Below are 68,738 nucleotides of genomic sequence, written 5' to 3'. Positions count from 1 at the left end.
CTGAAATGGAGTTAGTCCAATAGGAGCTTTGTAGGCGGTACGATACGCCCACAAAGCTTCATCCAATTTAAATGACCAATCTTTTCTTGAACTCGAGACTATTTTTTCAAGGATCCTCTTCACTTCTTGGTTAGAAACTTCCGTCTGACCATTCGCTTGTGGATGGTAGGGAGTAGTCACCTTATGCTTTACACCATAATGTTGTAAAACTTTTTCCAAAGGTGTATTGCAAAAGTGTGATCCTCCATCGCTTTTCAACACCCGAGGCACACCAAAACGTGAGAATATGTTTTTCTTTAAAAAATTTATCACCGTTTTGGAGTCGGCCTTAGGTGAAGCAATTGCTTCTTCCCACTTCAAAACATAATTAACGGCCACGAGGATATACTCATTTGAGAAGGAAGAGGGGAATGGGCCAATGAAATCAATGCCCCAACAATAAAAAACTTCTACTTCTAACATGTTGGTTAGAGGCATTTCATCCTGTTTGCCTATTCCTCCACTTTGTTGGCATGTGTCACAACTCTTCACGTGTTCATGTGCATCTTTAAACAAAGACGGCCAATAAAAGCCCGCTTGAAGCACTTTAGTGGCTGTTCTCAAACCACTATAGTGACCTCCATACGGAGAGTTATGACAATGCCAAAGGATGTCTTTTGACTCCTCAAGTGTCACACACCTTCTCAAAATACTGCCCACACCCACTTTAAACAAATACGGATCATCCCAAACATAGTACTTTGCATCCGCTAAGAATTTCTTTCTTTGATTACTAGTGAGGTCTTCCGGTGTCAAACCGGTTGCCTTATAATTAGCAAAATCGGCAAACCAAGGCCTCACTTGAATCACATAAAGCTTTTCGTCTGGAAATTCTTCTCTTACTTCCTCTTTCTTGTTTGTAATTTCCACATTAACCAAACGGGATAAATGATCTACTACCAAGTTTTCAGAACCTTTTTTATCCCGGATTTCCAAATCAAATTCTTGTAATAACAAAATCCAACGAATTAATCTTTGTTTGGAATCCGTCTTGGTTAGCAAATACTTGATTGCCGAATGGTCGGTGTAAACTACAACTTTAGACCCGATCAAATAAGCTCTAAACTTTTCCAATGCATACACTATAGCTAGTAATTTCTTTTCGGTTGTCGCATAATTGACTTGCGCCTCATTTAAAACTTTACTAGCATAGTGGATGGCATGGATTTTTTTTATCTCTTCTTTCTCCCAAAACCGCATCAACCGCATAATCGCTTGCATCACACATAAGTTCAAAATCAAGTGTCCAATTTGGTGCAACGATTATGGGTGTTGTGACTAACTTTTCTTTCAACTCAAGGAAAGCTTTTAGACACGACTCATCGAAAAGAAATTGCGTACCTTTGTTGAGCAAATTACTCAAGGGCTTTGCTATCTTTGAGAAATCCTTGATGAATCTCCGATAAAATCCGGCATGTCCAAGAAAGCTCCTTATTCCTTTGATGTTTATTGGAGGTGGGAATTTTTCAATGACTTCCACCTTTGCTCTATCAACTTTTAGCCCTTCGGAAGAGATTTTGTGACCGAGAACAACACCTTCGGTGACCATAAAGTTGCATTTCTCCCAATTGAGCACTAAGTTTGTTTCCACACATCTTCCCAAAACTACATCAAGATTTTTCAAGCACAAATCAAAGGACGATCCATAAACGGAGAAGTCATCCATAAACACCTCAATGCATTCTTCGATCAAGTCCGAGAATATTGCTTGCATACACCGTTGAAATGTTGCCGGTGCATTACATAATCCAAAAGGCATTCTTCGGTAAGCAAAGATGCCGAAAGGACATGTAAAAGCTGTCTTCTCATGATCCGTCGGATTGACCAAAATTTGGTTGGAACCCGAATAACCATCCAAGAAACAATAGAAATTTTTGCCGGCCAACCTTTCCAACATTTGGTCCATGAAAGGTAGCGGGAAGTGATCTTTCCTTGTAGCTTGATTTAGCCTCCTATAGTCAATACACATCCTCCACCCGGTTACCGTTCTAGTTGGAATCAACTCATTTTTATCATTTTTGATGACCGTCATACCCCCCTTTTTTGGAACTACTTGCACCGGACTCACCCATTCACTATCGGAGATAGGATAAATCATTCCGACTTCCAAGAGTTTGACAACTTCTTTTCTCACCACTTCTTTCATTGATGGATTTAAACGCCTTTGAGGTTGTGCAACGGGTTTGAAATTTTCTTCCATCATGATCTTGTGCATACAATAGGCCGGACTAATACCCTTCAAGTCGGATAATACCCACCCTATTGCACCTTCATTCTTTTTCAACACTTGTATCAATTTATGTTCCTCTTTTGTGGACAAGGTATTTCTAATGATCACCGGTTTAGTACAATCATCACTAAGGAACACATACTTCAAGTGTGAAGGTAGCATCTTCAACTCTAGTTTTAGCTCTTCCACTTTCTTTTTCACATCCAAGTCTTCATTTACCTCTTCATGATAAGCAATCTCTCCACAAGACTCCAATTCATGCAAAATTGCTTCAATCTCTTTTTCTTCATTTTCGGTCAAAACATTGTAAGCTTCGATAAGAGATCTTTCTAATGGATTAGAAACATGAACTTGGTTTGAAACTTCCACTATTTCCTCCTCGGTGGCATCGATTCGGAAAGAATCATGCTTGCCATTAGGATGCTTCATGGCTTCAAAAAGATTGAAAGTTACCTCTTTATCTTGCACTCTTACTTTCATGAGTCCATCATCAATGTCAATCATCATTCGGGCTGTTTTCATGAATGGTCTTCCAAGAATTAGAGTAACATCACGATCCTCATCCATGTCCACTATCACAAAATCTACCGGAAACAAGAATTTGTCCACCTTCACTAGCATATCTTGAGCAACTCCATATGGTGAAGTGGTAGACTTATCGGCTAGTTGTAAAGTTATCCTTGTAGATTTAATCTCAACATTCCCTAATCTTTTAACAATGGATAAGGGTATTAAATTGATGCTAGATCCCAAGTCGATCAAACCATTACCAATGTAAGTGCCTGAGTCGGATTCCTTCCTTGGGAGAGTTTTCTGAATTATGGCGCTACAACGTGCATCAAGCAAGATTGTCTCGTCTTCCACATATCTCCTTTTCTTTGTGAGAATATCCTTCATGAACTTTTCATACTGTGGCATTTGCTCTAATGCGTCGGCAAATGGAATATTTATTTGAAGTTGTTTGAATATGTCCATAAACCGTGCATAGTGTCTAGCATTATCCTTCTTTGATGGTGCGTGCGGATAAGGTAGATGTTGAGCTGGGATGGAACTCACTCTGTTGTCTCCTTTCTTCTTTTTTCGTGGCTCGACTTCTTTCTTCATTTCCACTTCACCCAGCTGCTCTGCTAACTCCTTCTATTTCTGCTCTTTTCGCTGCGCGAAGGGAGATTGCGGCACAAACTGAACAGTTTCTGCCACTTTCTCCTTTTCACAATCCACATCCTCATTTTCAGGTACAACATCCATATCATTCTCTACTGTAATCTCCTCATTTTTTTCACTCTTCAACTCTTTACCGCTTCTAGTAACAACTGCTTTACAATGCTCATTTGGATTGGTTTGAGTGTTAGTGGAAAATGAAGAGCCCGCGTGTTGTTCCGGCAATTGCTTCACAAGTTGGCCTACTTGGTTTTCCAAATTCTTGATTGATGCCTCGTTGCTCTTATGATTTGCCATGGAGGCTTGCATGAATTATTGAAGAGTGTCCTCTAGCTTTGAATTTCCTCCTTGCGATTGTTGTCCTTGAGAATTTGGGTGTTGATAAGGACTTTGTTGCTGAAAATTTTGGTTGTTGAACCTTGATGGTTGATAACCTTGATTGTTCCTTTGATATAAGTTGTTGTGGGGTGGAGGTTGCCTTTGATAGCCTTGATTTTGGTTGTTCACATAACTCACTTCTTCCAATGGAGGACAAAAACCGGTTGGATGATCTCCTTGACATAGTTCACAACATGCCACTTGATGTCTAGCTTGAGATCCTTGAATTTCCTTCATTTGTTGTGGAAGTTTGGACATTTGTTGAGTGAGCAACTCCACTTGTTGAGAAAGTAGCTTATTTTGAGCAAGAATGGCATCATCGGTATTTAATTCAAGATCTCCCGATTTCTGTTGTGAAGGACTACGATCATGTTAACTTTGACGATCATTGAGTGTCATCCGATCAATAATGACTTTAGCCTCTTTCGCATTCTTTGACAAAAGAGAGCCACATGCGGTAGCATCCAAAAGTGTCTTGTGAGTTGATTGGAGCCCATTTAGAAAAATATGGATTTGAGTGAGCTCATCAAAACCATGGCCTTTGCATTTTCTCAACATTGACTTGAATCTTTCCCAAGCCTCATTTAGAGACTCGTTGCTTCCTTGAGTGAATACCGCAATAGCCGTTTTGGCTTCCATGAATCGGGATTGAGGAAAATATCTTTCTAAAAAAATTTCTTTTAACAAATTCCAATCCGTCATCACTCTTGGTGCTTGATCAAGATACCACTCTTTTGCCTTTCCCACTAAGGAGTATGGGAACATTCTCTTGAATAATGCTTCTTCACCCGCTTCCTCTATTCCCGTAGAACTCGCAATCTCATAGAATTTGATGAGATGGGTATACGGATCTTCATGGTCCATTCCGGTGAATGGATTTGCATAAAGGAGTTAGAGGATTCCGGTCTTCATCTCCGTATTCCTTCCACCACGAGCAAATTGGGCATTCCGCCTTGGACTATTTGCGGACATTTCGGTAGGAGTTTCATCCGCCATGTTTCCTTGACAAGTCTCTACAACCACTTCTTCGATTTGAACAAGTGAAGAAAGAGATACTTCCTCTCTCTGGTTCCTCTCTTCGGCTAGTTTCCTTCTTCTTCGTGTTTTGCTATTGAGCTTTCAAAGTGTTCTTTCAATTTCGGGATCGAATTGAAATTGCTCCTCGGTAGCTTTTCCTCACATGCACTAGAATCTACAAAACTAACAAACCAAGTGAAACACAAGAGTGATAGTAAGTAAAAAAAACTTAGAACAATGAATTATTGCAATGCTTGTAATGTCGAACACCAATCCCCGGCAACGACGCTAATTTGTTGAAAAGTATATTTTCGGCAAATATTTTAATATCGTATCAACAGAGATTGGTTGTTATTACCGTCGTTCTATAATCCAAATTGTTATAAGTTTAAAATGTAACCAAGTTGTTTTGTTTGAAAAGTTATCATTTGAGTAAAATGTCACTAAAACAATAAAATAGTTTTTAATCAAATGTAAAAGGCTTGGCAAGATTAGAGTTCACTATCCTATTTTCTTATGTTTCCTTAATGACAACTATATGGACTTAAGATTATTGATGATGTTCAAGTATCCTCTCAATATCATTTATTTCTAAATGATATTATGATAGTCACTATATTAATCTTTAGACGATTTCTCCACCTAAATATCAATATAGCAATCTTTATGTTTGATACAAAAGAAGAGTAATGAATAAATATATTTCTACAACTCATTCACTACTTGAAAATGTATTTTAGATCAAGACTTGAATAATCTTTCTCAACAACTATTCAAATCTAAATATTCAAAATAGGGTAAAAATATCATTCAATACATCAATAATCTTTTGTCATGTACAAGAGTCAAATGGAATACATACACAAATAGGAATAGCTACTACCTCCAATCTTGACAAAATGAGGTTTAGCTCCTCATCATCATTTTGGACAGCAAAATGCAATAGTAATATGAACTCTGTTTTTCTTCTACAATGTGTGTATCTATGAATGAATTTTTCTATCTTTTCCATTCTGTTTTCTTAAAGAGTTTAACCTTTCCTAAAATGTTCATTTTCATCTAAAACTGAAAAGCACTCTAAAAAAGATACAAAACTGTCACACTACAGTTGGCTTGAAAACAGAACACTTGGCCCAAACAAACTGCTTGCTGGTTTCGCAAGGTTCGCGGCGCCATCCCTGGTCGCGGCGCGAACTGAAGCAAGTTCAGCTTCCTTGCCTTGCAAGCTTCATTTAATAATTCTCCCAAGTGTTATTCTTCCAAATTATGCCTCCAAATTGCCATTGAAACTTCTTCTAAATTATACTTATGCACTCCAATGCTCTCTTGTCCAAAAACTCTACAAAACTAACAAATACATGAAATATCTACTTAAAACATAATCACTTAAACTTAATTGCAATTATACAAAATTGTGAGGATAAAAGTGTGTAATTAAATCAAAAAATGGTAAAAGGGACCAATAAAATTATATGGAAAGTAATACTAATTGGTCCCTAACAAGAGGTTGGTGTGTGAGAAGTTCCCAAACTTGGTGTTGTATTCGTTGTTGGTGGAAAATAATTTAACATTGTATAAGAGTTTACGTTACATGAACATAGACTTAAATGAGTCAGTACAAAAGCTGCAGAATGATGTTTTTAGAATAAAAATCGAGAGGTCTAATTTGGGTTCTGATAGAAGATTAATACATGCTACGATGAAATGTGAAAGAAGTAGTTAGTATAAAGAACCTATTCCGAAGTTGAAGCATGATGACACCGAAATAAATAAATGTGGATGTGATTTAAATTTGTGCTGATACCACAAGGCAAAAAATGTTTGGACATTTAATATGTTGTGTGATGTACATAACCATGAATTGATGCGGAGAGAGCAAGTACATGAGTAGATGCACGGGCTTTGTGACTATCATAAGAGTGAAATCTCTAATAAAAGAATGCGTCAACTCTGCAACAACATCTATTCTTCTTAATGGAAGCCCTACATAAATCTCTTTTTAGATTATATTCAACAATGCTCAAAGCAATAATCTTTGTTGGTTTATATTTAGGTTTTCAGTTAGGTGTCAATCCTCATTTTAAAACTTTTCATCTTTAGTTTGTAGATGACACTTTGATCCTTGATGAGTAAAATTGGGAAACATTACTGCTATTAAGGCTAATTTAATTTTGTTTGAACGTATGTCTTGTATGAAATTTAATTTTTGTACAAGTTTTTTTGTCTGAGTCAATATGGAGAAATATCAGTTGGAAGATGCTTTTGGTGTGTTGAATTGCAAAATTGGTCGAGCCCCTTTCAACTATATTAGACTACCCGTTGAAGGCATTCAAAGAAGTATCTTTTTGGAACCCTCAAATTAAAAATATCGGGAGGAGACTCTTTGGATGGAGAATTAATAATCTTTCGATGGATGAACGTTGCATATTGCTCAAATTTATCTTGTCGTCTTTAACAGATTAATTTCTTTCTTTCTTCAAGACTCCTTCAGATACTATCTCTAAAATTAAATCTCTTTTAAAATATATTTTTTTTGGAGAAAGGGGGCTAAATAAGCTCAAAAAGTCCGTCGAATTTTATAGGACAATGTGTATTTAGATGAAAATAAATGAGGACAAGATGTTTGAAGGGAGAATAAATTCAATCTCTTTTATTATATAAATGATGTTGAAGACTTATGATATATGATAATGGTTTTTGGTTTAAAGTGTTGTCTCACAAATACAAAATTAAAAATTGGATAGACCAACCTAATATAAAAAAAAAATCTATTTATTGGAAGAACTTACAAAATATTATGGGAGACTCTAATCCAAGAGGAACCCCATAGTTCAATGAATTTTTTAGGTAATAGGTAACTAGGAATCAACTATCTTGGCACAATCCTTGATTAGAGAATGATCCTTTGAAAACTAATTCAATTGTGAAAAAATCATCTTGAATGTTTAAAATTTTAAATTCCTTTTAAAATTCTAAAAGTATTTATACATTTATTTAAACCATCTAAACTATGGTGTATATTTACTTTTTGTATTCTTTGTACTCCTCCTCATGCTAGACTGTTCATTTTAATATTTTTCATTATCTTGTAAAAATAACAACCTACACATTATTTTTATTCATGAACATAAATTTAAATTCCACAAAAAGAACAAACATTAAAAAATAGAATAGAAAAACAAAGTATATTAATCATTATTATATTAGTATTTTATTAGGAGCAAAAGAGTAATAGGGGATGATGCAAGTGCCAGGTGTCTGATCATATCGATTTTGTCTATCATCTTCTTCTATGTTATGTTAGGGTTCAACACAGTTTCAATTTCCTTTCAAAATCCCTTTCACACTTCACCTTGATCACTCTATTCAACCTTTCCACTTCACTCTTTCGGACACGGTCTCACCGCGTAACTCTCTCTTCCCCTTTTCTCACTATATCTTTTTCATTTCGCGCTTTTTTTTTTAATGTTTAATAAACTTGTTTGTTGCTCTTTTCAATTCCACTTCCCCAAATGCAACGCATTATCTTCATTCTATTTGCTTATCTTAATTTCAATTTTTTGTGCTTTTTGATTAGGTCCTAATCATTCAGTGGATTGGATAAGGTTTTAGTCTTGAAATGGCTTTTGTAGCACATCAACCACAGGTACTTGTTGGATTATTTATATATGTTTATTGCTCTTGTGCTTGTGTTGGGTATGTGGTTTATGATCTTTATGGATGGTTTTGTTTTATGTTATCAGGGTTTGTATGTCACACCTTCCACTAGGCATTTGTCATGGAGCAAAAGATTGAAGTTGAAGCAGTGTTTGACTAAACATCACATGATTGGAAGAACAAGCTGGCATCACCTATCAAAGCATAATGTTTGTTTAAGGTAGAGGCAACATGTTTGTGTTGTTCTGGTGGAGATTAAAATGCAGTGTTTGGTCTCGGTCTTTTCATGAAGTTTAGTTTGAAACTATTTATTACTTAACATCAATGGTAGAAGTAGAAGCATCTTACAAGTGTCAATTATAAATTCTAATGCAATTCTTCTTAGGTGTCTCTCTGAACAATAAACAAATTACAAATCTTATCCACCAAATATATCTAATGTCGGGGCCGTCTTTGAGGGCGTGCAATGTGGGGGGTATTGCACAGAGCCCAAAATTTACTATGGTCAAACCGTGGTTAAATAGAGTCTCATAAAATATTTGTCACGGTTAAATCGTGGTTAAATAGGGCCTTTATTTATTTTGCCATGCACTTAACCGACACGGGGTCTCCAAAAACTTGAGATGGCCATGTCTATAGTACGTTTGAAGTGTGTTTTTCTCAAATAGTTTTCTTCTTCTAGAATTGGAGGTTCGTAGAATTTGAGAGAGAAGAACAAAACCGTGCCTGTGAACGTAACTTGCTGCAAATGTTTGATGAAGTGTTTATGTGTTTTCTCTTTTTTGTTTTTAACATTGAGGATTTTATGATTAATGTTCATTGATTTTGATATTTTGATTAATTTCCTCGGTTCCATTTCTTGGTAATTGTTGCAATTGCAAATGCATAAACATGCATGAGTTGTGCTCATGAGCTTTTATTTTCTTGACCTAAAGGGTTTAGTTATTGTTTCCAGCGTAGGGCCTCCTTGCTTTTGTGTATCCAAGATCAAACCTTTGAGGATTTCAGGCTTCAAAGGCATATCTCATAACGATGATTCAAGAACAAGGGCTAGTTGGTTGAAGGCACCTAAAACCTCTGTTGGACTAGAGGAGAGTGGGGAAACTCACAATGTGCCGTTCTCGTATGCATCTGAAGCAGGTGATAGCCTTGCAGCGTCATCTGCTTCTCATGGACTTTTCAATAAATGGTTGAAAATGTTGCGTACCCAATCATCATGTCAAGAAGTGGAGGGAATTTTTGGAAGACTGTTTCCAACAGATTCACCTGAAACTCTACAAAGGACTCATAGCAAGGAAAGAAGTGAGGTTTTTAAGGTGGCATGGTCCCATTTTCTGGCCCTAGATGCGGCAATAAAGATTCCTTTGTTGATATTGTAAGTATGATGTTTTTTTTTTCCTGTCTCCATACTTTAATAGCTCTGTGAAAGGAAGATTCAAGTGTCAACTTAGATGTATTGGTTGTAGCAAACTTTTGGTTGGAATTTATGGAGAAATAAATGAATGGGGTAGGGGGGCATGACTTGCTTACTGCGTAGTCAATATATTATGTAACTAGCTTCTGCATCATTGTTCAACTTTTCTTGCATTTTAAATAATGCCAATTGCATTGATTGCACAATAATGCTGTTATGTGTCTCTAATGTATCTTCAATCTGCAGTGTTCCTCTCTACCTGGCTGTTAATGTAAAATACGGGGCTGAAGTTTCGAAGGAATTAACTCCTTTATGGGTTTTTGGGCCACTAATTGTGGCTACACACATAATGATAATCCGCGGTCTTTGTGCACTCTATGCCTTAAGCTTCAATCAAACCGTCAAAGTACTTAGGAAAGTACCCTCTTGGTGCATTTTGGTCAACAACTACGTTTTCGGTGGCGGAATCAAAGAACATATTGCAGTTTATCTTTTGCGGCCTATAGCGAGCTTAAAAGATGTTGATTATGTACAGCTAACACGAAGAATATTGAAAGTTTTGCAAGAATGGTTAAGGGATAAGTATCTTGATTTTGTGGAATTGATATGGCCACATTATTGTCGGATGATCAGATTTTTAAAGTCGTCTAAACTTATTTAAGTTTGAGTGTACTCTTAAAGGTAGTGTTCAGGAAAGTTAAAGGGAGCAAAAATTGGAGGGATATTCTTCTATAGCATAGAAATTTTCCAATGAGATGTAGCCAATCCCATTTTATCCTCTGGGGTTTTGAGCAAGTTAAAGATAATGAGGAAACAAGTTCCTAATTCATGTTATCTTGAATTGAATTTATTCTTAGATTAGGCTGTAATTGATTTTATCATTGAATGGCTGCTTATGTTTTAAGGTTCCATATGAGATTGGTTCCAGTATGCAATTGGTCATTCACATAATGGATGATACATTTTGCAACTTCAATATCAGTGTTTAACTAAACATCTTCAATAATTGTAATTTAATAATTTTTGAATAAGTTAATCCTTAAACTCTTAGTTTGGTCCTTCAAAATCTCATTGGATGCCAGTTTAATTACTTTTGAAGTATTTATTTTTCATTAATAGTTATTCTTTTGCATGAATGTAATCATTTAGAATTCACTTTATCTTCGATTCAACTATAATTCAAATTAATTTTTATCATTGCAAGAGGATTGAGTTCAATCTCTGCATAAACACACTAGAGAAATGCAGAGTTTTAAGATGCGGTTGTGCTCATAGGGATCATACTTGCGGAGATATAGTTTAGGGTTTCATTCTAAATTTTCTTCTTCAAAGTTTTCTTCAGATAGCTGTGAATATATATTTAGTTTTTTCTTCTTCACTTTATAATTCTAATGTTTTCACTCTTTAAAATACTTTTGAAAAGATAACTATCAAAATTTTAATTTCTTTAATCAAATCAAACATTAAAAAAAAGAAACTATTTTGCGAAAAATTTCATTAAAACCTATTAGATATGCATAACTTTTTTTAAAGATATATTATGTTGTTTGTTTTGATTTATTTAAAATATGTTCTGATTTTTTGGTTGATATATATAAAGGAAAGATCATCGACCCTTATGTCTCTGTCCACGTAGAGCTGCGTGAAGAAACAAAAGAATGAAAGTATACAAACTTTTCATTATGTCGTCTCTATCTCCATTATTAATTTATAGGTCATCGAAAATATTGTCGTCTCTATCTCACGAGTATGTAGTTGTTCATATATGATATTGAGAGATAAATGTCATACATAATTTTGATTTAGCATTTATATGTAGCATACATATTGAAAGGCCGACCCAATCATATCGGAGATCCCGTTCTAATTTTAAATATGAACCCAAAATTTTAAAAAAAATACAATTATAATAATTAAAAAAAATATATCAAAAATACAATTATATATTAATTAAAAATAAATTTAATTATAATTATTTTGAGTTTTGAACAATCTTGATTTTTGTATGTATTGAATTTTTATACTAACATTTCTTTTAATTATTGAGTTTTTTAATAATATTTTATTTATTTTTATTAACATTTATGAAAAAAAATTAAAATTTTTAAATTTTGGGGTCCTCTAAAATTTGGGGCCTTATACTACAGCACATGCTGCACTTGCACAGGGTCGACCCTGCATATTGATTATTTAATATCAATATCAATGCATTTGTTTTTGCATTATTGTTACAGTGAAACATGTCAACCTTCGTATAAAGATATCATCTCTACTGCAATCATTTGGAGATCTGTTTCTATATATACCGACTACACCAGATCTAAAAGATGTAGCACAAATGAGTTGCATCAACATCGACCATAATCTACTGACATCATATATTAAGAGATGATAATTGAGACGTGTACTTTTCATCCATCTACTGGTGAGATAATGTGTCCTCTCTTTTGCACTTGCGCACTTACTTATAAAGATATTGTTAGACCAAACCATCAACCAATTTACAGTGTCAAAGGTTTAAATGTATTGGTGAATGATTTAGGAGCTGACTTTGGAGAAAATGAGTATAGGATAACTGCAGTATATAACTGTCATGCGAGGTTCAGTTGAACGAAATTTTAGTATAATAAGCATATGTACGCCTCATTAGCTCATCATGAGGACGAAAAGCTTATACATTAGCACACTCTATATGCCATCAAGTGTTATTTGATATGTTTGATTGACACTGTTGATTTTATATTTTAAAAATAGCCACGGAAGAAGTTACTGGCGTGAGTCACAAAGCAACTCGCTCTCTTTAAGACGTTTTGCGACACTGTCCAAAATTATGCAAAGCAGTAGAACTACCATGTTGTTTCCAAAATAAAACAACTCAACTTTATATTGTACGATTACTACTTGCACAGTAGCGACTCGGTTTAGAAAAACACCCTCTGATGGTACAAAGATCATTCGAATATGATATAAATATCACTTATGGTATCTGATATAACGATCAATCGTAATAATTTCTCAAACCAAGAGAAATTTATATAATTCTCTAAAGAGAATTCAATAATGGTCATTTGACCACTCAATACTTTCTCAAGCAAGAGGATTTCAAATAATTCTCCAAAGAAAATCTAAAAGATTAATTGTTGTAATTTCTTAACTCAAATGAGGAGAAATTAACATGATCCTCTAAAGAAAATTGAAGAAAATACTCGAAAAAATCAACGAGTAGAAAGAAAGGGGGAGAAGTTTGCACCCCGATAATTTGAAAGGCACAAAGTTATGAGAGGAGGAAGGAAAAACTCAACAAAAGGAGTTTTTTTGAAAGGAAATAAGGAATTTTCTTATATAATAAAGTGAAGTAGTTAAGATATCTCACCTAAGCAATAAGGGATTAAGGAGTTTTTTCAACTAACACATAATGTGGGACTTAAGGACTTTTTTCAAATTCATCTCCCTATATTGGAATATTGACATGGTTTTCTAACAATCCGCCTCCACTTGAATTTAAGAAGTATTTCAAAAATAACGTCAAACGTTTCTAAGATTATGCATAAACATAGTTGTTTACGACTTACACCTTTGTGTAGCAAGTAAGATTCTCATTCAACAAGAGTGACACAATTGTCTCAAACTCTATCTCAGACATCAAACTTGTACATAACCTTTTCTTAAGGTGTATTATAATAGCCTGTGCTTTAATGGTCATGCACGTGTATCTCGGTTTAGTGATGGCTCTAGGATTTCTGCCTCGAAATTCCATAGGAACCAACCTAAGTTCCACAATCACATAGGTGAGTCTATCAAGAGTACTCTTGTAGCCTAGGTACTCCATAATACAAAGTATATATCTCATTAATAGTTTCTATTATCTCATCCTTTCATCGCTTCAGGATTCATGCTTCTCTCATTTACTCTAGAATGTTCACCCATATTATTCACAACTTGTTATTATCCATTGAACCTATTTCTTGGGATCTCCAATCATTTAGGTCGGGTTACCGTCATGAACAACTCATTTTTCTATAGGCTTTAGTCCTATCTTATTGGATGCATTATAGACTTTCTCTCTTGCTAATTATTTTGTCAAAGGATCTACTAAATTTTCTATCAGTGTGTACATGATCTACTCTTACAACTCATTTAGAGATACAGTCTCTAACAATATTGTGTTTCCTCCTTATTTGACATCACTTACCGTTATAGTGACGGTTCTAAATATTTGAAATAACCACAGTGTTGTTGTAGTGGATCAACATAGTTGTCATAGGTTTTTCCCATAAATGGATCTCAACTAGCAAGCATCTTAACCAACTTACTTCTTCACTAGTAGTTGTTAATGTTATCATCTCAGACTCCATCGTGACTTGAGTCAGGATAGTTTGTTTCTTTAATTTCCAAGATACAGATCCTTTAGCTATATTGAATACATAACCACTAGATGCTTCAGAATCATATGATAAGGTATTCCAATCTGCATCATTGTATCCTTCAAGTACAACATGAAATCTTTGATAATGCAAGTCGAGATTCACTGTATTTTTAAGATACCGCATGACTCGCTCAATAGCTTGTCAATGCTCATTACTCGGTCTACTAGTGAACCTGCACAACATTCCTACGGCCTATGCAATGTCAGGTATAATACAACTAATGGCATACCTAAGACTGTCAATGATGCTAGCATATTAAGTTTGTCTGACACTTTCACCTGTGTTCTTAAACAGTTTCATGCTTGGATCGTATGATGTGCTCGCCGCTTTACAGTCAAAGTAATTATATTTCTTTAAGATCTTCCCCATATAATGTGATTGATCCAAAGAGTTTGTGAGAGAGAATCAGAGTTCAATCTCTGCATAAACACTAGAAAAATGCAGAGTTTTAAGATGCGGTTGCAGATAGGTGTCATACTTGGGGAGATATAATTTAGGGTTTCATTCTAAGTTTTTTTCTTCAAAGTTTTCTTTTGATAGATGTGAATATATATTTAGTCTTTTCTTCTTCATTTTATACTTCTAATGTTTTCACTCTTTAAAATACTTTTTAAAAGTCAACTATTAAAATTTTAATTTCTTTAATCATATCAAACATAAAAAAAAATATTTTGCGGCAAATTTCATTAAAACCTATTAGATATGTATAATTTTTTTTGAAGATATATTATGTTGTTTGTTTTGATTTATTTGAATTATGTTTTAATTTTTTAGTTGTATTTTAATTTAGATAATTTTCAATTATCATATTAATATATATAAAGGCGAGATCATCTTAGACATAATGAATTAATCCCTTATGTCTCTGTCCAAATAGAGTTGTATGAAGAAACAAAAGAACGAAGTATACAAACTTCTTAGTCGATATCTTAACCACACGTGGATATTCCACCACCATATTCTTAGGATAAACGTCAACCTCCATTATCAATTTATACGGTCCTCAAACATATTGTCGTCTCTATCTCACAAGCATGTAATTGTTCATATATGACGCAGAGAGATAAATGTCATATATAATTTTGATTTAGCATTTATATGTAGCATACATGTTGATTACTTAGTATCAATATCAATGCATTTGTTTTTGCATTATTGTTACACCGAAGTTTGTCAATCTTTGTATGAATATATCATCTCTACTTCATCCATCTGGAGATTTATTTCTATATGTACTGACTACATCAGATCTAAAAATGTAGCACAAATGAGTTACATCAACATCGACCATAGTCTGCTGACATCATTTATTAAGAGATGATAATTGAGACATGTACTTTTCATCCATCTATTGGTGAGATAATGTGTCCTCTCTTTTGTACTTGCTTATAGAGAGATTATTGGACCATCGCCCAATTCACAATGTCAAAGGTTTAAATATATTAGTGAAGGATTTGGGAGTTGACTATGGAGAAAATGAGTATGGGATAACTACAGTCTAGGGCTGTCATGTTAGGTTCAAATGAACGAAGTTAGAGTATGATAAGTATATAACGCCTCATTAGCTCATAATGAGGACAAAAAGCTTATAGATTAGCACACTCTATATGCCATCAAGTGTTATTTGATACTTTTGATTGACATATCTATTTATGTTTATAAATGTGTCACCTATGAATATATTATGTATTTGAAGTACTCCAAAGATACAAAATATGTTTTAAAGTATGCATATGATTTTGTTTGCTTTGGTTATTTGTACTGTCACATGGATGAAAAAAAGAAAATTCAAGATAAGACAGTCGGATGGAAACAAACGTCCTTTTTAAGTATGATTATTAATCTAATTATTATACAATATTGCCAATATATTTTATATTTACTAATATGACCCCTTTTAGGCTGAAATATTGCAACATTTCCTTTCATTGCATCATGGGAAGTGTGTCATAAGTATGACAAATGTTTACCACAAACAAGTGTGTCTAGTTTTTCCACATAGAGGGCACCCGACTCTACATCCATATAGACATGTATTAGATCGCGCATTAGCAAATGATGTATGATTTTCCCTTTATTAATTATCATTGCTACCAGGGATGACAATTTGACTCATCCTCAGTGGGTATCCACAAAAATATCCACAACGGGTAGGGTAAAAACCCGCAAAAATGAGCATGGGTACGAGCTCAGGTAATTACCCACTTAAATAAGCGGGGATGAGTGTGGGTATGAGTACTTTAGTATCCACCTCGCCCCATACCCGCATAATATATATTTATATATTTTAATATATATTATTGTATCAAAATAAATGTCTACCAATTTTAAAAAATATATCAATTTTAAACTACTACACATTTAATATAAGTGATCATTCATATCATAATTCAACAATAATTTTTTTTAAAACTTTTTAATGTTTTTCAAAACATAAAATAATAGGATATTTTATACTTGATATATTTATTTTTATTAGAAATGAGGGTAACGGATACGGGTACGAATACTTACATACCCATAGGGTACATGTACAGGTGTCAATGTTGGTACCTAAGCGGGTATGAGCTCGAAGACGGAGATTTTTTTCAACTGTGGGTATGGGGACGGGTACTATAATACCCTACCCAAATCCTTCCCATTGCCATCCCTAATTGCTACACATGTCCGGTGGATGAAATTTGATGGTATTAAAGATGGAAAACATGTTACACTCAGATCATGTGCCAAATTTTTTTCCCATCGCCTACTACACCATTTTAGTTACCTACTGACTATACCAAGAGATTCATCTATCATAACTTCTCCTAATATGACCGGCACGACAGGACATGGAATGCGTATGTCAAATTCACCAAGTACATGATTGTACAAGATTAGAGCCGTTTTTGGGGTGTGCAGGACATACTATTGTAGAAGGCTTAAAATTTATAACCGTTAAACATCGACTAAATTGAATTTTATAAAATATTTGTCACAATTAAACCGTAATAAAATAGAACCTCCATTTAATTTGCTACAGTCCAATTATGGCTAAACCACACAAGACTTCCAAAAAATTAAGATGACTTTGTATAAGACATGTGTGGTACAATTATGAGATACTGAACATGATACATATTTTGGTATTTTTAAATGTCACACTCACATCTGGTGTCAATGTATGAGGTAGAATCACATAAGCCAACATATCTAAAGGTACTTGAATATGCATAAGCTCAAGTAGTTGATGTTGTCGATCTCTTACCTAAATGCATTTGGATTAAAGACATTCTTTAGGGTGCGATTGAAAGAGGTGAGGTCGGTGTTAAGGTCCGACCAGGCTAGACATATGTCTAGGTTCTGGCTCAATTTTTTTTTTGAATTTGAGGTTAAAAAAGAGAGCATATAATAGGTAAAAAAAAGGGAAAAACAGGCTTCATAATTTTTCTAACTCTGCCATTTATAAATTTGCGGTATTAAAATTTTGAGAATTTCATAATGCACCATAGATATTTCTTAGCCACCATGCATAATTATTTTAATGCCTATAGTTTATGGAGATGCATCTCTAGATGCACCTAACGTTGAAATATTTCGGAGATGCATCTCTAGAACAATTTCAAACATTCAATACAACCAACTCAGAAAGCCATTTATATTCCTGGATATTCCGGAGATACATATTCCTGGATATTCCGGAGATACATCTCTAGAATGTATCAGAACAAGTATTTAATGCTATAAGTTGTTTTTATGTGTTCACAAGACCGTCAAAATAAAGTACAAATTATAATACTACAACAAAATAATAAGAGACTACTACTGTATGTGTTTGACAATCTCTCATCTACCTCCTATGTCTGCTCTACCTCCTCGACCATCCATCCCTCCCGTCCCCCGATGATTTCTCCGGTACAACAATGTCTCATATGCCTATTCCAAGATGGCCTCTAGGGCTCGCTTGACACCAGACCCATCAGGGAAGATAACCTCGTCAATGCCTGCCTGCATAATATCTACTATGCGACAACACCTAGGCAAGACATCATCAATATGATCTAGCTAAGCAGCCCATCCTCTAATATATCTTGATGAGCTGGTCTCGACGGATCTCCTGGAGCAGCATGTACCATGTATGGATGTGACACCCTAAAGAACCATCTGATGTATCCTTCGACGTAGCTCTAATCGCTCTCAACTATGATGACATGTGCCTCCTATGGTACCAAATGGCTCCCATAATCATCAAACATCTCATTTATCTGTCTATGTGTCAAGGCAGGAGGAGCAGAGACATCAGGGTGTCTGAGAATGGTCTGAGTTATCCAAATTGCCGCATGACGCGCTCGGGCAGATGAGGAGTAGTGAGACGCGATCCGCATGCCAACCACCCAGAGTATAACATTATCTCGTCAAATGTCTGCGTCTTACGGTGATCAACGTAACTGTTGAATTACATGTTCTTAGCAACCAAACAGTCAAGATAGACTCAGAAAGGCTCGACCGCTTAGTTCCCTATGAGCGAGATAAAGCAGTAACGTAAGTGCTGGAAAATCCAAGCCTGAAATAAAAAAGTTTGGAACACACAAATCATCGACAATGGTTTTGCAAATATGAAATGAAAATGACAAAAAAATTCAAAGATCAAGAATTATTACCACCATTAGTCTCACGCTGCCTGTGACTTACTTCGTCTTCCACAAACAACTCTCTCTCAACTTCGAATACAGGTAGACCAAGCAAGCTGCCCCCTAGTTGTACTCATGGATCCGATAGAGATCCCCGAACTACCGTAGGTTGACGACGTCAGTATAAGTGGCACTCTTGTCCACAAAAATAAAAGTGCCAACCAAAAACAGCAAGCATGCTCTCAATGCATGCGATCTGTGGACCACCACCTGATCAAGATCACCATCAACCCGCTTTGCTCTTTGGATCTCAGTCGTATAGATGTTCCTCAGGAACTCAAATTTAGCATGAACACCCCTGATGCTATCCATCTCCTTTACCTCCTTCCATTGACCATCCCCTAGATACTCTACCACCATCTCGACTGCCTCGTCTTTGGTAATCCTCCCATGATCGAAGAATCTCCCATAGTAGGAATATGTAACAAACACGAGACATCGTCTAGTGTGATAGATATCTCACCATGCGGGAGATGAAACGACGAGGTCTCAGAGTGCCATCTCTCCACGAATGCATTAAGCATCCCATGGCTGACCAGAGTGTAATCGATCATGCATAAATCCTTCAGGCTGGATAAGGATAGCACCGGCTGAAACCAATCCTCATTCGGATGAGGCAATGCAGGTTATGCTATGCATATGAGGCGAATATCATGATAACTGTATCTATTTATTGAATAAGGGGTAAAATTGGAGTATGAAAATTACTATGCCAAAATTTGAGACAAAGATTTCCAGAAATCCAAATGTTACTGTGCCAAAATTTGAGACAAAGATTTTCAGAAATCCAAATGTTACTATGCGAAAAGGTTAACAAATGTTTAACAAAAAAACCAATATTTCATTAACACACAAAGCCAATGCATAAATTTCTATAAAACTACATTTCACCAACAATTACATTTCAAAACAAAATACAAATTAAACATAAAAAAAATTACAAAACAAAACATTTTCAATTTTCTAGAAAATTCCTCTACTTTCAGTTCGATCTTCAAATTCTTGTTCTTCTTCTTAGTATCCTCATACAACTCTTTCAAATATCCCATAACTTCCAACTCTGAGTTCAAAATGCTCCCATATTCATTTTCAGATTTTACTCCAATGTCTTCATCCCATATCAACAAATCACACGTCTCATCACTCTTCCCAAAAGGACATCTCAAAAACTACCTTTCTTTATTTGATCCCTTCTTACATTGATACAAAATCATACGACTATGACATCCACAAAAATGTTCAGTTCGAGAGATTTTACGGAAGAAGACGAAAATGAAACACTTTAGTTGAATTTGCCTTCGAATGAGCCATTGAACAAAGCAACGAAAAAACACGAAGCTAATACGAAACAATTGAAAAAATCACCGTTGAATGAGCTGAATTTATGCAAAAACAATGGGCGAAATGAGAAAATATTAAATTAGGATAAACATTTAAAATAATATTTTTTAATTAAATTAAAATAAAATAAAATTATAAATTAACCTACGTATTGTCACATGATACTCTGATAATTTCACTTAATAGAAACCAAATATATGAATAAAAAATATTTAGAGAATTATTCCTTAAATTTAAAAAAAAAATTAAAATCTTTATAAAGAAAAAAAACATATTTAACCTTTATTATGTTAAACTTTTTTTTTACATTGCTAGTTGTTACCATTTTTTTTTTTACATTGCTAGTTGTTACCATTTTTTTTTTTACATTGCTAGTGGTTGTAAAATAATTTATATTTGTTTTGGAAAATGCCGGCCAGGGTTGGTTGTTTGCGAAGAAACCACTCAAGTCGGCGGCTGCTGTTTGTTTCAGTTCGCTTCACTTCACCACCGTCCTCACTTGCTTGCACTCACGCACCATGACTAGATGAGTAACCGCCACCAATTTTTCAATTTCACTCTTTAGTTTCATCAAACTTTCCTTCTTCTTCTTCTTCTTGTCGCTTCTTTCAGAACCATCATCATCAGATATATAGTTGAGTTGTTAGTTTATACATAGTTATGGCAAATACGAATACTACTAGTACCAGTTCTTCACTCGCTTCCTCATTTCATTCTTTACCGCCTTCTCCTTTTCAACGCTCTTCTCCTCGTCACCGTCAGGTACCTTACTTTTCTTCCCCTTTTTTTTAGGGATTTTTCGTTATTTATTTTACCAATACTAATGCTGTTGTGTTCTTGCATTAATTTCATCAAAGAACTGTATCTAATAAATGTGAAAAAAAAATTGAGAATATGTTTTATTGTTACTTGATCAAAGCCTTGAATTGAATCTCATAGGATCTGGAATTTATTGCAAATATATTCTTGTCTTCATATTCTTTTAATGAAAATAGTCTAAGTGTAAGAGTAGGAGTAGGTGATAAATGGTAATGACTATATCCATAATTGTTTTTCTTGAAACCTAATGATGATAAATTGACATGACTTATATAACTTTTTCCATTTTTCACTTTGTGCTTTTCTTATAACTTGAAGTATGAACTTCCAATGAAGCAATTTATTTGATTTTCTATTTGAGTAACAACGGTAGAATTAAGAATCTATTTGGATAAACAACTTATTTGCACCTTATAGTATAAATGCTTATCAAAATAAGCATAAGTTGCATAAGCTATTTTTAACAAAAGATAATATAAATTTAAATTGTTTTTATATATGTTGTTAGTTGTTTTCATTAACTATTTTGAAGAATTTATAAAAATAATTTTAAAAAAATTTATGAAAAATGTCATAAGCTATTTTGATTAAATCTCTCAAGTAGTATTGCAAAACTTACGAGAGTAGATAAGTTTAAATAAACCCTTCCAAACAGTCCCCAGGTCCATATTATTATGCTGTTACGCAAACTTGCTTTTGATTCTATCTTTGAGTATAGCTCTGTTTACTTTTCATCTTACATGGCTTCTTAATATTCAGTTGAGCTTATCACAAGGGTTGCTTCTCAACCAGATAACGAGTTCTCGGCTACGGATATACACTAAAGGTAAGTTTGCTTATTTGTTGGTTGGTACACATTCGGCATCAAGTTTCCAACTCAATTGCGTATATCTTTAAAATACATACCAAGTTGGATATGAATGGTTACTTGCACATTTATATTAGTTTGGAAATATTTTAGCATAACTTGCAACCTACACCTTTGAATACTGGCCTGTATGTGGATAATGCCTTAGGGATTTGAAACTGAGTAATTGACCGCCGAACATCACACTTTGTCAGAAAGTATCTTTCATTAAAAAACCATGAATTATGGTAATGTTTGAGCTTTAAAGTACTGAATGGTAGCATTTTGATTAGGACACATTTGCAATTTCCCCACTATCTTTGTTGTTGCAGTGACAGTCCCATAGATGTTTATAACCATTTGCTTGACGGAGGTTGTTTTTTTTGCCATAAAGTGTGAAGTTCGCATGGGTGTTAGCAAAATTCGTATCTTAAGGATTTGTCTGCACATGGACCCAAGTCGAAGGGTGTGAGCTGTAGTTTGCCCAATATTTTATATGCTCTTCTTTGGGTATGTCTTTGTTAACTTTATGTTGTTTTTGTCTTAGTATCATGGTTAGACAAATCGCGCCAGTATAAAGTTACGAACGAAAGGCTGCAGTTAAAAGGGAGGTTCCAGAAACAACAAAATGCTCCTTTTGTTGTCTCCGAGGATCAGTCACAATACAATGAGCTTAAAATAGACGCTTCAGTGCCAGAAAACAACGATGATATTGCTCAAGATATCTCTCCTGCTAGCAACCCATCTTTTCAATTATCAGGGAGTGATGGAAAACCAGGTTTAATATCATTTTATAACCGCCCATACAGAAGAGATGGTGAGATTCTTTTCTCGAATCCAGAGAGGAGTCAAAATAGCATATTGTGGTTTGTGGGCCCTGCAGTCCTAGTGGCTTCTTTCATTTTTCCTTCACTCTATTTGCGGAAATTGCTTTCCATCATTTTTGAGGACTCTCTGTTAACAGGTAACTTTTCTTTGGAATAAAAAACCCTTTTTTCTTTGTTCGTTTTAAGTATTCAGTGCTGTATTGTTTGTCTACGACAATGTGCACACCTTACTATCTATTTATATGTGGAGGGTTTACTGGAATATGGGTGTACTCCTTGGTAAGTCAGCAGCATCTCCTTTAATCGACTAAGCATCTGATGATAAAAACCGAAGGATAAAAGGGAACTGATTGTGTTTGGAACTATTAGTAGTGGATGATGCCAGGGAAAACATCTTCCCATGTTCAAAATTTAGATACGATGCTCATCGCTGACTTGGAATTATTTGTTTCTTCGCAAAATGTATGGCGTCAATCGTTGGGTGATTAGGAAGAAATGGAAAATTCATTAATAGAAACACATGACGGATGATAAATTTTGCAACTTCAGTACCAGTGTTCAACCAAACATTTACACAAATTGAAATTGGTTTAATAATTGAAGATATTTGTTGAATGTCGTGGAAAGAGTTTGTAATTCGTGTAGTTGTTGTGAACTACGTTACAAGTACAACATTGGTAGTTTTGGTTTGTGAGATGATATAGTCTCAAACACTAAAATGCTCAATATTCCTTGTTGTACATAATAATTTTTATGGCAATTTATTTTTTTCCTAGCTTTATATTGTGATGTCTTCTTTGAACTCTCAAAGATATTTTTTCTTCATCTCCAGATTTCCTCATATTATTCTTCACGGAAGCAATTTTCTATGGCGGTGTTGCTGCGTTTCTTGTTCTACTGGATCATTTACGGAGACCAATACAGTTGGATACCGCGGTTAAAAATACTAATACTCTGCCCCCTCAACTGGGACAGAGAATCTCTTCTGTTGCTACCTTAGTACTTAGTCTTGTAATTCCCATGGTCACTATGGGTTTGGTCTGGCCATGGACAGGCCCTGCAGCCTCTGCAACTCTTGCTCCATACTTGGTTGGCATAGTTGTCCAATTTGCATTTGAGCAGTATGCTAAATATCGGAAGTCACCTTCATGGTCTGCAATTCCATTACTCTTTCAAGTAAGAAAAATCCATTCCTCAGTTACCGACTTTTCTGTGTATTGTCTTTCTGGTAAAAAGAATGAATATAATTAAATAGATTTATCCAGTTTTACATGATTGGTTGTTTGAATAACATTTTCATTATCTGAGCTTATAAATTGTTATTGCTTAATTCAGCTTATTTCTCTCTTTTCTCAAATTCATTATTCATTATTCATTATTCATATAACAAAGTATTATGTTATTAACAGGTGTATAGGTTGCATCAACTAAATAGAGCAGCACAACTGGTTACAGCTTTGTCATTTACAGTTAGAGGAGCTGAGTTGACCCCACACAACATGGCTATAAACAGCTCTTTGAGTACCCTTCTAAATGTCCTACAATTCCTTGGTGTGATTTGCATATGGTCCCTGTCAAGCTTCCTCATGAGATTCATACCTTCTGCATCCACATCAATGCAGTGAAGTAAAGAATTTCTTGTAAAGTTTATGAACAATGTCATTTTACATATCAAAGCACCCCCACTTAATCTTTTGGCAGAATCTGTACATGTACTTGGAATTTCTTTTTGGGTGTAAACTCTTGATTCTAGTTGAACATTTACTAATCCTCTGACTTGTTCAGAAATTTGTAGTTGAGGATTTTGTTTACAGCTCCACTTCTAGTATTCAGGCACATGTTCTGAATGATGTTCTCATTTTTCTCAAGTATACATAATTGAGAAAAGAGAGATTTTGGCAATTAGACTATTCAAGGATCAAAACAACACTTTTGCATATAGGGAGGTTGAAAAATATTTGTCGGCGTTCTCGGGTAACTTAGGTACTAAGATAATAAATGATGATTTTCATGTACATTATACATACATAAAATTAATCAAAATTCATGGAGTGTGGGTGTGGCAGTTGCTCGAGGAAGGTTATAGGGTCTTTAATGAAGATCAAATGTATGCAATCATGGACGCAGGAAGGATTTGTTTAGTACAATGATTTAATAAAAATGAAGAGTTTTTGTCATGTGATTTATCTATTTATAATTTTATTAAATGAGAAGCATCAAATTCCGTCGCAACATATCATCGCCACATGCTTAAATTCGGTCACATTACTTGAAAATCTGAGGTGAGAACTTTTAGAAATGTTGCACATATTATTCTACTTGATATATATACTAATGATATATGCATATTCAATATTATGACATTTCTATTATTTTAACAAATACTAGTATCGTTTTCATACTACAATATCTTCCTTACATTATTCTTTTCTTCTGAATTTTAAAAGACAAATTCTTACGTTCTTTCTTTGAGCTAACGACATTTTCTTTTTCAGTTACAAGGCAATACACTGCCAATTCGAACAACATATTTGAAATTATACACAAATAGATAAGTTTAAAAATTAAATAACTAAAATTTTAAATTAATGACCTTTTAAATTTTTATCATCATTAAAAAATCTTTCAAAGATGCTGTGTGAATTTTTGTTAAAAATATCAGAGATGAAATTGATATCACAAACCGAACTTGATATGATAATTTATGGTAAATTGAACCTGCATATGGTTTTCTATCAATAAAAATGACACTCTTTCTGCCGTGATGTGATTTTATCCACTTTGTAAAATAATCCAGGCCAACAATTAGAAACTTCAATTGGCAAGACGCCAAAGGAAAATGTCCTATAATGTCATCACCCCATTGGTAGAAAGGTCAAGGTGTTGTGACAAAGTGGAGGAGTTTGGCTAGAGCACAATGTAGATTGGCTTATCTTTGACATTTGTCGCATTTATTAACGAATGCTAGACTATCCTTCACCAGAGTAGGCTAATAATAGCTCGCCCTCGGTAACTTATGCGATAGGGAGTAACCACCAGTATGAGTGTCACACGCCCCTTGGTGTACCTTGGCGAGAACTAGGATCGTTTCATGCTCCCTAGACACCATCACGGGAGAAGCATTTTCCATGTTATAGAGCTTTCTTGACATCATGTTATACTACGTTGCAGGCTTACAAATCTTCCTTGCTTCTAACTCGTCTTGTGGCATCTCATCTGTTTGTAGGTAGCATACTATTGGCGCCATTTATCTGGTGTTTCGGGAAACTTTAAGAGCATAGGTTTCGACCACCTCAATACCCGGGGATACGAGAATCTCCTGAATCATTGTGCAATTATATCCTGCTGTCTTTGTGCTGGTGAGTTTGGACATGAGATATGCCCTATAATATATTCTCTGAGCACATACATTATCTTGAAGGTCTTGAAGCGCTATGATAATTCACGTACCTTCTTGAGATATCCGACGAGCTGACGCTCCTTTGTATGATACTCTTGATGACTTGATTTTTTACTAACTGAGAGTCGCTTTTGGCCTTCACATTTGAGGCGTCCATCTCTAAAGCAAAGATCACGTCGGCGGTGAAAGCATTGTCTTCTGCCTCATTATTACTAGCCTGAATTCGAATTTCAGTGAATGCTCAACCAAAAAGTTCTTTGGACCCTCCAAAATTATCCCAACACCACTTTATTTTATGTTAGAGGCGCCGTCCATCGACAATGTCCAGATGAAGGGATCTTCTTCATCTACTGACGAACTAAATTCTACAAGAAAATTTGTCAACACCTGTCATACCCTAAAATTTGCCCTACTTTTTTCATTTCATCTTGCCCATGATCCATTTCATCTGCATAATTAACATGTTCTAATCATCCATCATGAGACATTCATTTACAATTGCATTTTTCAAATAACATCATTAATTCAAAGGTTCTTGTTATTTAAGATACAAGGCATCAAATTATGATTTGCAAGCTTATGACCATTATGCTTCATCTTGACATTGTGGGTTGTGGGCACAACAAATTCGTGGTTGATCTTTGTTCTTGAGTTAAATCTTTATGACAATCCTAATCCTTGACTTTGGATTTTTTATCATATTAGTTGCATCATGGCATTGAGATTTGAGGAGTCATTTTTAAGTCTTGATTATAGTCAATAAAAGTCAACCATTGAGGGTTGACTTTTTATTGACCATTTTCACTTAAAATCTTACTTGGTGATCACCATTGATTATTGTTTGATTCATGGTATGGTAATTCATTTAAGTGGTCATAAGCAAATTAAGATTCTACTTCATTCAAGCTCATATATTCAAATATTCAAAAAGGCAACTTGGAGGGAAACTATTTTCTTGAAATAAAGTTACTTTACACCATTTCAAAAGCCAATTGTCATTACAAATCACCAAACCACGTTACAAAAATCCAAATTATGAAGTTATACACAAAATTACACAATTTTGATTCAGAGTTGATTTTTTGGTCAAACAGTTAACTAAAGTCAACTACTAATCCTAAACCCTAATCTCCATTTTTTCTAAGTTACAAGCCATCCCATCTTTGCCTCCAAAATCTTTAAGTTTCTTCATGAATCTTAATGTTTTTCAATAATTGATATCTTTATATGCCATGATTTCTCCATGTCCAAAGTGCATTGCCAACATGCAATGCCAAGTCTTATTCATCCACACTAGCCTTGCATCAAGAAAAACCTTTAACATGTCAAAACATACACTAAACCTCCAATACAATCAACCTACTCCATCCGTTCCTTTTTAAATGTCTTTTTTTGACTTTTTACATATACCAAGAAAATTAATCATTATTGTTACTTTTTCAACCACAATTCTCCTTTTATATATAATATCCTTAACTATTTATTACATTCATTTTACTTTTTCTCTCTCGGTAATTATTACTTAGGGGTAATTTTGACAAAATGCAATTAATATTATCTTGAATTTTATAAGTGACATTTAAAAAGAAATAATATTTTTTATAAAAAAAAACACTTAAAAAGGAACGGAAGAAGTATAACCTAGCTCTGTATTTATCAATTAGCAAGATCACTTAGAAGTTGTTAACACCCATTTTTAACTATAACAAATAGGCCGACATTTTAAGATCACCGTATCCATTTCACAATTTCTTTTCACATCAAGCAACTAAACACTATCCAATTTTTGCCCTTTACTCTATTCCAATTTAATTTCTCTCCTTCCAAAAGATACGTATTAATGTTTGGAAGAGTCTAGTGAGACTCTAAAGACTCTTCCTCTAGGATGGTCATAAAGGTGACTCTAAACTATTTTGAAGCTCTTGGCCAAATATGTGTAAGCCAAAAAGTGATAGAGACTTGGGAGTTAGGGACCTACGTCTAGTCAATAAGGCTTTTCTTGATAAATGGAGATGGATACTGCTGCCTGGTGGTGGTCTTTGGCATGACATCATTTATGTTAGATATGAATCTATATGTGGCTCTATGAAGTTTTATCAATACATTTCTAGTAGTATTTAGTGTAGAATTATATGATTTTAACTTGAATTTTGAAAATATTTGAGACTAAGACAAAAGTTGTTAGAAGAGAAAAAGAAGAATTTTGGAAACATCAAATTTTGGCGTACCACTGTAAAAATATCGGATTGATTTTTACCAATCGTTGCACGATTTGAAACATTCGTTGTGTAATACCATGTAATCATTGGGAAATTTGGACACGATTTTGACCACTATAAAAGAAAAAATGCAGATTTTGTTTTTAGTATCATATTTTGAACGGGGTTTTGATAACTGCAAGGATTTTAAGAGCAAGGATCAAAAGGCTTTTCACAAGTGAATACCAACTTTCATCTTCAAATTCATGTATTTTTTTTCTTATCTCATACTTCCTTCTGCCTTATTTGGAAGCAAAAATCTTATAATTTTTTGGGTTTTAAATAGAAGTAAATGTCAATAAATCTATGTGTATTTAATGTTTTTATTCCAAAAGTATTAATGCAGTAATTATTTAATTTTGTTATTGGAAGACAATTTAATTGAGGCTATAGTAGTAATTGTGTTATCTCTCTCACATGAAATCAAAAAAATTAAATATATTTAACTATATTTTTTAATAAACGTGAAATTAATCTCTTTTTCTTATAAATCAGACCGGAGCATGAACGATGAATAATTCTATTATGATTAGCTAAATTCCTTTAAAATAGGCCTTTGGGATGAATTGAGTTTTAATTATTTGAACCATTAACTGTATGAGTAGTATTTTATGAAATTACAATCTTAGCATTATTCATTTAAATTTGTGTTTAATGCCTTTTATATGTTTATGAATGTATGAAATGATTTTTGGTTTTGAATAATTACAAACTATAACTTTTAAAACTCAATCTAATTTAATTGTTCAAATAAACGATTAGTATAGATATGTTGAATTATTCATTTGTGATATAGGAATTAATTGATTACGAACACGCCTAAGACATTAAAAATTTGTGATTAAAAGAGAGGATTATTTTTCAAGAAATTGGGTGTAACTATTTTTTTAAATTCATGATATTAGAGAAACAATTTTAGAGAATAAACACAATTATCAAATAGTGAGAAATAAAGAATTCGAAAAAAGGTCCGATCGTTTTTAATCTATGATAAATTTAATCTTTTTATTTTCTTTTCTATTAAAAACCCGACATTTATGAAAACCCTCCAATTTTCCATCTTCATTTAGATAGTATTGTTTTGTTGAGATTTAAAAATCCTTGTGGACACAAACTTATAAATTTTATTACTTGACGAAGATTTAGTATACTTGCTAAATTACTCATTAAATTTTTGGTGTCATTGTCATAAATTATTTATTAGTTAAAAAAAATTAAATTAAGTTGTACTTTCATTTTTTATTTTATTTTCTGAGTTGTTCTTATTTAGTTATTGTTAATTTTCCTGTGTTATTGCGGTATTTTTCTAATTGTATATGTGACGTAAATGATCTGACGTAAATGATCTAGCAAATTTATTTTGATTTAGAGAATTGTATGATAGAGCTTGCTTTTCAATATGCGTTGTTAGCATAAATTGAAGTTGTAACAAATAATCTAAATCAAGAAAATGATAATGAAGCCTATGTATTACAATGTGATTTATGTGGTGAAGGCCATGCGAATGACCATTATGTACTAGAGGGATACGTTGGAGAGGATCATTATGCTAGAAATAATCAAAAGCTAAAATCGTACTCTAACACATATAATTTGGGGTTAAAAGATCATCCAAATTTCAAATGAAGTATCAATTTAAGTCAAAGTTACAATCTATGAGCTCCTCGTAATCCACCACCAAGATGTCGTCTCCTTTAAAAGAGACTATGAACCAATTCATGAAGATGACTAAAAGTAACTTTCAAGCAAAAAGGTCAATTCAAGACAAATCCAACATAACCATGAAGCTTCCATAAGGAGTATTGAAACTCAAATAGGACATTCATCTAAACATTTGACATCTCAATAAAATGGAGGCTCTAATGGAAATATATTGGATAATCCTAGGAATTAGAGTTGTAAAGCTATTTAGTTGAGAAACAAAGTTGTACCCATAGTTGTTAACCATAAAAGTGAGAAAAAAGTGACTGAAGTTAAAAATAAAAATAAAGTTAAGAGAGAAGTCAAAGATGAATGACAAGTATTCGATGAAGCAGGAGTTGAAAAAGAACAACAAGAAGCAAAATGCATGCCATAGATGAAAAAGATGAAAAAACAATAGAAGAATTTGAAGTGAAAGAAGAAATATGGGGAATGAATGCAAATCAATGATCTATTTTTGGATGAAATTTATTCCGCATTAAAACTAGAATTGTGATTGGTTCGGGATGATGAACTCCTGATGCAGTAGTGTGGATCTTCGATGCAACATCACGGGAGGGTGGACCTGCAAGATTAGCACTCCAATATCCAAATTAGTTACAGAGTCTAAGATGAGTAAAATGTAAGTGTGGAAGGATAGTATGTACCTTCTCCTTTTCATGTGATATATATATATATATATATATATATATATATATATATATATATATATATATATATATATATATATATATATATATATATTATAGCGATATATTTGTAAAATACCTATTAAGGGCGGGGCCAATCGACCTTAAAAGGTGACTCCTATCTGTCGCCCACCATTAGGGTTCGCCTCACTTTAAGTACTCTCTACTAGTCCAATCGTGAGAAACGTGGCAAAAGACTCATAACCTAATACCTTTAGATAAGTACTCAAAAAAAAAGATAGTAAAAAATGGTCGATAACGGTAAATGATGAGATAAATTTATTAATGAAGAACCGTACTTGAGAGCTTATGAGACTACCTAAGAAACAAAGGGTGGTTGGATGAGTGGATCTTCAAGAAAAAGGTAGGTATTCCAGAAAATGAAGAACAAAGATTTAAGGTAAGACTTGTAGCAAATGGTTTTACTCAGGTGGAATGGATTGATTACAATCAATTCTTCTAAACAGATTTAATATGGACCCCATTTCATATAAACTCTTCGTATTTGATCGAATTGATTTGGTTAATATTTTCACATTGGAGGATGCTTTCCAGAATCACGTTCTAAATAATTCAAAATATCATCTGAATCTTCAATTGGTTGAGGGATAACAGGTGTCACTTCTTCCATTGATGGAACTTCAACTTGTTGAGGGGTAGCAATTGTCACTTCTTCAATTGGTGGAACTTCAACTGGTTGGGGCATAAAAGTTATCACTTCTTCGATTCTTGAAATTTTAATAGGTTCGGATGTAAAAGCACTCTCACAAGCTTTCCTCTTAAAAAAATGATTAATCTTTACATTCTTCATCTTTATTTATTTTACCTTACAAGAAATCATCGATAATCAATCTACTAAATTAAAATTTAGCAACAACGAACAATCACAATCACAATCACAACTTACAATCAAACTTGTTGTTATAAGTTATAACAAACCAAAAAAAACACTTTACAAGTTAATAACAATAACAACGAACAATCAGAATCACAATCAAATTTGTTGTTATAATTTATAACAAACCGAAAAAACACTTTACAGGTTAATAACAATAACAATCACCAATAACAATCAGAATTAAATAAATAAAAATACTATCCAATAATCAGAAACATACAATTTTAACAATTACTTTGTCTATTTTTAGGGCAAAATTTTGGGGGAATCATCATAAATTTTTTAGGGGAAATAACAGTACTTAAAAATAATAATTACCCGAAGAAAGAAGAAGCAAAGAGAGGAAGATGGGATTTGGATTTTTGTGAAGACTAAAATGGAATGTAAGCAAGAAAAGAAAGAAAAGGGAGAAACAGAGAAGAAGCTTCCTCAATTTTGAAAGTTTTGTGTGAACTGAAGAATAAAATGGAAGAAAATTGTTCATATAATAATATTTTTAGGGGTATTGTGATAAATGCCTATGATGTAATTTTTTTTGGGTGGGCCATGACCCACCACAACCCCCTAGTACCACCTCTGTAGGGAAGGATCTTCGCTCGGCACACAACAATGCAATTGAAGCTTATAAAGACTTGTTGAATAAAGAGGCACATATTGAGAATGTTTTCCAAAAACAACACTCAAGTCAAAGAAAGAAGAATCGATTATGTCTCAAGGCTTCAATTGACACTGTTCGTTGGTTAACACTTCAAGCTTTTGTTTTAGAGGCCATGATGAATCTAGCAAGTCGAAAAACCAAGGTAATTTTCTTAACTTGTTAAAGCTCTTGGAATCTTGTAATGATGAAGTAGAAAAAGTTGTGCTGGATAATGCTCCACAAAATGGAAAATATACTTCACATAAAATTCAAAAAGAGCTCTTGGAAATTATTGCTAGTAGGGTTAGAAAACATATTCATGAAGAAATTGGTGATTCCAAATTTTGTATCCTTGTAGATGAAGCTCGTGATGAGTCAAACAAGGAACAAATGACTCTTATTTTAAGATTTGTTGATAATTTTAGTTTAATACAAGAATGGTTTTTTGATGTGACACATGTGAATGACAAGACGACATAACTCTTAAGAAAAAAGTATGTGATATACTTTCTCTACATAACCTTGATGTTTCTAATCTTTGTGGCCAAGGGTATGATGGTGCAAGCAATACGAGAGGAATATGGAATGGTTTACAATCACTATTTTTGAAGGATTGTCCTTATGCATACTACGTCCATTGTTTTGCTCATCGATTGCAAGTTGCTTTAGTTACTGCTTCAAGAGAAATCAAACCAATAAATAAATTCTTTGAAAAACTAACTTTTGTGGTCAATGTTGTTTGTTCTTCACCAAATCGACATGATAAGTTACAAGAAGCCCAATTAAAAGAAATTGAACATTTGTTGGAGATTGATGAGATCATTACTAGTAAAGGTGAAAATCAAAATGGTACATTGAAACGAATTGGGACTACTCGTTGAGGATCACATTTTGATTCTATTTGTAGCTTGATGAATATGTATGAAGCAACTTGTCGTGTTTTAAAAACATTATCAAAGGAAGGAGAAAATTATAATACACGCGGGGATGGTGATAGTGGTTACAATTACTTGAAGGAGTTTGATTTTATATTGATCTTGCATTTGATGAAATAAATTATGGGGATAACAAATGTGCTTTGTCAAGCTTTACAACAACAATCTCATGATGTGGTTAATGCTATGATTTTAGTTCATGCAATAAAAAATCTTATTCAAGAGCTGAGAGAAAATGGTTGGGATAAGTTGTATGCTAATGTGACATCTTATTGTGTGAGACATGATATTAAGATTCCTAATTTTGATGATACTTATTCAACAACAAGATATGGACGCTCTCGTCTTGCAGAGAATCAGGTCACACTAGAACATTACTTTAAAGTTAAAATATTTTTTGCTATTATTGACCAACAATTTCAAGAGTTGAATACTAGATTTAGTGAGCAAGCAATGGATTTGTTAACTCTAAGTTGTGCTTTGATTCCTAAGGATAGTTATAAAGCTTTTGACATTGATACTATTTCCATTCTAGTTGAAAAATATTATCTGATGGATTTCAATGAACAAGAGAAAATTACTTTGCAATTTCAGCTTCGACAATTTCTTGTTGATACCCGTCAATCAGCAAATTTGAAGAATTTATCAACTATTCAAAAATTATGCTCATGTTTTGTTGCAACTAACACGAATAAAATTTACTTATTCATTGATAGACTACTCCGTCCTATCCTGACTTTTCCGGTTTCTACTGCCACAACTGAGAGATTTTTTTCAGCAATAAAATTATCCAGACTAAGTTGCAAAATAAGATGAAAAGTCAGTTTCAAACAGATAGCATGACTGTTTACATTGAAAGGGAAATTAGTGCATGTATTAGTTCAGATTCTATAATTGATGATTTCAAATCACTCAATACAAGTATTATTTTAAGGTATGTAGTTTATTTTTCTAATAATCAACTTTCTACTTATTATTAATTAAATTTTTATATATAATATAATTTTTATATTTAATTTAAATATTATAGTTTATTTTAGTGGCCCACTCGCATTTTTTTCCTGGTTCCCTAGTGGTGGCTAATATCTAGATTTCTTAGTTTTGTATTGGCCTAGTGGTTTGAAACTGATCTCATGACTCTTATTTTATTAACACATGCCTAGATTTCTTATTTTTGTATTGACCTAGTAAAAATAAGTACACACTGCTACATAATCATATGCACCCTTCAGTCAAAACAAAATTAAATACCTTCATTCGAAGTAGTGATAAATTACTCCCTCCATCCCATATTATAAGCAAATTTTACTTTTTAGATTCATTAAATAACTAATGTATCTGGTCTATATATAGACCAGATACATTGATTATTTAATGAATCTAAAAAGTGAAATTTGCTTATAATATGGGACGGAGGGAGTATGAGTTTCTAATTATAACTGCAGTTACATGTGTAATATTAAAGTTTAGTGTTTCCGAGTCATGTTTGCAACCACAATTACAGCCACATCAATTGCATTTATGTATTGTTCCAATTTTAAAGAATGAAAAAATAGATGTCCATGTTTGATACAAAACATTAAAAGGTTGTCACCAACCTCTACATTATCTATGGTTAATAACAAGATTGAGCAGCTATGAAGCACAAATACTCTTAACACAACTTCGACACTAACACGATGACATCGATAGTAATTTGAAAAAATAATAAATTAAACATAATTATAAATGTCGGTGCAAGTCTCTTATACCGACACAGACAATTTAGAGAAAGTTATGAGGTTTTCCCTAGAATCCCCTATTTCTGTCCAGTTGATGTCTAATGCATTACCTAAATCAAGCGTCGTTATATTTCCACAGCGAGTTAACAAGATCACTATACTCAATCCCTTGGTGTATAACTCACTGATTCCTACTAGAGGTCTCATATCCCTATTCAATCGGCGTAAGTGAAATCAGACGATGATATAATACGTTAAATCTAAGGCCACTACTCAATATCTTCTATCCCTATTCAACTGGTGTAAGTATGATAATTGCCCTAGATCATACGCATCGGCTAAGGGTCAGTATTCCATATACATCCATAATCACATTAACAGAGTATCTCAAATAATGCGCTTTAAGTAAAAGAAGCAATTAAATAGAACTATAACTAAGATAATTCATGCATCATTAAATTAAACATATGTCCCAACAGGATCGAAACATGTTCATCAGACAAAACATAACCTAAAAGTATTTAGCTACTCATACTGATAAAATTACAATACCAATTGATAAGAATAAGATTGCATAAGAATTCCTTGAAGATCTGGCCTGAAATGCGCTCAAAAACTCACTTTCGGTGTTATAAATCATACTCTCTAGTCTCCAATCATAGAACCCCTAAAAAATTACCAAGTATGCCTTTTTATAGCCATCAAACCGTACAAGAATGCGTCAGAAATTACCTAGAAAAAGAGCCCATCGCGCACACAATTTACTACATCATGCACGCAGTGTTACATTGGCTGCTCTTCCACGCGCACGATGGTGCGTGGTACCATTTTTCTTCTTTTCTATTGCGTGCAAGATAGCACGTGATGCAACGCGTAATTATTCTAGTGGCTTGCTCGCTTTTGCTCCTTTTTCAGCCACATTTCTATAAGTTCACAATTCTTCATACTTGATCATTTTTGCTCCGTTCTTTGGCCATTATTCATCAAATTTGATAATCTTTGACTTATTTTTCTTTGTTTATTCGACAGAAAATATGTAATGACAGAGTGTCATCACAACCCCAAACTTGAACTATTTCTTGTCCTCAAGTAACTTTCCTACATTGCAAATTTTAAACAAAAAAAACAAGTTGCAACAATAATAAGTGAACATCACCATATGAAATTTGTTTTACCTAACCACCATTCTAGATTCCAACTGCAATCCGGAAAATTCAGAAAACATCCTCAATCTTTACAAGTACTCAACTTGTCTCTCATCTCACCATGACTCACTCAATTGATAGGATAGTCTCTCAATTAATATGCAAAATAGGTTATATTGAGTTTGATCATGTTCTAATAGAATTCGTTAAAGAAATCAAAATACACACACTTGAGGGATTTTTTGATTGTAATGTGGCTTATGTTCTGGTAGAACATTATTTTGGAAAAGTAGGTTTAAACCTTTGGAGTTAGGTACATAGTTCTCATATTGTTACAATACCAACTCTTTTTCTAATTAACGGTACTAGAGACAGGGACGGAGGGAAGTGTATTCGTATGGGGGCATGTGCCCCCACTATGTTTTTTAAATAAATAAATATATATATATATATATATATATATATATATATATATATATATATATATATATATATATATATATATATATATATATATATATATATATATATATATATATATATATATATATATATATATATATATATATATATATATATATAATTTATCAAAACAATATATTTAACTAAAATTATATATTTTAAATTAATTGAAATAATATTATTATTATGAAGATATTATTAAAAATTAGGTGAAAATAATAAAGTATATGAATATTTGTTTAGGATACTGTCCGAAAATTAATGTGAGTTTTTTATTTTCAATAATTAAATCAAAACATGTCAGATTAAATATATTCCAATTGTTTTTTTTTATAATTTGAAAATAGTTTTTCCCTAAACCTTTAAAAAAATTAATTTATAAGATTTTATATTAATATTATGATCTCATAAAAAATATTTTTCTTGGTAATAAAATTTAGAAAATTACAAATATAAAAAATTTAGAAAATGATTAAATATTTTTTAAGAGATAAATTTCATTAAAAAATAAATATAATATATATTTATGATTTAGAAATAAATAGAAATAAATTTATATATTAATATATTTCCCCCACAGTTCAAAACCTTTGGCTCCGTCCCTGACTAGAGATATCACTATTTTGATCCTCAATATTCATTTTGCATTTTTGTACTATTTTTTAAAGAAGTTATTTTTAATTTCTTATTTTCCCTTTTTTTTTTTTTTTGAATTTTTTACCATTTTTTCTCTAGTACCCCAACTCCAAACTTAAACCTTGCTCACTTCCAAGAGCAACCCCAAACTTATTTTTTTTCATGCAGCTTTGAAACTAAAAATTTCTATCTAACTCTCAAGAGAGGGTGAAAAGATGTAATCTTTCAAGTCATATGGCTAATGAATAAGGCCATGTCACCGAAAAAGGGCTAATCTCAAAGTGGTTAGCAAAAGACTTTACTTATTACTACAAGGTGGTTTTAAAAAGGCTCAGAGTTCATAGAAAACAACTGTCTCTATATGTGTAAATCAAACCAGACAAATTGAATCAAAAATAGTTCAAACCTAGTAAAGCAATAATGCATGGATACACTCAATAAAAGGAATAGTGAATAGTGGTAATAATTTGGCTCAAACCTTACTAGTTGAGGTATCTGAAGATTGAGTACAAGTTTGTCGATTCCTTTTTCATCCTTTACATTGAATTCATAAGTTACTTTCTTGATGATCAAGCTTCATCTGATGATGCTTTTGGTTCATCTGTTCAATGATAAAGTTGATTTTTTTTTATAAATCTGAAAGAAACAACAGTAGCAAACTCATTCATTAAAGACAAAGATGATTAAAATCATACAATGGGGAAATTACTTATATGTGCTTTTACTCTTCGTTGGGCATACATTAGAAAATATAAAAAAAAAATTCTAGAAATTTAAAACTTGCTACATGTCTTCTTCACATGTTATCACCACGAAAATGATTATGCATGCCATTCACGGTGTTGTTGAAATCATTATTTTGTTGAGTCCATTATGCTCTCTTGCACTCTCTTCTTCTTTCTTGCTCTTGATCTTGATTTCTAAAATAATTCTCCATTTCTTAGGTGCTTGTAAAGCGTATTCTTAAACTTTGGACAGACATGTGATCTTCTTGTTGGTTGTAGAAGTCTCTGAATACTGGTGCGAATCTTGGGGGTTCAACATATAAGGTGGGTGAAACTTTTGTTATCCACCTTATTACTCTCACTGAATGAGCTTCCATCCTTCTATGGAATTTTGATGCCTCTTGATTTTCTTGAACTTGCGCCGCCTGCAGCTGCACCTGAGGTTGGTAGAATTCTTCTTAGTTTCTTGCTTGGTTATCCTCTTGATCTTGTTGAGCTGCTCCTGCTGGGTGATTATGTTAAAGCCTCATAATTATCAAAGCGTTAATAGGTTCTTTTGGATCTATCATCTCTTCATATGAGTAGATGGGTCCTCTGGCTCTCTTGCACAATTCATTAATAACACACAAATTTTCAGATGCTCGTTGTGCAACATTATCCATATTTTTAATATTTTCATAAGTTAAGTACCCTATATTAAGCACCGCTTCACAATAAATTATGACTGATTAGAAGCGGCTTCTAGAGTTTGCACAAAGAATGAGATCCATGCCCTAGAGATTTGGAAAAATTGAGTGGTTCTAAGCCGCAACACTAAGCCACACTCAATCACCCATTCAGCCTCAGGTCTACATAAAGCATCAAGCATTTCTTGGGCCATGGTTTTGTTTATGACACAATTATCATTTCTATAGGTCCTAAAAGCACATACGAGAGGAGGTTGAAGATTCAAAATATGATTAATAGCACTAGGAGAGTAGTCAATGTACTTACCTCGCACATATGAAGTATAAGAGCCCACATCACTAAAAGTAGCATTTGCATAAAATTTGAGGCCAATGGTTTTGTTGGTTCTCAGAATTAAATCTTTAAAACTTACCCGTTATCGTTGTTGCTACATTTCCACCACTTCTTCGAAGCCTCTCAGGTCATCGCATGCAAAAGCTCTTTCTCTCATGATATGATAGTCAAACAACTTTAAATACTTTTCAACATTTGCTTCAGAAAGAAACTTCAGATTTTGAAAAGTTGGAGCATTTGGTGCAGGAGTAGCGCGTGATGATGAGCCTCTTTTAACTCTGCATGTTTTTGGACCCATTATTCCTACAATAACATACAAAAGTAATAACTTCACAAGAGAAAGTATTAAGTAAAAGACGGTGATTAGAATAGATTTATGGTTAAGAGAGATTAGAGAAAAGGGTTGTGAGGAAAAGAGATTTTAAAATCTCAATTTATATGCAAATTTTGGTCTCATCGCGCGTGGTAGCATGTTTTCAGATCATCTGCATACGGTGTTCATTCATAAGCATTAAACACCACTTTTTCATAGTGAACTTCAAGCTAAGTTCGCATGTTTCCAAATCTATTAACACTTTCACGGTCACTAAGAATGGGCATCCAAGAATAATCGAACCACCTGCATCTCCCTTCAAATCTACTACCACAAAATCTATAGGAAAAATTAGATCGTCGACTTGTACTAACACATCTTGTAAAATACCTTGAGGATAAGTAACAAATAAATCAGCTAAGATGAGATTTATATTAGTAGGTATGATATCTCCCAAATTTAATTCTTCCGCCTTATTAAGAGGAATTAAATTGATATTTTATCCTAAATCACATAGATCATGTGGGATCTCTACCCTAAAAATAGGGCAAGAGATGGTAAACTTACCTAGATCCTTCAGTTTTGGTGGCATTGTTTGGAGCAATGTTATATCACATTTCTCAGTCATATTTACCTGTTCTTTATCCATCTTCTGCTTTGTACCAGTTAATAACTCCTTCATAAATTTAGCAAATTTGGGCATTAGCTCTAAAACTTCATGAAAATAAATACTTACTCGAGGCTTGGTTAACATCACTTTAAACCTGGTAAACAACCATGCCTCATCTCCCCGTAGTGGTTTCGTCTTAGTGAATGGATATGATGGTTTTACGTAATCCGGTAGCTCTGGGTAAGGGTCTATAAGAATTTGTTTCTTAGTCCTTCCCAACTGGGATTTTTTATTATCAATTGCTCAATGGTGCCCCCTTCTCAGCGTGGCCATTATGGTTTTCACTTTCCTCTTTCTCAAACCCTACTTCTTCTTCTTCAATCGAGACCTCTTCCACCACTTCATCCTCGCCTATTTTGGTGATTACCTCAAAACTTGCTTCTAAAGCCTTGCAGGTCTCGTTTTTAGGATTATCCATAGTGTTACCTATAAATCCTCCATTAGAACTAGGTAAAATGGCTATTTACCGAGATAGCTGACCAATTTGCATCTCCAAATTTTTTAAAGATGCATCATAGTTCATACTCATTGTTTCATGTTGTTATTTACCTATTCAAAATTGCTCTGAGTGTCATGGATGAATTTTTTGAGGGTCTACTCAAAGGGTGAAAGTTTCCTTTGGGTTGGGGCCTGTTAATTTTGCTGAACACCCTGATTAGCACTTGTGTTCTGATTATTGCTCCATCTGAAGTTTGGGTGATCCTTCAGTCCGAGATTATAGGTGTTAGAATACAAATTATTTTTCTGGAAATTTGTAAATTGAGTTTTTTCACTCGACCCTTCCAAATAGCACATTCCCTTTGCATGTCCCTCTCCATAAAAATCACATTTGCGTGCTTGTACCTGACTCATGTTAGCTTGACTCAGGCTGCTTTCATACAACTTTTTATTCATTAATTCAATTTGAGCTAAAAGCGTAGTATGAGTATAAATAGCTAATGTACTTTTTGGTGTGCCTGCAGATTCAGTTTTCACCGATCTTTCACTCTTTGAATGATATTCATTTAAGCACATATTTTCAATCAAGTCTTTAACATATGGTTTTGATCGTACCTCCCCCAGTAACGGCACCAAAAATTTAATAATTTCTTGGCAAGTGTACCGATGATGTCGCAGTAAATAAAAAGAGTATCGAATCCACAAGGGTTGTTATTTAACAAAGCAATAGTTGTCAAAGTATAAAAATTAACAACTAGGGGGGGGGGGGGGAGTTTGCAGTTGAAAAATAAAAGAAGTGTTCTGACAGTTTAGAGAAAGAGGTTAAGTTTTGCCTAGAATCCCCTATTTCTCTCTTGTTGATGTCTAATGCATTACATAAATCAAGTGTCGTTATATTTCCACGACGAGTTAACAAGACCACTATATCCAATCCCTTGGTGTATAGCTAACCGATTCCTACTAGAGGTCTCCTATCACTATTCAACCGGTGTAAGTGAAATCAGGTGATGATACAATATGTTAACTTTAAGGCCACTACTCAGGGTCTCATATCCATATTCAATTGGTGTAAGTATGATAATTTCCCTATATCAGACACATAGGCTAATGGTCAATATTACTTATACGTCCATAATCACATTCACTGAGTATCTCAAATAATGCACTTTAAGTAAAAAGAAGCAATTAAATAGAATATAACTGAGATAATTCATGCAACATCAAATTAAACATATGTCCCAACGGGTTCGAAACAGGTTCATCAAACAAAACATAACCTGCAAGTATTTAGCTATTCATACTGATAAAATTACAATACCAATTGATAAGAATAAGATTGCATAAGAATTCCTTGAAGATATGGCCTCCAATGGCTTCGAATGCGCTCTAAAACTCACTTTCGGTGTTGTAAATTATACCCTCCTGTCTCCAATGGAAGAACCCCTAACAAAGTACAAAGTCTGCCTTTTTATAGCCATCAACTCATACCAAAACGCATCATAAATTGCCCAAAAAAAACGTAATAGACAACATCAAGCGTGCGATGCTGTGTCGGTTTCTCTTCCAAGCGTGCGATAGCGTACAATACCACTTTTCTTCTTTTATATCACGCGTGTGAAAGCGCGCGATGCAACATATAATTAGTCCATTGGCTTGCTCGCTTTTGCTCTTTTTTCAGCCACATTCCTCTAAGTTCCAAATTCTTCATACTTGGTCAATTTTTCTCTGTTCTTTGACCATTATTCATCAGATTTGGTCATCTTAGACTTGTTTTTCTTGTTTCTTTTACAGATAAGATGCAATGATAGAGTATCATCAAAGTGTAATTAGAATCACATGACTATCTCACTTGAATCAAACATGCTTATGAAAAACATGATTTCGCTTATGTGAGTTTGATTCGAATCAAAGCAAATCATGACTTGAATCTGAAAGGTTTGATTTGAATAATAAGGATGCTTGACTCGACTCCAAATCTGGCATCAAATTTTGAATTTTGGTTATGTAATTCTGATTCGAATCACATATCCGGTTGACTCGAATGACATAACCCAAATCATATAAAGGGTTGATCTTGATTCAAATCATTCACTCTTTTGACTCGACTCATAACCTTGGCTTATGACTCAAATCAAATGGTTTCCCCCCTCATTTTTGTACCTTATTGTCATACCCTGATTTTGGCCCTGAAAAATTTACCCTTCATTTTTTCCTAGAAGCATGGGATTATGTTTTACACTTCATTGGCATCATACTAGGTCATACTCATTGCATACTGCATTAATGACTTGGAAATCAGGTTTTGATTGATCACTCCTTAAACAAAAGGAGCCCACACAAAACAAGATTGAGAATTGGACTTCATTCTCTAAGTATACAAGTCTCAAGGGTCTCACGGGGTTCCAGGTATCCTATTATGGTCCTCAGTCCATCAGTGAAGGATTCAGAGCTATCAGAGTGTTCATCTGGATTTAATCAGGAAATTAGAGTTTCATGGCTACCTGCTACAGGCAATGTTTGGTTGGAAGTATATGAGCTTATCCATGTCATGATTGGGGAGACATCTTGTCCTAGGAAGACTCACAATCATCTCAGAAAAATCCATTGGCAAGCAGTGCAATCAGTTCCCGATCAATTTTGACCTAAAATTAGGGTTTGATATAAAATCAGTTTATTTCTGATTCTTTGGGTGAAAATCTTTTCCATGGCCTTCCATATGTCCACAAGGGTCTACATACAAAAAATTAGCTCTTTATTTGAGCTAGAGGTGCTTCAATTGATCACTGGAATCTGGAATCAAACAGTTTGGGAAAAGTCAACTGTGGGGCCAGAAAAGTCAACTCCTGACTTTTTGAGAGTGGAATCTCAAAATTCATGCCTAGGTGAGCCTACATGTGAAATTTGATCAAGGTTGGATCATGGATTCATCATTTAATCAGGATTTGGAAAAGTTACTTAATTTGAAAATGGTTGACTTTCCATTTAGGGCAAGTTTTTATGACCGTTGCACTCACTTTAAGCCCATTTTCCATCAAAACAAAAGCTCCATTTGAAAATTCCTCCAACATGAAAGTTGCTCCTCTTGTTCCAAGCTCTCCAGAAATATAACGTTTGCTCCATTTGGATCAAAATTGAGAAAGTTATGCCTAGTCAAAGTGGGGCATATTTTTAGGACACTTAGAAAAATTTCTAAGTCTAAAAATCTTCAAAGTGTGTCAAGACTTCTTGGCCAGTTTTCTTGCACTTCAAGGTATCATTTGAAAATGTTTTCTTCACAACAATTGTACCTTTCCATGTCCTCTTTCACCTCCTTTTGGAGTCATCTTATTTGGATCCATGGTTTGAAAGGTACATTCATTTAAAGTTGGCACCATGACTTGATTTTCTAGGCAGATTTTAGGCCAAACTTGCCCAACCAGTTTTGCATGGTGAGACCAGAACTTGAGGCCCATTTTTCACCTTCTTCCACCCATTATTTCTACTCATGCCCAACATGAAACATGATAAGCTCCATGAGATCTTTCTACTGTTTGCATTGTCTTACCAATTGGTCATGTTCTCATCAAGTTATGAAGCCACAAAGTCATCACCTTGGAATGTTTCCTTGCTAACCAAACCGACCAAGTCATGCTGCAAAACCAACCAGCCCATGTTCTGTTTTTCCTCATTTAGCCATGAACGTTATTTCCACTCACTTAAGTTTTGCCAAATAAGTAACTTCCTCATACACCTCACCAAATTGTCACCTTTGCACCATTTGCTCATAAACCAAATCACATTATTTCTGAGCCCATTAAGACACTTGACCCACCATATTTAAGCACTAAAACCCTAAATCTGAAGAGGAGGTAGCTGATTTTCGAGCAAGCAAGGCAGGAGCATTAGAGATCTGTTTTCATTCCTCTTCCATTTCTCAAGTTGAAGCTTTGAAGCACCATCAAGGCAGCATCATTCTTCTTCCATTTTCTCCACAATGAAGAGGCAGTGGACCTAACTTCCACTAGGTAAACTCTATTACTCCTCTTCCATGGCCATGTATTGCTTACTATGCTCATCATTATGCTTGCTCCATGCTATTTACCATGCTTGCTTCATGCTCATTTTCATGATAACCATATGCTTGTGCTCATTTCTGAAGCCCTCAACATGAGGCAATGTTCATGTTATGGATTTGTGTTGTTAGTTTCTGTTATGCCCGTGACCATGTTGTCATCTTGTTGTCAATATTTCTCCATGTTTAAGCCATCATTTCACTCAAACCAAGACACCACGTTAATCTTCACACTTCATACTTGATAACTGGGTTTTATTTCATGTCATTTGGTGCCATATAGTGCTAGCATTCTTGAGTGGAAACTTGGATAAATCCACTGTATTTTCGCGTTTTGCATTGCATGGCTACGGTTTCTTTTAACCCAATGGAGAAGACGATGACGTGTCGCCTCATAAGTCGCTGGATCGAGCGCGCAACTTTTAATCTGGGCCATCCGTTCTATTTTGTCTTGTAGTCACTTAAATGAGGGTGACCAGTTGATACAATGTTACATGAGTTTTTTAATAAAATGTTATTTCATTAAGTGTCACGCTGGTTTAATATTGGTTGGACCTTGGGCCTTTGCCATCTGCTTTCCACACCCCCACGCTCAAGGCCCATTTGAGCATAACTGGTTTTTCACTTCATTAAATTGCCAATGCACCCCCTCTTTTCATATTCATTTTTTATTCCCATTTTAATTTCTGTTTTGATTTTAATTATTTTAAAACATTTTATTTGTCCATAAAAATCCCCAAAAATATTTTCCATATTTCTTGATGCCTTATTTAATTTAATTTATTTTTTATTTTTGTATTTATTTAATGTTAATATTTTATTTTAATTATTCACTCCAAGTGGTTCTTTTAAGCATACCTTTAATTCTTGATTTTATTTTTATGACTTCAAATTATTTTTAGCTTCTGATTTTTGGGATGAAGGTTGACCACTGTCCCATGGTCAACCTGACTTTTTCTTGGAATTTTTATTTCATATTTGCTATTTATTCTTGATTTGTTTTGTTGGTTGACTTTTAGTTTGACCTCTATTTTCTTTCAATTAATTTATACACTAATTTTCATTATTTTTGAAATATTTTTGGGGGATGATGATGTCCTGACCCCACTTTATTTAGTTTAATTTTTCATAATTTTCTTGATTGATTTGCTATTTATTTAATAATTATTAAGTTGACTCAAATTTTCAGTTGACTTCTTTATGATCGATGTTTGACTTAGGGATTGCTTATGGCAATTGAAGAGATCTTTTGGTCCTCCCTTGTTCATCTCATATGCCATGCATTAGAGGCCTTTTATCTTGATTTTATTTGATCCTTGCCCCATTTCCTGATTTAATTATTTCAGTGAACCTTTTTGTGCATCTTTTCATCTGTCTGATTCATCTGTTATCTGTTACACTTGTTTCTTTCATCCATGCATACTATTGCTTGATTGTGTAACATGTTCATACTTCTCATGTCTTGTTTAATGCTCTATTATTTCATTCTTTGATTCTTTGACTTGATTATATACTTGATTACTTATCTGATTTGATTGATAACTGTTTCCTACTTGTATGATGATTGAGGCATATATTCTTATTGTTTGATTGCCATGAACCATCCCCATTCATAACAAATGTACCCCTATCCCATAAAGTGTATAACATTTATTCTTTCATTCTTTATTCATCTGTTAATACAAGAATTAAAACGAACATCCGATAATCATTTCAAACCTTTGTGCATTAATCATTATTAATTTAACTTCAAACTATTTTCTTAATAAAATCTGAAGAAAAATATTACCTTGGATGGAATATCCAGTCGTAATCCCGAATATTGGACCCAAGTTGTGAGAGCTTGTAAGCCCTATGTATTCGTTTTCTCTCCAAAACACTTGTAAATATTTAAACCATTTCCTTAAGAAAATTTGGAAGAAAAAGATTACCTGGATGGAATATCCAGTCGTAATCCTGAATATTAGGCCCAAGTTGTAAGAGCTTGTAAGCCCTATGTATTCGTCTTCTCTTCAAAATACTTGTAAATATTGAAACTTCTTTTCTCAGTAAATTGGAAGAAACAGACTACCTGGGTGGAATATCCAGACGTAGTCCCGAGTATTAGACCCAAGTTGTAAGAGCTTGCAAGTCACAAGTATTCGTCTTTCAAACTCCAAAATACTTAATTCCTATCTTAACCTCTTTCAATAAAGATAGAAATGGAACATGGTGTATACCGTGCACTCCTGAGATTAAGATTCAAGGTGGATGCCTCGCCTATCTTAACTCTCGCTGTCATTGTCAATGCGGTTTCTTCAAACCCTTTCTCAATCAAATTCAAAACACTTAATCTTTATTAAACACTTTTGCCAATAAAGATGGAAATGGAACGTGGTGGATACCACGCACTCCTGAGTCTAGGATCCGAGATGGATATCTCGCTCATCCAAGTTCTTGCCATCACTCAAAATACATCCAACCAATCAAGCTCTTTTTTCGCCGTCGTGCGATTGATCAAAAAACCCTTTTCATAAACGAAAGACATCTTGTCTTGAGATGATGCAAAGCAATTCTTCGGCCACAATTGTTGAGTTGAGATAAGTGACGTTTTTCCGAATGTTGATTTATAAATCCATTTGATGTGTGGTATACGTCCGCTCCTCATCTGTTTTGTGTAAAACAATGTTTTTCGTCGATTAATACAATTTAGCTTTCGCTAAAATCAACCAACAAACAAACATTTTTCTATCCAGAACTACGTAAGCCTTGATTTCTCTGTTGAGATACGTAGAAGCAGGATTTCTAAATCTTGTCAGACCCACTAATAAAAAACTTAGGTTTAGTCCTTCGTCAAAAATCCAAAAATATTCTCCTCCCATCCGTTCTTTCTTTCTTTCCCACCTAATAACTTAAAGCCTAACATTTCAAACTAACACTAATGCACACAACTAACCTAATGGTTCCCGTTGAGTACAACAGACGTGAGGGGTGCTAATACCTTCCTCTTGCGTAATCGACTCCCGAACCCTGATTTGGTTGCGACGACCAATATCATTGTCGTTTTTGTCTTGGGTTTTATCGATATTTCCCCTTTCCTTTTTAGGAATAAATAAAGTTCGGTGGCGACTCTATTTAGTCCATCATTGCGAGCGCGCGATTGCGCTTCGCTGGGTCGTATTCCCATTTTTCCATGAGGTGCGACACTTATCTCTAGCACATATACAAATATTTTTTCCAAATCCCTATCATAACATCTCTATGATATAGAACTCACAACACACATTTTCTCTCAAACTTTAAAAAAGGGTTTTGAACTTTATTTTGTGTTTGCAACTGGAATCTCTCTTCATCTTCAACCTATTGCATCATCTCTTGTTGTTGTAGTTAAGTTATCATCTTAGGGTGTGATATTTGTGTGAGGATGATCAGATTATAATTAACGCTTTGTGAAGATTTTTGAAGATTTCAGGGGTTTGAAATATTTGTATGGTAATGTGGCTTGGATTGACAATCTAGTAGAAAAAGAAAGAGATTATTTTCTAGAAGATTACTTCGGTAGAGCTGAATGGAATTTCCTACCTACGAAGTTGGAGTTTTTCTCATTTTGAGACAATTCAAGGCTCAAAGAACTATCACACCTTGAAAATCGCAATCTTTGGCGAGGTGCTCGCACGCTTACGAAAAAGATATTCGAATAGAGTCGACACCAAACTTTATTTATTCCAAAAGAGGAAAGGGAAAATATCAATAAAACCCTTATAACAAAAAGAGAAAATGGTCGACGCAACCAAATTCAGGTTCGGAAGTCGGTTACGTGAGAGGAAGGCATTAGCACCCATCACATCCGTTGTACCCAACAAGAATGTCTTAGTTAGATTTGTGTGTTAACTTACGTTAATTATTATCTTCTACTTACCAAAGAAACAAAGAAGGAAAATGATTTTTATTAAAGGGGTGCCTGACAAGATTTCTCAATCCTGCTCCGACGTACCTCCATATGCTATGGAGAAATCAAGGCTATGTAGTTCTACTTAAAAAGAACTATTGGGTTGATTGCTTTTAAAGAGTGGTCCTTTAGACACATCGAGTGATTAAATCTTTACTTGTTGCTCGCTCTTGGAGGCAAAAGTCTTTATTTGTTTCACGTAGGATATGGATAAAGCATACTCGTTTCTAAAAATGTTTTCGAAGTCACTCAAGGGTGCAAAACATGTTTGATTTATTGAGTATTTTGTTGGATGATGAATACTCAAATGGCCGAGTAAGGCTACTCGTATCCAAGTACTCGAGAAGAGGAATAGAAGGCTCTATACCATCTCCCTTTTCATCTTTAATTGCAAAAGGATTTAAATAAGGTTAATGTATTTTGGACGGATGATAAATACTTGAATGGCTGAGTAAGGCTATTTGTATCCAAGTACTCGGGGAAGGGAATAGAAGGCTCTAGATCACCTCCTTTTTCGTCCAAGTTTATTATGAAAATGAGTTTGACTTAAGTTTTGATTATGAAAGTGATTTGAGATGAAACATATTAGAAGTTTTTAATAGATGATAATTGCTGGAATAACCGAGTAAGGCAACCCGTATCTAAACAATCGAGGAGAGGAATCAAAGACTTTGGATCATCTCCCTTGTCACCCTATTTGAAACAGTGTTTACATATGATTAAGTAATTTGGATTTGATTAGGGAAAAGGCACTCAACGTTTGGTTGAGGTTTTTATTATTTGCGTTGAATTAAATCAGGATAAATTGATGGAGAAATGGATAGTTAAATGGTTCTAATTTGTGAAAATTGCTCGATGTTGGACCGGGTTTTTTTTGTGCTTTTCTAAAAGTGTTGATTTTAAATTTGAGTTAACAAATCAACTAATACAACAATAATAAAGAAAAGCGCTAAGCCTATTACATATTACATGAATGAAGGTAAAATTTGTCAAATGGGGATACAATACAACAATTAATAGTGCAAAACTTAATAAACAAATTGTAAATAACAAAAATCTCGTTGTACGAAGGCCTAAGAGAAAGGCAAGAAACCAAAATAAAATTGGAAATTTGTACTACAGAATTAGCGTTATGTTAAGCAATTGTAAAGTGATTCATGTAGGAATCACCCTATCTGAGGCTGGTCAATAAAACTTTATACGCTCAAACAATTTCTGAAGTTAAAGTGAACTTTTAACTGCAAAATTGCAATGCATCTGTGAAAATAAGATGATTTAGGCGACATTTTGAAAGGTAAAATAAACGACAGTTGAACTAAAGAATTTAACGCTATGTTAAGCAATTGTAAAACGATTCATGTAGGAGTAACCCTATCTAAGACCGATCAACAAAACTTTATACGTTCAAACAATTTATGAAGTTAAAGTGTTTTTTTTAACTTCGAAATTGTAATGTATCTGTGAAAAATGATGATTTCGATAGTTGAACTAAAGAAGTTAGCATTATGTTAAGCAATCGTAAAGTGATTAATGTAGGAATCACCGTATCCGAGGTCGGTCAACAAATGTCTATAGGTTTAAACGATTTCTGAAGTTAAATTAAATTTTTTACTCCGAAATTACAACGCATCTCTGAAAAACCGATGAGACAAATAAAATCGAATTTTTCTATTAACAAAAAATAAATAATTTAATCAATAAATAATAAGAACAATAATAATAAACAAAAATAAAAACAATAAGAATCAATAATAATTAATAATAATAAATAATAATCAATAATTATATTTAGCAATAATAATCAACAAAAATAAATAAAATAATAATAAAAATAAAAATAAAAGATCAACATTTAAAATAATAAATATTAATAACAATAATAATCAATAATTTCTAATAATAATAGTAACAAAATAATAATAGTTATAATAATAATAATAAATACTAATAATCAACAATAATAATAATACTTAACAAATGATAATAAATAGGATAATGATAATGATAAGTTAGTAATAATAAAAGTTAGTAAGTAATTAATAATTTAATTAGCAATAATAATAAATAATAAAAATGAATAATAAGTATAATAATAAAAAAAAACAAATAGAAAAGAAAAAAAAAGAAAAAAAGAGAAGAGAGAAAGAGGAATCAATGGCGGTCGAAGGGAATTGGATCCTCTCCTGCATTATATATTCGGCCATCTCTCATGTTCCTAATCTAGCGGCTGGGAAATTATAAAGAATAATTTATTAAAAAAATACATTTATGAAGAAAGAATATCAATTATACTAACACTTTTTGGATTTCTAATATTTTTACGTTAAATATTTTTACATTATAATGAGATAGAATCATAATCTCATTTCTTTAAATAAGAATTACTATTAAAAATAATTTAACAAATTCATCAAATCTGAATCATTTCTTCCTAAGATAATTCTTTTCACGAAGATAATTCTTTTGATCAAAACTACAATCCATAATACAGCTACTTTCATGTTCCTATAAGTAATTTCGTACTAAACTCTATTTATATTACTAAAAAATATTACTGTTATTTTATTGTTGTTGCAATCTTATCATTCCAAAATGAAATCAATATTCTGAAATCAAATTAATTATTATTGTAGTTTTTTTTGCCAAATATTATCGTTACTTGATTTTCTTTAAATGACAAAATGAATATTTAATTGTATAATTATATGTTATTAAATTATAACTTTAAAATTAAAAATAACTATTTAATATAGTTGATTAATATTAATTGAGTAATTTAATATTATTGTTAATTTACCTACCAATTAATTATTATTGTTGTTATTATTATTATTGATATTTACCCGCCAAATATTTTATCCTTTATACTATTTACATTTTAAAAATATTCTTATCATATATGGCGGGTAAATATCAATAATAATAATAACAATAATAATAATTAATTGGTAGGTAAATTAACAATAATATTAAATTACTCAATTAATATTAATCAACTATATTAAATAGTTATTTTTAATTTAAAGTTATAATTTAATAACATATAATTATACAATCAAAACGATGTTATATATGTGTAACATCAAAGGTTGGATCCTTTTCAGCATTTTGCCACACACCTCTATCAAATTTATATACTTTTTTTTTCCAGGTTATTAGGTTTGTAATTTTATAGTCATCTAAATTTGCGGTTACATTAATTTTTGAATTTTTTTTCAGTGAAAATGAGTAGAAAGGTTGATTCTGTGAAAGACATCAATGACTCAAAAGAAACTTGGCGTCTTGCTGTTCGAATAATGGATGTTTGGAGTGTTGTGAATAATAAGGGTATTGAACATTTGGAGATGATTGTTATGGATTCCTTGGTAAATTGCTTTTCTTTTTTAAGTATAGATTTTTGTATGATAGTTAGTAATTACAACAAAATGCTTTTTTGTATAACATATAAAAAGAAGATTATTTTTATTTTGTTAGGGTGATCGGATTCAGGTCCTTATTCGTCATGACCATTTACTGAAATGGAAAGAGGTCATTAAGGAGAATATGACCTGCATTATAAACAATTGCAGTGTCTATAACAATGATTTTCAGTGGAAGGTATGTGATCATTCAAAAAAATTTGTGTTTCTTGGTGGTACCACAATGAAGGCAATCGAGCTTCAAAATATTCCACCTAAACGATATTTCTTTAAAGATTTTGGTGAGATACTTCAAGGCAAATGCAAAACCGATAGACTGGAAGGTAATTTAAATTCTATTATAACTTATATAACTTATATATTTGCAAACACATTCAATAATGAACCTTACTTTAATGTAGATATTATTGGTGCTGTTAGTGAGATAAACCATATCCAATCCAACACTCCGGGGAAGAAAGTTGTTGTTTCTGTTGTGCTGAAAGATTTGAAGTAATGCGCATTGTTTTCATAACTCATGTGTTTGATAAATTTATATATTTTGCATCACTGAATCCCATCATATAATATTGTTTATTTATATTGCAAAATAGGGGTAATTGCATAAATTGCAATTTATGGGAAATCTATGGATCAAAATTTTTGGCTTACTACAATGATCCTAAAAACAATGGAGCTATTGTAATTCTGCTCACTCATGCAATGGTAAAAGATGGCCAAGGTATTACACTTTCAGACTTTATAAATACATAGCTGATTTGTATTTTTCATTATACGTTCAATAATTTTTATATTAATTATACAATTTACAGTGTCAAATGCATGGAGTGGTTCCAAATTGTTGATAAATGAAGACATCCCTGAAATTCAAGATTTTATGTCTAAGTATGGATTTTATTTATTTATTTATATTCAGATTATTATACATAATTTTTAATTTCAAAAACAATCTTATTTCTATAGGTTGCCTACTAATGAACAGAAGGAGAAGCCTACTCAATCTGCAAAATCTCTTTCTAATTGGTCTGGTGGTTCTCAGTATTCGCCAGTAGAAAGGTTTGTTCATAATGCGAAATGTGTGTCCTTAAGTCAGTTCTGCAAAATCAAACATGTAAGTTGAATACTATAGAGCCGAATTTATCTTTACTATTACAATTATATTGTTTGCTTTTTGAAATTAATATCATTTTTGATTTGCTTTTAGGAAACTTTATGTGTTACTGTAGCAACCACATTGAAATTTGTTGTCTCAAAGTATGGATGGTTTTATTATGGCTGCACAAGGTGTTCTTCGAAGGCACCTAATCCTGAAAAAGCTTATGAACGTTCATGTGGGCAAAAAGTCGAACAGCCTATACCAAGGTACATATAATCTAGATGAATTGCAAATAAATTTGGTAATGGATTTGTTATTAATCATATTATTTTCTTCGTTTAAAATACTATAGGTACAAGATTGAGATATATGTTAGCAATGGTGAATCAAAATATCGATTTGTATTCTGGGATTCCGAATGTGCTGCTATACTTGGAATGACTGCTGAATTTATGCATAACTCTATGGTGGAGGTACATTGTTATACATAAGTTAAAATGTTAATAGTTTATCGAGTTGTAAAGTTCAGATTATCACTCATGGTTGATATTTTATTTTTCCATTAGAATGGAGAAGATGATCCAATGGTTTATCCTGATGAGCTTGAAATGCTGTTGAATAAGAAAATGGCTTTTAGAGTTAAGGTGCAGCCAACGTTTTCCCAAGCGTCTGTTTGGAAGCTTTGTGATGATGAAGCCTTTGTTAAAGAGATTGAAAATGACTATATAGTAGAAGACGTATAATATTCACTTAATTCATGTATTATTTAAACATTTAACACGTATAATAAATATTCGATGTTTCAATGTGCAGAATCAGTCTAAAACTGAATATGCAAAGTTGGTCCCTAACAAAGAAAATTTGGAAACTTCCGCAGTAAGTATCTTCATTTGTTAACATAATAATTTTCTATGATAAATATTGTATTATTATAATTCATTTTATATCTGACAATTAATTTTTTATATTGCAAGCAAACATTATCTGCATCTGGTGAAAATGATCCAGAATCAATCATTCTAATGACTCCGGCTAAGGATGTTGTAATTGCTGACAAGGGTGAAGAAGTTGATTTTGAAGCGTCTGGCGCTACGCAATTATCAGACACCAAACCATCCAAGAAATTAAAGATAGAACCATCTTCTTAATTAGAATTTTCGGAAATTTGATATTGAAATATATTTTATGAACTTTTTAGCACCAGAATGAGTTTAAGTATGAAGTTGTTAAGAACATGATATGTTTTGGTTGTAGGATGTGTTCTTACTTTTTTGAAGTGTTTATTTTGTGGGATTACAATTGACATTTATATTTCATGTATGGTTTAAAGGATGATAATGAGTATTTAATTCATGTGTGTGAAATTATTCAAAATCCTATGTTGTTATGTTGAACATTGTGTTTTGTGTGTTCTTTCAACTACAAAATTTATATGAGTATCATATCTTCAAATGTTAATAAGTATTTATTGATAACAAAATACGTTGTCATATTATGAAATATGTGTATACGACTAAATTATAAATAGATTATTGCATGTCATGTTTGGTTTCAGCATGCCTAATGGTGTTAGAAATTAAAAAAACAATTACATAAAAATTTATTATGAAATCCTTCAAAACTAATTATAGAAAACACATAGAAACACATTTTTTTACAATTTTTTTCAAAGTCTAATACATATGTTAAAATTGCAGGAGTTCAGAAATGTTGGAGCAATGTTTGAATCTTGCATTCAACTGAATTAAGGATTTATAAAAAAAAACAAGGTATAATTATCATATACAGTGAATTGTCTTTTGATTGGTAATGAAAAATCTACATTGTTTGTTTGAAATGATTAAGTTAAGCATGCAACTATACTTTTTACCAATCTCACGTCATCATATATAGTATTATAACCCAGTTTTTTAAGGACCAAAGAATTGTACGAAGTTAAATCATTTTTGTTGCTGAACTTATTTCTCACAATTTTAACTAAAATTGTGAACCTTTTGTTTCAATATCTTTTGTTGCATTTAAACCTTACTGTATCAATTGCAATTAATTTCAACGTTTGGTAGTATTCATTACTATATTTTAAAACAAATGAGGTTCTGGTATTTCTTTTACATGGTTTATGTATTTTGGTTAAATAATCATTTATTATGAAGGTTAATATTTGCGCTTTTATACCTCAAATTAGTAACAGATTGGAAAATTTCATCCATTACTAAATAAATATATTTTTATTTCTTATGTCCAAAATCTCAATGATAAATGGAATGTTTATTCATAACATTAACAATGGAATGTTTATTATATATCAATATATCAATAAATTGTAAAAATATTTTTTTATTATATTTTTTGATTATTTCCTTAATATAGTATACAAAAAAATTAAACAAATTATATTACTATAAATTAATAATGTTTTACTTTATTATGTCCCAAACTGGAAAAAGTTATTTGTGGAAATTTTTTGAACCCATTTATTGATCATTTAACATCCATTACATTAAAAAAAACTCTTATGCAATAAATTTGTGTACGTTGATCCAACCATATATATATATATATATATATATATATATATATATATATATATATATATATATATATATATATATATATATATATATATACTTTTAATATATAAAAGTTAATTACCACCATAATTACTTAATTACCCTAATTACAATCTATAATACAGCTACTTTCATGTTCCTATAAGTAATTTCGTACTAAACTCTATTTATACTACTAAAAAATATTACCGTTATTTTATTGTTGTTGCAATCTTATCATTCCAAAATGAAATCAATATTCTGAAATCAAATTAATTATTATTGTAGTTTTTTGCCAAATATTATCGTTACTTGATTTTCTTTAAATGACAAAATGAATATTTAATTGTATAATTATATGTTATTAAATTATAACTTTAAAATTAAAAATAACTATTTAATATAGTTGATTAATATTAATTGAGTAATTTAATATTATTGTTAATTTACCTACCAATTAATTATTATTATTGATATTTACTCGCCATATATGATAAGAAAATTTTTAAAATTTAAATAGTATATTTATTATTTGATTTGATTTAATTTAATTGAGATCCAAACTCTATAAATTAAAATCGGTTACTTATTATGAACAATAATATAGGGTCATTCCAATGTCAATCTATTATTAATTAAATTTTACATAGATGTAATTTTGCAATAACACGCTGGCATATTGAATCTTGTACCGCTGTTATCTTTGCACTAACATATTTTATCCTTTCAACAGAATAATTATAGTAAATACGTACATTCTGTATTTATTTACTATAATTATTCTGTTGAAAGGATAAAATATGTTAGTGCAAAGATAACAGCGGTATAAGATTCAATATGCTGGCGTGTTATTGCAAAATTACATCTATGTAAAATTCAATTAATAATAGATTGACATTGGAATGACCCTATATTATTGTTCATAATAAGTAACCGATTTTAATTTATAGAGTTTGGATCTCAATTAAATCAAATCAAATCAAATAATAAATATACTATTTAAATTTTAAAAATATTCTTATCATATATGGCGGGTAAATATCAATAATAATAATAACAATAATAATAATCAATTGGTAGGTAAATTAACAATAATATTAAATTACTCAATTAATATTAATCAACTATATTAAATAGTTATTTTTAATTTAAAGTTATAATTTAATAACATATAATTATACAATCAAAACGATGTTATATATGTGTAACATCAAAGGTTGGATCCTTTTTAGCATTTTGCCACACACCTCTATCAAATTTATATACTCTTTTTTTTTCCAGGTTATTAGATTTGTAATTTTATAGTCATCTAAATTTGCAGTTACATTAATTTTTGAATTTTTTTTTAGTGAAAATGAGTAGAAAAGTTGATTTTGTGAAAGACATCAATGACTCAAAAGAAACTTGGCGTCTTGTTGTTCGAATAATGGATGTTTGGAGTGTTGTGAATAATAAGGGTATTGAACATTTGGAGATGATTGTTATGGATTCCTTGGTAAATTGCTTTTCTTTTTTAAGTATAGATTTTTGTATGATAGTTAGTAATTACAACAAAATGCTTTTTTGTATAACATATAAAAAGAAGATTATTTTTATTTTGTTAGGGTGATCAGATTCAGGTCCTTATTCGTCATGACCATTTACTGAAATGGAAAGAGGTCATTAAGGAGAATATGACCTGCATTATAAACAATGGCAGTGTCTATAACAATGATTTTCAGTGGAAGGTATGTGATCATTCAAAAAAAATTGTGTTTCTTGGTGGTACCACAATGAAGGCAATCGAGCTTCAAAATATTCCACCTAAACGATATTTCTTTAAAGATTTTGGTGAGATACTTCAAGGCAAATGCAAAACCGATAGACTGGAAGGTAATTTAAATTCTATTATAACTTATATAACTTATATATTTGCAAACACATTCAATAATGAACCTTACTTTAATGTAGATATTATTGGTGCTGTTAGTGAGATAAACCATATCCATTCCAACACTCCGGGGAAGAAAGTTGTTGTTTCTGTTGTGCTGAAAGATTTGAAGTAATGCGCATTAAGTATATTCGATGTTTCAATGTGCAGAATCAGTCTAAAACTGAATATGCAAAGTTGGTCCCTAACAAAGAAAATTTGGAAACTTCCGCAGTAAGTATTTTCATTTGTTAACATAATAATTTTCTATGATAAATATTATATTTATTATAATTCATTTTATATCTGACAATTAATTTTTTATATTGCAAGCAAACATTATCTGCATCTGGTGAAAATGATCCAGAATCAATCATTCTAATGACTCCGGCTAAGGATGTTGTAATTGCTGACAAGGGTGAAGAAGTTGATTTTGAAGCGTCTGGCGCTACGCAATTATCAGGCACCAAACCATCCAAGAAAGTAAAGATAGAACCATCTTCTTAATTAGAATTTTTGGAAATTTGATATTGAAATATATTTTATGAACTTTTTAGCACCAGAATGAGTTTAAGTATGAAGTTGTTAAGAACATGATATGTTTTGGTTGTAGGATGTGTTCTTACTTTTTTGAAGTGTTTATTTTGTGGGATTAAAATTGACATTTATATTTCATGTATGGTTTAAAGGATGATAATGAGTATTTAATTCATGTGTGTGAAATTATTCAAAATCCTATGTTGTTATGTTGAACATTGTGTTTTGTGTGTTCTTTCAACTACAAAATTTATATGAGTATCATATCTTCAAATGTTAATAAGTATTTTAGATTGATAACAAAATACGTTGTCATCTTATGAAATATGTGTATACGACTAAATTATAAATAGATTATTGCATGTCATGTTTGGTTTCAGCATGCCTAATGGTGTTAGAAATTAAAAAAACAATTACATAAAAATTTATTATGAAATCCTTCAAAACTAATTATAGAAAACACATAGAAACACATTTTTTTACAATTTTTTTTCAAAGTCTAATACATATGTTAAAATTGCAGGTAGTTCAGAAATGTTGGAGCAATGTTTGAATTTTGCATTCAACTGAATTAAGGATTTATAAAAAAACAAGGTATAATTATCATATACAGTGAATTGTCTTTTGATTGGTAATGGAAAATCTACATTGTTTGTTTGAAATGATTAAGTTAAGCATGCAACTATACTTTTTACCAATCTCACGTCATCATATATAGTATTATAACTCAACATATTTAAATTATTTATTTGTCAAAATATAGTTGGGGGTTGAAATGAATAATTATGTCCACTGCCTCCTTTCTATTGGCTAGGTCAGTGGAGTATTAAAATAATTCAACCGTAAGATAATTAATGTTATGCATGATTTGTAATTAATCAATAAGAATATCAATTTCTTATACATTTAGTTGTACAAGAAAATGATTGTAAATAATTAAAGTGGGCTAAGAAAATGGGCCCCATTAAATCCCACTATATATTATATAAAATATAATTAAAAAATTGATTCAAATATATCAAAATACATTAAAAGAGAGTTTTTCATTGGGTAAGGTGATGTATGATATGAGTAATTTCCAATGGGTGAATTATTTTATGGATTTGGGATAAAAGAGAATTTTGAAATCTTGAATTATGGTGTGGATTTGGAATAAGAGGTGGATTTCCAAAATATGGGGTGTTTTGTTGATTTGAGATACAAAGAGGACTTCCATCATTTTGCATAAAATTGGAGCATGTGTTATGTTGATTGAGGTTCATTTTCAAATGAAATGTGTACACAAAAAAGTTAAAATTAAATAAAATAAATTGGTCAAATTTAGACTAGATGTGAGTGAAAAATGTGATAAAATAAATTGCCTATTTATACTACTAAAAAATATTACCGTTATTTTATTATTGTTGCAATCTTATCATTCCAAAATGAAATCAATATCCTGAAATCAAATTAGTTATTATTGTAGTTTTTTCCTATATTGTGAATTTTTATTATATTTATTTGTTTGATTCTTAAAAGTAAATTTGTTTTATAGTTTACACTTATAATTACTATTGTATAAAGGTTTGAGGTTGTCGAATGAAGAGATAATGAATTTAACATTAATTGAGATTGAACGAAATCTTCAAAGGAAGAGCCGAAGTCTAAAGGAATTTGCTGGAATGCCTTATCCAAGTGGATATGTGGTTGAGCAGTTGGGAAATAAGCTCATATACGAAGAGCGGAGTTACAATCCAGCCGAACAATTGTAAGAATACAATAATTTATTCTTAAATCTTACAGGTAAATATGTTAAATGTTTGTAAGTTTTGTCATAATTTTATAAAGTTAACTTTTAAAGTATGATTTTATCTTACAATTTTTTTAATGTATAATTAATTTATTCACTGCATGTTTGCTATGTATTTTTTTTTTTAAATTAGATGAGCAAAGAGGTGTATTCAAGCGAATAATGGAAGCAGTAAACAATCAACAAGGAGGCGTATTTTTTTTGTATGGATACGGTGGCACAGGGAAAACCTACATGTGGAGAACTCTAGCTTCCTACATAAGATCAAAGAAACAAATTTGTTTAACTGTTGCTTCATCGGGCATAGCTTCACTACTACTTCCAGGAGGTCGAACGGCTCATTTAATGTTCAAGATTCCAATACCTACAATGGAGTCTTCTACATGTAATATCGATAAAGGTAGTGATCGTGCAGAGCTACTAAAAATGGCAAAGTTGATAATTTGGGATGAAGCTCCAATGGCACACAGATTTTGTTTTGAAGCGTTTGATAAAACCCTTAAAGACATAATGGGGCGTTCCAATTGTTCTGACAAATTATTCGGAGGGAAAGTAATTGTATTTGGTGGAGATTTTCGGCAAATATTACCAGTTGTACCAAGGGGCAGCCGTTCAGATATAATACGTTCTACAATAAATTCATCATACATCTGGGATCATTGTGTTGTGCTGAAGCTTACAAAGAACATGCGACTCCAACAAGCCGGCAATACTTCAAGTACATCTGAATTAGAATTGTTTTCTAATTGGATATTAAAAGTTGGCGATGGGAAATTGGAAGAACCTAACGATGGTTACACGGATATTCCTATTCCAAATGATTTCTTAATTTCTAACTATGATGATCCACTAGAAGCCATTGTTAGTGAAACATATCCGAATTTTCTTAACAATTACAAGAATCCAGAATTTTTGCAATCAAGAGCTATATTGGCAGGAACAATTGAAACGGTTGACATCATAAATCAATACGTTTTGGGATTCATACCAGGTATGCGTTATCCATTGTAAACATATTTATAGATACATTCATATATTTATATGTACTAACATAGATTTATAATAATAAAATTTCAAAAAATTTCCCAAAGGTGAAGAAAAGGAATATTTAAGTTCAGATTCTATAGACACTTTTGACGGTGAAGGAAATGAAGCTTTTGATGTTTTGACCCCGGAATTTTTGAATACACTTACAACTTCCGGTCTACCTAACCACAAGATTAAATTGAAGATTGGGACCCCTATTATGTTGCTTCGAAACATTGATCAACCTGAAGGTCTCTGCAATGGAACAAGGCTTATAGTTACAAGATTGGCAAACCACGTTATCGAGGCAAAGATTATATCTGGAAAGAATATTGGAGGGGGTTATCTATGTTCCAAGAATGGATATGACTCCAACACAATCTCCGTGGCCATTCAAAATGACTAGAAGGCAATTTCCCATAACTATATGTTATGCTATGACAATTAACAAATCTCAAGGTCAGTCATTGGATTATGTTGGATTGTATTTGCCTAGAAGTGTATTTAGTCATGGTCAACTATATGTTGCAATATCAAGGGTCAAAAGCAAAAAAGGGCTTAAGATATTAATCCATGACAAGGATAACCATCCATTGAATTCTACAACAAACGTCGTGTTCAAAGAAGTTTTTGAAAACTTATAGAACTTAAGTTTTTCATTAGTTATATTATATCAACAAATGTCGTTGTTTATTATTAGAATTTTATTGAATGAGTTGTATAAAATATACATTATGTTTTAACATTTGTTTATATGGATGTAATTGTTTTTTACAGGGTAATGAATCATCACTTCCTAAAAGGTTGCGGGCAGGTTTTGTATAAACCCAGTTTTTTAAGGACCAAAGAATTGTACGAAGTTAAATCATTTTTGTTGCTGGACTTATTTCTCACAATTTTAACTAAAATTGTGAACCTTTTGTTTCAATATCTTTTGTTGCATTAAAACTTACTGTATCAATTGCAATTAATTTCAACATTTGGTAGTATTCATTACTATATTTTAAAACAAATGAGGTTCTGGTATTTCTTTTACATGGTTTATGTATTTTGGTTAAATAATCATTTATTATGAAGGTTAATATTTGCGCTTTTATACCTCAAATTAGTAACAGATTGGAAAATTTCATCCATTACTAAATAAATATATTTTTATTTCTTATGTCCAAAATCTCAATGATAAATGGAATGTTTATTCATAACATTAACAATGGAATGTTTATTATATATCAATATACCAATAAATTGTAAAAATATTTTTGTATTATATTTTTTGATTATTTCCTTAATATAGTATACAAAAAATTAAGCAAATTATATTACTATAAATTAATAATGTTTTACTTTATTATGTCCCAAACTGGAAAAAGTTATTTGTGGAAATTTTTTGAACCCATTTATTGATCATTTAACATCCATTACATTAAAAAAAACTCTTATGCAATAAATTTGTGTACATTGATCCAACCATATATATATATATATATATATATATATATATATATATATATATATATATATATATATATATATATATATATATATATATATATATATATATATATATATATATATATAAACAAAAAAATATATTATATTTTAATTTTTTTAAAATAAATTATTGCACTTGCGCGACCCGTGCGAACGCACGGGTCCTTTACTAGTTAGTAATAATAAAAGTTAGTAAGTAATTAATAATTTAATTAGCAATAATAATAAATAATAAAAATGAATAATAAGTATAATAATAAAAAAAAACAAATAGAAAAGAAAAAAAAGAAAAAAAGAGAAGAGAGAAAGAGGAATCAATGGCGGTCGAAGGGAATTGGATCCTCTCCTGCATTATATATTCGGCCATCTCTCATGTTCCTAATCTAACGGCTGGGAAATTATAAAGAATAATTTATTAAAAAAATACATTTATGAAGAAAGAATATCAATTATACTATCACTTTTTGGATTTCTAATATTTTTACGTTAAATATTTTTACATTATAATGAGATAGAATCATAATCTCATTTCTTTAAATAAGAATTACTATTAAAAATAATTTAACAAATTCATCAAATCTGAATCATTTCTTCCTAAGATAATTCTTTTCACGAAGATAATTCTTTTGATCAAAACGAATAATTCTTCTTAAGATAATTCTTTTCCCGAAGATAATTCTTTTCTTGAAGATAAATCTGAACCAGCTTCTCCATGTACCATACTCCTTTGCCTTTTTTCCCGAAGATAATTCTTTTGATCAAGACGAATAAATCCCAAGTTAGTTCTACCTCCCACTTCTTTACTCATCAAATCAAACGACTTCCTTTGTTGTAATCCCGCTTCATTGGCTAAATCAATTTGATGATATTGAATTTGAGAGACTTTCCTTTGACATGGCAACATATGAGTTGTTTCTTGTAAATGTAAATTGTGATTATGTTCCTCCACAAAATCAACGACCATAAATTTACCATCCATATTCTTAATTTCTAATCTTGCTTGACAATTTGTTCGAGACTCCGGCCTTGGATTGATTATTTTATAATCCCGTTTATCTGGTTTTCGTATACCATTTTTGTTTTTGTGATAATATTGATTCCTCACTCCAAATCCAACTTTTCCACCATAATCAACCCAAAATTTTCAAGCATCTTCAATGCTATCAAAAATCATTTTTAACTTTGGTTTCCAATCTTCTTACATTTTCTACACATAAAAATTATGCATTTACAGTTTATAGTAATTCTGCATTTTACACACAACAATAGATATGCTAACATTTGTAAAAAAAATTCAAACAAACTAATACATTTTAATAAACCATGAACATATTATTTTACTGTTAAAAGTACATTATAACCATATGATATATAAGCAATGGATAAATATCTTTTATTAATTCAGAATTAGAAAAATAGAATGAATAGAAACTAACCTTATTCAATCAATAACAATGATAAAACCTCCATTTTTTGTTGATAAAGAATGGTGAAGCCAAGTCTCTTAAAATTTTTCCAGTCAGTTTTTATTTTATTGGTAGTGATGAATGTGGAGATTTTGAAAGTTAAAATTAAAAAAATTGGAATTGGGAAAAGATAGAAGCTTATGAGGTAAAAAAAATGAATAGTTCGGTTGAAAATCTTGTCACATATTCTCTCTCTTCGTAAATGTATTTTTTTAATTAATTTTTCCTTATAATTCCTCAGTCGTTAGATTAGGAACATGAGAGATGACAGAATATATAAAATAGGAGAGCATCCAACCCTACTTTGACAAATGGCCCTCATGTAGAGGGGAAAAGAAAAAGAGCAACGACAAGTATGTCTTCCTCTCTTTTGTTCAACATAGCAAGCAGAGAGAAACAATCACAAATATCATGATCCTTTATGAACCCCTCCCCCTCCTACTCAACTTCACATTATAGGGGACGCCCCGCCCCCTACTCTCGTGCATTTCTCCTCTCTATGTTAATTTTTCTCGTTTTCACCAGCAAACTTAACAAATAAAAACAAACAAACGTAAATGCGACGGAAATGGAAAGGAAAAGAAAACCTTTGGCGTCGGTTTTCTTCACTGTTTTGCGGGAGTATGTTGGTGTAAGTGGTCTGATGGTTTTTGTGTTGTATTGTTGTTGTTCGAAGTGTGGTGGTTAACTGTTTGAGGCGGAAGAAGGCGGTTATTCAGTTGTGTTTATGAAGGAATGGTGGTGAAGGTTGTGTTATGAAGGGATGATGGTGAAGGTTGAAGTTGTTAGTGAAGGTGTTGTTTGGTTTTTGATGATGATAGTATGAGGAGTGTAGTAGTTGTTGTTATGTGAAGTTATTTGAGAAGATGATGAGGAAGATAAAGGTGGTGATGTTTGGAGTATAAGTGATGAATGATGATGTTATCAAAAGGAGAGAGAGAAGTTGGTGGATTTTTTTCAACATAACCAATTTTTTCAAAAAAAATAAAAAATAACCAATTATTCAAAAAAAAACCAAAATAACCAAGTTTGGTAGAGGATGGCGCATCCCCAAAGCGTAAAGAGGAGGCGTCAATAGCATTGGCGTATGCATTGGGCTCCTCATGAGGAGGCGCCAATGCTAGTGGCGCCTGCATTGGGCCTCATGAGGAGGCGCCAATGCTAGTGGCACCTTAGTGTGTTTTGGTTGGTGTATGCGCCAATTCATCTGGCGCATACACCCCCTCCTATTTATTTTTTTATTTAGTTTTTTTAGTTTTTTTAATTTTTTTAATTTTTAATATTTAATTTTTAATATTTAATTTTTATTATTTAATAAATAAGAAATAGTAATGAAAAAAAATCACTGAATATGTAATAATTGGTTACATTGGACTGACAATAAACTAATGACCCGCCCGATTATAACGTCCCCCGGTTCCACATCCCGATGCGTTAGTTTGTCTCCGAGGTCTCCCACGATTTTCTTGAGGTGTTTGTGGTCTTTGGGTGCTGACCTGATCGAGCGATGACTGGTTGGAAGGTCCGGCGGAAGTTCCAGCGATATTTGACAGATGTGTCATCATTTGCTCCCAATATCCAGAGGGGCTCTGGCCAACGGCGCTTCCGTAATGGAGTTCAGTGCCCATGTCATCGTAGTTAGGGCGTTGGGGTTGGGTGAATTGGGGATGGTATAGTTGCCCAAATTGGGTCATTGAGTCGTTTTGGAAACAAAGCAATGGTTCCTGGGGCGTACTATAGTTAAACAATGGTTGGGTGTTCATCGACGGGGGGCTACAATGAAGTGACCCGTATGAATTATCTGGGTTGTAGACGGTTGTGGATGCGGGGTTTGATTCTTGGTTTTGTGTTTAGGTGGATGGTATGAACGGGGTGCGACATTGGATGGTTGGTTGTTGGGTGGTTGGCATGAACGGGTTGCGATGTTGGGTGTTTGATTGTTGTGTGTATGTGGTCGGTTGATGTTGTGTGGTTGGTTGTTGCGTTTGGGTGGGTTCACATTGGTGTTAGGTGGTGAATTGTTGTGGGTCATACGATGACGAAGCAAGTTGGCGTGGATCCATCAAATACCGCGGCTCATATACAAATTGATGAGTTGTTACCGACCTAAACCATGCCATATATTGTTGAGTGGGTCTTGCACCTTGGATGACTGGTTCGTTCAAGATGTGTTGTCGTCGATTCCTCCTTTGACGACACATGTCTTTTGCAAAGTCTCTCCAGTCAGAATAATCCCACTGTGCATCAACCCTTTTTTGATGTCAATTCCCCAAAGCCAGAATGAACTTGTAGTCCACCGAGTACGAAACAATGTTTAGTAGATTTCCAAATCCACATCCTCTAATATATGGTTCTATTAAAGTATCATGGGGTACATATTCATGTACACGACATCTAAACCGCTTCGGATCCCAATAACAAAAAAGTAAGAAAATACAATTAGAAGAAAAAATACATACTCAACAAACACACATCTATAAGAAGTAAGAAAAACATAGAAAGTAAAAAGAGAAAGATAACAAAGGTATAACACAAAAAACATAAAAAGTTAAAAGAGAGAGATAACATACAAATGTCGAGATATTCTCGAGTGTGCCTCTGTGTTCATCGCCCATAGTCAACAAAGACATGATTTGATTTTGCAAAGCTTGAGTGTGATAGATGAAAGAAGTGTCATAGAAGAATATAATTGAGTATTGATGAAGATGATTTGATATTGTTGATATGAGAGGCTATTTATATATGAATGAGTGAGTAGGTTTGCAACCTAAAATGAATGTGATTGATTGCATGGAATGGCAAGAAGAGATAAGGGAATGGCAAAATTCAGAATGTGAGACAAAGCTAGCATGTGAGGAATCTTTTCTTGGCGCATGCGAAGAAAGCACATGCAAGGGAAGAATAGCCCTTTCTCCTGGCGCCTACATGTGATTCCTCACATGCAAGGAAGAGGCGCCCTTCCTCTTGGCTCCTTAGTGTAGGGCAATGGGAAGGGGCGTCCTTCCTAGTGGCGCCTAAGGCCATTTTTTGTGAAGAGGCGCCCAACCCTTTGGCGCCTTAGTTACTTTATGGCGCCTAGGGAATGGGCGCTTAGGTGGGAATCTTAGGGCTCAGGGTTCAGAGATTCTTTGATTCCCTGGCGCATGTGTGTTCTTGTCACTCTTTTCTATGCATGCTTGATTCTTTCTACTGCATGCATGGTCAAGTCTGTACAGACAATGACCAAGTTATCAATGCAACAACCAACTTAGCAATGACCAAGCTATTTATGCTGTGCAGATGAACAACTTAGCAATGCATTCAATTCCATTCAAGCTATCTACATATTTAATATTTCAACAAAATGTCTTCCATACAATATTACATGATCAGTGTCCATGTCGAAGGTGAAATATTTGATCATCAGTTGTTCGGTTTTTGTTTTCGAAACACAGAGGTAACTCGGTTTACAATAAATCGGCGATCAAATTTTTCACATCTGAAACAAAGAATAGAAAAAAATTGCAGTGCGGTAATGTGGGTCAGACCATCTATAAAAATATGTTTGTTAGTCACGAACAATCTGGTTACAACGATATAGAGTTGTATATATTACCACATCAATAACAGGTGTCTCAGTACATTGATCAGTCACAAGTGTTTTGTGAGACTGATGACGAACAAGCTGAGGTGAATGTTCCAGACGACGAAGAAGAGGAACCTGAGATCATGGTTGATTCAATGGTGAAAGCTGAAGAGGAAGAGGAGCCAATACCAGCAAGTCATGTATACTGCCCACCCCAACACATGACAAGGTTAAATTTGGGTTCAGATGAACCTTCGGCAGATGTATGGTACAATCCTTACGTGCAGATGCAAGGATCTCTGAAACAGGGAGACATATTTCGCACAAAAGAGGAATGTGTAAAAGCCATTAAGAAATTCCACATGCAACTATCAGTTGATTTCAGAGTTGACAGAACTGACGCATCGAGGTATAAAGTTTATTGTCCGAATGAGCACTTCCTTTTTAGGTTGTCAGCTTCGTACCGGAAGAGGAGCGAGTCTTGGGAGATTGGATCAATGGGTCAAGATCACACATGCATGGTGACAAACCCAATGCAGGATCATTGTAAATTAAGCTCTTAGCTAATATGCGATGAAATATTGTCTGTCATTGGCGACAACCCGTCATTAAAGGTGAGTACAATAATCTCACATATTAGGGCAGAGTACGAGTACACTCCATCATATAGGAAGGCATGGATAGCTAGAACAAAAGTTGTTGAAAAAGTGTTTGGCAATTGGGAGGAGTATTACAAACAACTTCCAAAATACATGTCGGCTCTAAAACAATATGTTCCCGGGACAATTGTCAAGATAGAAACATTGCCCACCTATACACTAGATGGTACGTGTGCTGTTGGAAATAGAATATTTCATCGTCTATTCTGGGCGTATCAACCATGTATCATAGGTTTTTCTTTCTGTAAACCAATTATACAAATTAATGGTACATGGTTGTACGGAAAATACAAAGGAACGTTACTGATGGCAGTGACACAAGATGGGAACAACAATATTTTTCCAATCGCCTTTGCCCTAGTTGAAGGGGAGACTTCTAAGGGATGGAGTTTTTTCCTAAGAAATCTCTGATTTCACGTTGCACCTCAGGCTAACTTGAGTTTGATCCCCGACAAACACCCCTCAATAATCAGTGCATATAATAATATTGACAATGGCTGACAAAATCCTCCTTCGACGCATGTGTTCTGTATTAGACATATTGCTCAGAATTTCATGCAGGAAATCAAAGATAAGACGTTGCGGAAGAAGGCTGTTAATGCAGATTACGCATTATCAGAACCTTCTTTCGAACACTACCGTGAGGAAATAAGATTGTCAAACGAAGATGCGGTACGGTGGATCGATAGTATTCCGTTGGAGAAATGGACTAGGGCATACGATAACGGTCAGCGTTGGGGCCACATGACAACAAATCTTGTGGAATCAATGAACTCTG

General features: G+C 32.8%; 2 protein-coding genes and 2 pseudogenes across 2 annotated transcripts; all 4 read left to right on the top strand.

Annotated features, from left to right (window-relative positions):
* Positions 1 to 7,996: 7,996 nt before the first annotated feature.
* On the top strand, positions 7,997 to 10,807 carry LOC127083654 (uncharacterized). Its single transcript, XM_051023976.1, has 5 exons — positions 7,997 to 8,232; positions 8,403 to 8,471; positions 8,569 to 8,702; positions 9,438 to 9,857; positions 10,143 to 10,807. Exons 2-5 carry the CDS (start codon positions 8,445 to 8,447, stop codon positions 10,555 to 10,557), a joined length of 996 nt encoding a protein of 331 aa, XP_050879933.1. The 5' UTR covers positions 7,997 to 8,232; positions 8,403 to 8,444; the 3' UTR covers positions 10,558 to 10,807.
* Positions 10,808 to 20,719: 9,912 nt separating this feature from the next.
* On the top strand, positions 20,720 to 24,626 carry LOC127083653 (uncharacterized). Its single transcript, XM_051023975.1, has 5 exons — positions 20,720 to 21,096; positions 21,913 to 21,979; positions 22,548 to 22,964; positions 23,660 to 24,003; positions 24,237 to 24,626. The coding sequence occupies exons 1-5, from the start codon at positions 20,995 to 20,997 to the stop codon at positions 24,450 to 24,452; spliced, it is 1,146 nt and encodes a 381-aa protein (XP_050879932.1). The 5' UTR covers positions 20,720 to 20,994; the 3' UTR covers positions 24,453 to 24,626.
* A 7,523-nt stretch (positions 24,627 to 32,149) lies between these two features.
* LOC127080071 (uncharacterized) lies at positions 32,150 to 38,566 on the top strand (annotated as a pseudogene).
* Positions 38,567 to 56,872: 18,306 nt separating this feature from the next.
* LOC127080070 (ATP-dependent DNA helicase RRM3-like) lies at positions 56,873 to 61,423 on the top strand (annotated as a pseudogene).
* Positions 61,424 to 68,738: the final 7,315 nt, after the last annotated feature.

This window comes from Lathyrus oleraceus, chromosome 5, assembly GCF_024323335.1.
Source record: "Lathyrus oleraceus cultivar Zhongwan6 chromosome 5, CAAS_Psat_ZW6_1.0, whole genome shotgun sequence".
Lineage (NCBI taxonomy): Eukaryota > Viridiplantae > Streptophyta > Magnoliopsida > Fabales > Fabaceae > Lathyrus > Lathyrus oleraceus.
The sequence above is the reverse complement of the archived record's forward strand: the minus strand, read 5'-3'. Positions and strand labels throughout refer to the sequence as shown.

Coding starts and splice junctions, on each gene's coding strand:
- LOC127083654 (XM_051023976.1), top strand. CDS start 8,445: ATGGCTTTTGTAGCACATCAACCACAG. Junction 8,472..8,568: donor TTGTAGCACATCAACCACAG/GTACTTGTTGGA, acceptor TTATGTTATCAG/GGTTTGTATGTCACACCTTC. Junction 8,703..9,437: donor AAGCATAATGTTTGTTTAAG/GTAGAGGCAACA, acceptor TATTGTTTCCAG/CGTAGGGCCTCCTTGCTTTT.
- LOC127083653 (XM_051023975.1), top strand. CDS start 20,995: ATGGCAAATACGAATACTACTAGTACCAGTTCTTCACTCGCTTCCTCA. Junction 21,097..21,912: donor CTTCTCCTCGTCACCGTCAG/GTACCTTACTTT, acceptor CTTAATATTCAG/TTGAGCTTATCACAAGGGTT. Junction 21,980..22,547: donor GCTACGGATATACACTAAAG/GTAAGTTTGCTT, acceptor TTTTTGTCTTAG/TATCATGGTTAGACAAATCG.